The sequence below is a fragment of the Lithobates pipiens genome, unplaced genomic scaffold (assembly GCF_037356315.1).
Source record: "Lithobates pipiens isolate NorthernLeopardFrog02 unplaced genomic scaffold, aLitPip1_a1.2 Scaffold_8, whole genome shotgun sequence".
Lineage (NCBI taxonomy): Eukaryota > Metazoa > Chordata > Amphibia > Anura > Ranidae > Lithobates > Lithobates pipiens.
This window is the reverse complement of record NW_027507903.1, coordinates 414,038,050-414,110,138: the sequence shown is the minus strand read 5'-3', so window position 1 is coordinate 414,110,138 and position 72,089 is coordinate 414,038,050. Positions and strand designations below refer to the sequence as shown.

General features: G+C 37.0%; 1 protein-coding gene across 1 annotated transcript; it reads right to left on the bottom strand.

The window, feature by feature from the left end:
• Nucleotides 1–19,794: 19,794 nt before the first annotated feature.
• On the bottom strand, nucleotides 19,795–32,877 carry LOC143962189 (protocadherin gamma-B1-like). The gene is made up of 5 exons (XM_077471521.1): nucleotides 30,550–32,877; nucleotides 23,264–23,323; nucleotides 20,140–20,302; nucleotides 19,926–20,078; nucleotides 19,795–19,838 (listed from the first exon to the last, which is right to left on the bottom strand). The coding sequence occupies exons 1-5, from the start codon at nucleotides 32,875–32,877 to the stop codon at nucleotides 19,795–19,797; spliced, it is 2,748 nt and encodes a 915-aa protein (XP_077327647.1).
• Nucleotides 32,878–72,089: the final 39,212 nt, after the last annotated feature.

Here is a 72,089-nt window from a genome sequence, read left to right as displayed (position 1 = left end):
TCACACTGCCCTATGCGAACTGCTGGGAGTGTCAGTGAAATGTTAATGACACCCCCACATCAGTTCGCATATCGCAGTGCGATCTGCAAACTTGGATCGCATGGTGTGAACACCCATGCGATCCGATTCTGCTGCGGACCAAAAAAAGGGTCCCGTGCGAATTTGCGGCGGGTGCGACGCAAATTCAGCCATACTATCTGTCATACTCCCAAATGGTGACAGTCAAGTCATTGCACCATTTAGCCATTACCATAGCCTAAATAAAAGACAAAAGTTAGTGCATAACATAATAGAAGCTTAGGGCTACGCTGCAGGTTATTTCAGTCTCTCCGCATAGCACGGAATTCAAACCTTGTTTGAGGAAGAAAGAAAAAAAGGGGGAGGAGAAAAAAAAAAAAAAAGAAAAAAAGGGGGAGTCCCCATATAGATAGATTGGTACAATTGCAAGTATGAGTCTCAAGGAGTAGCCTCAGAATGTTGACTTCTAACTTTTCGGGTATTGGATCCCCCTGTTGCAGTGAAACTGTGACAGCCGCCAGGGCGTGATAATGGGCGAATCTTTCAAAAACAAAACAAGATGAGTTGCACCATATCAAAGTGCAATTTTAGTGAACTGGGTAATAACAGCTTGTAACAGGCCAAGATGTAGATTGTAGGAGGTATGTCCGCTTCAGTAGCCTCTTGTCTCCCTTCCTCTCGGGCTCCTAGCACCTTTAGAGGATGCCGGGGACTCAAAGTTGTTTCTGTCAGTGCTTCTGCGATGCTTGCCTATTTGGTAAGGCGATTGTGCGTGGGGAGTTCCCGCTGAGAATTGTGGGTTGTTAATTGCCAGTGGTGTGAGGAATTCAGCATACCAGTCCGGCAGTGCCATCGGTGTGATTTGTAGATCCTCACAGAATTTTTTGAGGTCATCAGGGACTTTGAGCAAATGTTGTTTCCCCAGGAAGTTTGCTTGCAGTGCAAATGGAAATTTCCATCTGTAGTTGATTCCTTTGTGTTTCAGTACTTCTAGAAGTGGACGTAATGCTCTTCTATTTTTAAGTGTGATGGGTGAAAGATCCTGAAAGAGTTGAATCGTGGCTTCTTCGTGTACTATCCTTTCCTTCATTCGTGCTTTTTGGAGGATGTCTTCCTTCAAGCTGAAGTTAGATAGGCAGCAAATGATGTCCCGTGGAGGAATTCCGTCTTGCGCTCTGGGCCTGAGAGCTCTGTGTGCCCTGTCAAAGTCGATGGGAGATTGTTCTGGCCGTTCAATGAGAGTATTAAAGATGGCTGTCAGGGCTGGTCTAATTTGGTCCGGGGACACCGTTTCGGGCACTCCTCTGATTCTGATATTGTTCCGTCTACCGCGGTTGTCCAGGTCCAGCCATACTATCTGTATGGCTGAACTCGAATCGCACAGAGATCGGATGTGATTTGCACTGCAGTGCGGTGCGAATCACATCCGTTCTCATAAACCGCTGCAATGTGAACCCAGCCTTAGTGACACTGGCGACGGGGGTGATCACGGGGTTAAACCTTTATTGGGGGGGGGTTAGGGGGGTACCTTAGAACTAAAGGGGGCTAACCCTAACTGCCCTAACAGTTATTACAGTCACAAATGACACCAATGCAAAAAAAATAAAAAATGCAATTGGTGTCACTGTGACTGGGGGGGCAGGGGTGATTGGGGGGGTGATCGGGGGGTGAAGGGGGGGTGAGAGTGTGCCTGGCATGTTCTACTGTGTAGTGTCGTGTTGGTGCAACTCACCGATCCTCTCTCCTCGGTGCCGGAACGAAAAATACTGACACGGAGGAGAGATTACATCACTTCCTCTGCCTGTGTTTACAATACAGGAGAGGAAGTGATGTCACGCCTCACTTCCATTCATCAGGAGCGATCGCGAGGGGGTGGCCATGAACGAATGGCCGCCCCCTCATCCCGGATCGCTCCTGAACGGATACCGACCACCGCTGGCACCGGGGGGGCCCAATCGGGCCCCCCACCCACGGGAAGGCAGGGACGTACAGGTACGCCCATATGCCTGCCCGTGCCATTCTGTCGACGTACATCATCGTGCGGCGGTCGGCAAGTGGTTAAACATATCTCTTACCAATAATCAATACTTACAATGGCAAAGGAACTTTCCTTTTTAAATGGAACACTCAAGCTATAACTTATCTTGGTATACAATTAACCACCTCGATCGCTGACTTATGCTTAGCAAACTACCATCCCCTCCTTCAATCCATTTCGGATGACTTAAAAAAGGGGGGCAGGGGGGGTCAGGGGGCCTCTTCTCATGGTTTGGCAAAGCAGCCATAATCAAAATGAATGTACTACTGAGATTGTTATATCTCTTCCAAACAATCCCGATCAAACTCTTTAGTTTTTTTTTTCTACCTACAGTAAAACATGTACTAAATTTATTTGGGGTACATCACACCCACGAATAAATTATGACAAACTTACAATACCACAATTAAAAGGAGAAATAGGACTTCCTGACATTAAAAAATACCAACAAGCATGTCACCTGACAAGAATTGTTGATTGGAACATACACTCACAAACCAAAGATTGGGTCAAATTAGAAAATTCCTTAGATTCCATTCCACTAGCCCAAACCCCTTGGATGCAAGAAAATCATATTCCGACCAAATACAGAACTCATCCACTTATAGGCCCAACACTTGCTACCTATAAATATGCATGTTCCAAATATAGACTTTCATTGAACACAGGTCCATTGACTCTAAAGATGAACCCGGAATTTTCACCAAGAATGTATCCATCTTTTTTAGAGGACATATGGCCATATACAAACATTCAAGCCACTAATTTCTTCAATAATCATACACTCATTACGTATTCTGAATTGCAAAATGTTCTAAATTGAATTTACCATATTGGACATATCGACTAATTAGACAATTTCTTGACAAAGTAATAGAGAAAACTGAGTACTGTCCATGATACTTTTTTTATTTGCACAAACATATAATTTTTCAGGACAAGCTTTCAGGGTATGTCCCCTTCTTCAAGGTCCAAGCAGTACTGATTTACACATTTTTAAGCAGAATGTAAAAACAAAAAAAAAACCTCTGAGGGAAAGAAGAGAAAAATCAACAAAAAAACACACACAAATCAATGGCAATAAAGATAACAGAAGAGTTAGTGAGATCAGACAGAGGGAGAGCTATGGAATGCAGGGGGGGGGGGGGGTGCTAGTCACAGAGGGGGTTGTAAAACTTTAGTATAATGAGTAAGGAAACCTATATCTAAATTCAGGCCATTATTAATGGAGGCATGTAAACTGACTTAGGTAATCAGGGCTCAGCAGCCGTGATTATCTTGATCAATACACAGAAGGAGACACAGGAACTGGCAGGATCAGCCAGGTTTTTTTTACAGCTTAGAGAGGGGCAAGTTACACAGCACAAGCACTGTGCTGTTTAACCTGCTATAAGGGAATATCTAATGTAGCATATATTATTTTCATACAAAGTACTCATACAAAGGAAAAAAAAAAGCCGATCACCGGTGGCCGTGATCGGGACATCAGTCCCGATCATGGCCAGCCCTGCCAGTGCCCACCTGCCCCCTGCCAGTGCCCACCTGCCCCCTCATCAATAAAGATGATAAAAAAATAAGTGCCCCCCGTCAGTGCCACCCAGCAGTGCCCATAGTGCCACCCAGCAGTGCCCACAGTGCCACCCAGCAGTGCCCACAGTGCCACCCAGCAGTGCCACCCAGCAGTGCCACCCAGAAGTGCCACCCAGCAGTGCCCACAGTGCCACCCAGCAGTGCCCACAATCTGCCTCAACAAAGGTGCTGCACCCCAGTGCCACATATCCGTGCCCATCAGTGTCATCTACCAGTGCCCATCAGTGCCCAGCAGTGCCGCCCATCAGTGCCCAGCAGTGCCACCTATCAGAGCCACCTATCAGTGCCACCTATCAGTGCCCATCAGTCCCATCTATCAGTGGTACCTATCAGTGCCCTTTAGTGCCACCCATCCGTGCCACCCACCTGTGCCACCCATCCGTGCCATCTTATCTGTGCCCATCTTTGCCCATCAGTGCCGCCTTATCTGTGCCCATCGGTGCTGCCTTATCTGTGCCTATTACTGCCGCCTTAACTATGCCTATCAGTGCCCACCAGTGCAGCCTATCAGTGCCCACCAATGCAGCCTATCAGTGCCCACCAATGCAGCCTATCAGTGCCCATCAGTGCAGCCTATCAGTACCGCCTCATCAGCGCACTTCAATGAAGGAGAAAAATTACCTGTTTGCAAAATTTTATAACAAACTATTAAACATGATTTTTTTTTTTTGCATCTTTTTTTGTTCGTTTAGCAAAAAATAAAACTCCCAGCTGTAATTAAATACCACCAAAAGAAAGCTCTATTTGTGGGAAAAAAATTATAAAAATTTCATTTGGGTACAGTGTTGTATGCCCACGCAATTGTCATTCAAAGTGCATCAGCGCTGAAAGCTGAAAATTGGTCTGGGACTGAGGGGGGTTTAAGTGCCCAGTAAGCAAGTGGTTAAAGTTATATTTCAACACATCATACTATATGCCCCTTGTTCTTTAACCTCCCTGGCGGTATGATTATTTCAGATTTTAGGTGCTGAAAGCGGTACCATTATTTTGCATGGAAATTTGGCGTTTTATATTGTAGGCCTGTAATTCTTAGGAATAACTCGCTGAACTCTGTCCAAACCAGAGTCTAGTAGACATCTCGGATATAATAAAGTTTGAAACACAAAATCATAAATTATAATACAATAAATAACTATAAATAATAAAAAATAATAATATAATAATAATAATACTTTTTATTCAATACATTTTAGTAAATAATATAATCAAAAACACTGACTTTTTTTTGCCAAACAAGGGTGCAATATTGGTAGTCATATTGCTTTAATAAATGTCCCGGGTATGGTAAATTTTAAAACATGGTACAGCACAAAGTCTGACGTCACAGTCAGGACAGTATCCTTGTGGTTGCTGCCTTCTTTTCCATTGGTGGAATGTGGTCCATAAAGTGCCGACCAGTCAGGTGTTCTGGGTTCACAATGCCAGAGGTGAATAGTACTCATTAGGCACACATCTTTTTTGTCATGCCATCTCAGTGCCATGATTTTGCCTTTCTGCCAGGCAACTATTTCTCCTGCTTTGAGCTTTTTATTCCCAAAGGTTGGTGGCATGTCACGCCAGTTAGCTCTAACTCCATCTGTCTTATGCTGTAAAAGGAACTCATAGAGTTCTGGAGAACTGTAAAAATTATCTGTGGTTACACAGTAGCCCTAATTCAGCAGTGGTTCAATCAAAGTAAGAACGGGAGCGGTTGACATTCCATAATTACTGAATCTTTCATTGAACTTGGTTCCTTTCCTGGTGTAAAGTATCGAATTCCATATGTAACCAGTGCTGGATTCACAGAGCATGAATGATTTTATGCCAAAACGTGCCCTCTTAGCCCTTGTACACATGGTCGGAGAATCTGTCGGCATGTGTCCTATCGGACCATTTTGTCGGATAATCCGACTGTGTGTGGTATGCATCGGACTGTTTCCGTCGGAATATCCGTCGGACCAAATTTTCCAACTTGCTGGAAATATTTTTGGACAAACTGGTCCGATCGGACATACTCCGATCATGTGTAGAGAATTCCGATCGGACAAAGTGCCACGCATGCTCAGATCAAATTCCTACATCAAAGCTATTGGCTACTAGCCTGAACGTAGTCCCATCGTAACGAAATTACATCATCACGTTCTGAAAGATTGGATTTTCCGACAACTTTGTTCGACTGTGTGTATGCAACAGTTTCAGACACAATCCATCAGACAAAATCCGACGGATTTGGTTGTTGAAATGTCCGACCGTGTGTACAAGGGCTAAGATGCAATATACTGTATCCAGCTGAGTCTTCCTTTGTAGGCCATCAGACTTTCGTCGATACTGATGTCTCTACCGGGTACATAGGTTTTCTGGAAATTTTGCTGAATAATTTGATATACCCCCAAATCTTTTTGAGTTTTGGTGCTGGATGAGAAGTCTCATCAAATTCTTCATTATTCTCAAAGTGCAAATATTTCATAATAAGAGAAAATGTGTACTCCGACATGACGGTGCCAAAAAAGGAGTGGCTAGTAATTTGTTGGATGTCCAGTACCACTTATGCAGGGGTTTCCCCACCACTCCCTGAAGAATTATGAGGCCCAGAAACTTCCAGATGTCCTCCTTGGTTACTGGTTCCCACTTTCTGCTCCTTGCAAACCTCTGATGCATAGCAGCTTTTTGTTCCTGGTACCGATGTCTCCGTAACAATTTTTTCTATAACCTCATTGACCAAAAAGAGTTGGAGGTATGCCAATGGGTTGTCATCTTCCACATCCACTTTGATACCAGGTGTTCCAGTAAATGGGAATCTTGGGGGTGCTGCATGCTCCGTACCACAGTCAATTGAGCACCAAGTCCGCACATCACTGGGAAAAGTCACAGGATCATCGCTAAAATTGCTTTCCGTGCCTGATGATGAGCGTCCCCATGAATCGCTATCACTCACTTCTGCAAGCGATTCTGTATCACCGTCGCTGTTTTCCAACAGGTCATATGCCGCTTTTGAGGTAGAGGCGCACTTTTTTGATGCCATGGTCGCTCTGCAGTTTCCAGACACAAAGTACAGTAATACTGCAGGCAAGGGCACTGGATAAAGCACTGGGGGCAAGCTAAGGTCAATTTTATTTTATTTAGTAATGTAATCCAATAGGATTACAAAGTATCAGTGTGTTTGTGTTTTTTTTATATATCTATATATATATATATATATTTGAATTTGCCGCTGGTTCCACCTAGCTGCATCGCTACACTCGCAGGGAACGGAAGCCAGGGCACACAGTGCATCGGGCAGAAGATCCGGAAGATCCGGCCGTCGTACACAGTGGGAATACATTGCGAGATCTCGGGGACAAGGTAAGTAACGTCTTCCAGGATCCAGCGATGCAATCCCGAGTGTGGCTCTTGGTTACCGCTAATGGTACTAAAATCTCACCCCGAGCCACACTCGGGAATACCGCCAGGGGGGTTAATGGGATCGCAGGCAGCCTGAACTTCAGACATTCAATAATAAAACAATTGACACCCCTTGGATTGAAAATTGCCTTATTTATTGGTTTTCACAAAAATATCTAAAACTTTAATATATAATTCATCATATCTTTTTTCTCTTTAAAACGTAAAATACTTTAAAACTGGTAAAGCTAAAAAAAACAGCCCAGCCACTAAGGCTTGAGCTGTACAATACATTTAACACCAGCTCAATTAGCTGTCCCCTTTCAAACTAAGAAGGACCCACCACATAAAAAGGTTGCAATGGGGGGGAGCTCCTCCGAATCTTCTGCTGACTGCCAAGAAATCTCCTCAGCTACCCCTTTAAATAGGGGCTAAGCCTGCTTCTGGAAGCTTCCAAAGTATCAGCTGGCCTTTCTTGACCTATCACAGCTGACCCCTAGGATTCCAAAAGGTTCTTTAACCACATGACCTCCCTGACCTATAACAAGCCCCCCCTTAAAAACAGGGCACCCGCTCCCCCATAAAAAAAATGACATGCCAAATGTGGCATGTCAGGGGTTCACCAGCACTTAAAGTAAGGTTACATTTTTGGGTGGAACTCCGCTTTAAGTCAGCACTGCAAACCTTCATACAGTCAATTGTCTGCTTGCTGCTAGTGCATACATTAACCACAGATTTTACTCCCTTCCTGACCAGAGCACTTTTTACAATTTGGCACTATGTTGCTTTAACTGACAATTGCACAATCGTTCAACGCTGTACCAAACACAATTTGCGGCCTTTTTTCCCACAAATAGTGCTTTCTTTTGGTGATATTTGATCACCTCTGCGGTTTTTATTTTGTGCACTATAAACAAAAATAGAGCGACAATTTTGAAAAAAAAAAACAATATTTTTAACTTTTTGCTATAATAAATATCTCCCAAATTAAAAAAAAACAAAAACAAATTTCTTCATCAATTTAGGCCAATATATATTCTTCTACATATTTTTGGTAAAAAAATTGCAATAAAGGTATATTGATTGGTTTGCACAGAAGTCATAGTCTACAAACTATGGGAAAGATTTATGGCATTTTTATGGCATTTTTTTTTTACTAGTTATGGCGGTGATCTGTGATTTTTATCAATACTGCGACATTTCAATGGACAGATTGGAGACTTTTGACACTTTTTGTGACCATTGGTTTTTATACAATGATCAGTGCTATAAAAATGCTCTGATTACCGAATCTGGGCTGCTCTGTGCAATCCACCGCAACAGAGCACGTAAGTATGTTTATTATTTTTAAAGGAAAAAAAAATTGACTTTAAAATCACTTTAAGCTTTGACAATAAAACCAGGAAGCTGATTGGTTACTATGCACAGCTGCACAAGATTCTGTGTGCACCAGTTTTAGTAAATTCCCACCACAGTATTAATTATTAATTATTATAAATTTTTTCAACTTATATCTTAAGAGACCAGTTTTGTGAATGCTCAAATGTATGTTGCAAAGAGAATACCTATCTATGTAGTGCTAGAGAAATACATAACAATATGAAAATCTTCTCTTTTTCTGTTAGATAATGAATACATAATTTTTTCTCGTTCAAAAGTTTTTATTTTATGTTAAAATAAATTACATGTACAAAATATAAGACAAATTATGTGATACCAGAAATAAAAAGTAGACATATTGAAGTACGGATGATACAAAGCAAAGAAGAATTTCAAGATATTCTCATGGGAATGACAATAAATGGCCTTATATATTTAAGAATTTGAAAACATTATTATATCTGAGTTTTAAACATTTTAATCCCAAGAAAATATAAATATGTCTAAAAGAAAATATATGATTTTAAAGTTTTGACCATAACTTCTAAAGTATGTTTATAGTAAGTATTATATAGTAAGGCAAGAACATAAAAGGTATATAGGAATGCATAATTGTTTAAACGTTAAAGACTTTTATTGAATTGTCAAAAATATACCAAAAATATAACAGTACATTACAGTTACAGATCAACCCATTAGTGTCACAAAATAATATATTATAATACAAGTATCATGTTTAGTTACCCTGAGAACTGTTAGTTGAATAATCATTAATGTAATCCCTGTTTACCCAAAAGGGAACACACTGTAAACAAGAAAAAGTTGCTCAATATGATAGAAAGAAGAAGAAGGAGTGGGTGGAAGTTACTTTACAGATCACAGAAACCTTGGAGAATTTTGCAATGCAGTGTCAAATGTAACAGTTTTTATGATCTTTTAGGTAATTCGAAGCTCTGGAGTGTGCGATCCAAGCTTGCCATATTTTTATAAATTTAGCAGTGTAATAATTTTTGTGAGCTATTAGCTCGTTATGAGCTTGCGTGTTCAATCTCAGAATAACATTTAACAGATCAGGAGCTAAAGTGGATTTCCATAGTTTAGTTATTGTGAGTTTCATGGCTATTAAGCTATTGGCTACAATAAACCTGTAGTTTAGTGGGTATAGGTCAAAGTTTAATCCTAATAGGGCCATTGCTGGTGTGAGTGCAATACAATTTCCCATAAGGGATGCAATAAAGGAGGACATTGTCTTCCAGAAACTGTATAGAGCTTTACAATCCCATAATGTATGTATTAGATTACCAATATGAGTATTACACCTCCAGCATGTGGGAGGTGAAGATGGAAATATATTGGATAGCCTGTATAGGGTCAAATACCAGTGATTTCATATTTTCTGGGAATTTTCAATGCATGATGGCACCAATCTATTTATCTTTATGAGACAATAAATACAATAAATCACTGCACTAATGTCTATTCAGCAGCTAGCATAAAATATAGGTAATAATATATAAAAAATTGTATGAAGATATGCAGCGCTAGAAATACAAACATGAACTATGTAAATAAAATGTCACTGCCATTGAGTGTAAAGAGTCCATGTTCCGAGAAATTGCATCACCCACAGTGTAAATATGACAAGCTGAGGTGAACTATATAATCCTCCACTGTACACCAACACACCGGGCCTCTTACCGCAGAAAATGGACCACTAGGTTATAGGTGGTCAGATAAGCATGATATATCCACTACAGCACAACTCCACTCTGGTACCAGACAGCTGAATCTCATAGGGTCATAACGTGGAGTGAACCTACATGCTCATATGTAGGATAAAAGAAAAGAAGCTCCTCATAATGTAGTATGTTAATTCAAGATGATTTTATTAAGTAAAAAAAAAATACAAGCTACTCACATTTGGATAATTAAAATAAGCATTTTAGGAACACAAAAAGTCCTTGGTTAACATTTGTTTCCAACCAACAAAATGGCCGAGGTCAGCACATGTAGTGTTGTGACGTCAGATCTCCAGGCTGACCTTTGGAATTAGGTAGAAGGCAGTGGCTAATGAAAATAGATCATTACCTCTGTTTTTTTTCATGTTCAATATTCAACCAATCAATTTATCATTGGTATGTTTAAACCAGTAATTCATGTGATCTAATAATGAAGCATAGTAGTATAGATGAACATCAGGAAGGTTAATACCTCCTCTAAATTTCACCATAGTCATAATTGAGATTGCAACTCTGGTTCTTTTCCTTTCCAACTAAAGTTGCTTAGTTTTGAGTTGACTTGCGTACAAATTTTGGAAGATACTGGTATAGAGAGGGTTCTAAAGTAATATAATATCTTGAGTAATGTTTGCATCTTGAATGCTGCTTGGTCTAGGATATTAGGATAATTGACCTTGTATAGTTTGGCTGTGGGGTAGGAGAGTTGGGGCCCCAAATATAAAATAGAGGGGTTGTCCCAGTTATACATATGTTTTTGATGCAAGTCATCAACTTGATCAGGCATAATATTTATTGGTAAGGCTTAACATTTGTTAGGGTTGATCTTATAACATGAAACCGATCCAAAGCATTCTAGGGTATTTCTAACTTAATTTAGAGAGGTATCAGGACAGGAGAGTGTTTATGCCATCTGCGAATAAAGCTAATTTGTGTTCTAATTTACCTATTTTAATACCAGTGATATTGGGGTCAGATCCAATAGTTACTGCTAGGGGCTGAATACTAGTGGGTAAATAAAGGGCTATAAGGGGCATCCTTGTCTGGTTCCATTACATTAGACAGTGCGAAGCTTTTAAGAAAGTGGCCAGGTGTAAATACCCTGGCTGGTGGTGTCATGTAGAGGGACATTATGGCTTTATAAAGCCAGAAAATCCAAACTTTCTAAGGGTCTCTGGGATGTATCCCCAATGAACCCTATTGAATGCCTTCTCTGCATGCAAACCAAGGAGCAATGAAGGGATTTGAGCTCTATGTGATTAATTAAGTTAATCATTATCTTAGTACTGTCAGTGCCTTGATGTCCTTTACCGAACCCCACTTGATCTGGTTCAATAAGATAAGGTGCTATTTCTAGCAAGCGGTTGACTAATACTTTGGAATAGATTTATAGGTCAGAATTCAATAATGAGATGATAATGAGATGGGCCTGTAATTAGTAGGTGACATTGGATGGTTGCCCTGTTTTGGAATCGTAATGATGACAGCTTCAAGCATCTCTTTAGGAAATGACTGATTCTTTACAGCATAGTTAAATAGTTTAGCAAGGTGGGATGATAAAGCTTTGCTGAATGTCTTATAGTATTCGCTGGACAGAACATTTGCTCCGGGGGCTTTATTCATTGGTAGAGATTGGGTGACCTTATTAATTTCGTCTAATGATATTGGTTTGTTTAAAGTTTTAAGGGTAGACAAGTCTATAGTTGGGAGGTTAATCTTGTTTAGGAATTGAGTAATATCTAAGGGTAGAGGTTGGGGGGTGTTTTTGTAATTTTTTAAGTTATATTATTCTTTGTAATATTCTGCAAATGCTTCTGTTATTGCCTGCGGATTATATATGACTTTCCCAGAGTAAGGGTGAATTGATTTCTGTATTTTTTGTTTATTTTTCGATGGCGTAGTTGGGAAGCTAGATATTTACTTTACTTTACTTCCCTTGTGAGTAATAATTTAAAGTTTTTTGAGATATCTCTCGTGGTTGGAGATTAATAATGCACAGAGTTCGTTCCTGCAGTCATTACATTTTTTTCCTGTCTGGAAATGGCAGATAGAATGTTGTTTATTACATAAGTTCTTCTTTTTTTTCCCTACAAGCCATTTGGAACAGTAATCATTTTATGAGCACACCATAATCTAGAGACAGAAACAGATTAATTGTCATCCATTTAAAAAAACTCTTCTAGTCTTTCTTTCATCACCAATATTTGTCTCTCCTGAGATAGGATAATTATTGTTTCTCCAAAGCGAGGAGTTAGAGGTTAGTTGCCTTAGACAATGATCATTGAAATTGGAGGATGGTTGGACCATGTTCTGTTATGAATACGGGCATATGTACATTTTTGTAGGAGAAGTCTGTTGGTGATAAAAAAATCAATCCTAGTATATGACTAGAATAGTTCATGAAGGTCCTCCTGTGAGAAGATATTTTTCGGTCCTATTCTTATGGAGTGACTTCCCTTGGTGGTGTCCATAGATGGGCCCATCGGGGCATTAAAGTCTCTGTATAGTAAATTTTCCTTTTGAATTGTCCTTATTATTTTAAGGACCTTTTGGAGGAATTGCTGAGGATTTTCATTGGGAGAATATATATTAGAAATTGTAAGGATTGAGTTTTCAATATTGGCAACCAGTATGAAACTATTTTGGAGTCTATAAGCTCAAAAGAAACAGAGTTTTTAATAATCGTGATAACTCCTCTTTTCTTCTTGAATTTAACATTAGAACATTTGGGGGGATTGTCTCTTGCAAAATGAGATTCTTGGGTACAAAGAATATCGCTGCCAAATTTTAACGTGTCATTCCAAAGAGTTTTCCCTTTAAAGGGGCTATTGAGACCTTTTACATTCAATGATAGGAGGTTGAGATTATCCATGTTGGAAATTTTTATCCTGTAGGTGTTGTTTAAGTCTTATAGGTAGTAGAATTGTTGAATTTGTAAGAGTTCCAAGGGTGGTGTAAGTTCCGTGAGAAGAAAAAAAACAGAATGGGTCTTTTAAGGAGGTAGATAGTGAGAATATTAGACTTCTGGTCTAAAACAAAATAGAATGTGTAAAAAACATTGATTTGCTTGGCAGCTCTCGTGTGCAGCATAATTGGCATTTTACTTGTGTGGGAAAAGTTAACATGAGGCAAACGGGCACAAGGTATCCTTGAATGTCGTAAAATCTGAGGTGCTCAATAAAATGACAACATTGGAGGGATGTAAAAGGAGTGGGTCTCCATTGGAGGTCATTATTTCATCCATGACTAATATCCCATTGAGGTGAGATTTTTTATGGAGATGTTTTATTTGAGGTAATTCCTTCATCATTTGGAAGTAGGGCCCATGATTTCAGAATTTTGAGGCTTTTGAGGATCTTCAATCGTGTAGATCGAATAGGAGATGTTATTTCTTATCATAAATTTGGTGGGAAAACCCCACCTGTATATTATCTACGGACCTCTCTGCCTGCAGCCTGTTCCTTGAAGTGGGGTGAGCTGATCTCCTTTTTAAATACATAAGGAATGCACTTGTGTGAAATGAATAATACTGTGATAACTGAATTGCTCATGTATTCTTTTATGTATATATTGCTTAATGCTTGTGATATTTTCATATAGATATCCTCCTGAAGAAGCGGAACTAGCGAGGAAAATGTTGTGCACCTGTTATGATTGAATGTTTCCTGTGGAGACTCCGTCAGGAATACTCTAACTGTGATGTGCATATTATTGTATTTCTTCAAGTGATATTCTGTCATTGTTTTGTTTTATTTTATACCTTTATTAAAATTATTATCGATTTTAAATTCTACTAGTGTTTGTCCATTACCAAGTACCGGTATAGTCAAATCCATTATATGGCTGAATGGAACTACGTATGGGGTTGGTGTGAGCGACTACCCGGTATTCCCATTCAAGCTTTTTCCTTTAAAATTTATATTATCTTGTCGTTGTGTAATATTTTAGTAATAGAAACAGCCATCAAATTACACACCAGATGGAACCCAACCCTGTATAAAATAAACTCATTTTATCCATCGTTATCTCCCAAATGTTTCAGGGGATGCCCAGATGAAGGTACCATTTTACATACCTTCTGGAACTGCAAAATATTGAATCCCATATGGCTACAAGCAGCTGCTAAGACTGAACATATTATAGACAAAAAAAATTCCCCTCACTCTTCAGGTGTTTTTATTATTTGCATCTATACCAAATATACCCATACATAATAATACACACACTGTTTAACTCAATTCATTGGGTGATAGCTTTTAATTGGCATTCATCTATGGTTCCTTGGCCCCAGGTATTGAGTAGAATGGAACACATAAAACTCTCAGAGCATATCCACCATACACACCATGCACATTTAAAAAAAAAAGTGGCCCTCTTGGGACATACCACTATCCTAAATATCACGTTATATAGTCTAACTACAGTTAGAACAAAAATGTGTTTTGAATTACACAACCTTATAGGAAAAATCATACTCATATCCCATCCTTATTGTTCTTTTGTTGTATTGCTATGTTTTTTTTATGTACTATACACCTCATGTTAAGTACATATTTGATATATTTAATATGCATATGTTTCCTTTACACATTTGTACTAAACTATGACCTTTTACAATAATAAAAATCATTTGTAAACAAAAATATTTTAGTGATAGAGTTTAGTTTTTTTTTCGAGCCAGGATGGTTGCCTGAGAGAGGTCAGAGTATAAAACTATCCCTGCATAGGGATCTGGTAGCAGTGAATGATGTCTTGCAAATTGCATCAGCATATCATTTACATGAAAAAAATGAATCTTGGTGATCATGTCTCTTGAAAATTGTTCAGGAATGTGCAGTGGTTTTGGCAGCCTATGTGTCTATCAGTCACCAATTCTTGGTTTAGTATCGTGGGGATTAGATCTAGGACCATTTTCTGCAAGAATTGTTTCAGGTCAGCGTTCTTGATATTTTCAGGAATACCGCAAAATTTGATGTTATTACAGCTAGATCTATCCTCTAGGTCTGCCACTTTAAGTTTTAGTTGTTTACATTCATCATCCTTAAGTTCAAAGTGATCGTCTACCAGTTTGTTGTGTGCTTCAGTAAAGTCGGTCATTTTGTGCTCTATATAGTCTACTTTCTCTCCTAATTCATCTATTTCCATTTTAGATTTTTGCATGAAGGCATGTCATGTTGGATTGCTCCTCTTAGGGACTTTAGCATTTCCTTAATATCTGTGTCTAATACTGCTTTGTCTGAGGTAGGGAAGGAGTCTAGCTTTTCATCATAAGGATTACCAGTAAATTCAGGGGCACAGTCAATGGAAACTTCAGGCTGATGTGTGTCATTGTTATGCTGCAGCTGCTGGAGCTGAGTTTGTCATCTCTCCCTTCTTTCAGGGTGAGCAGCCTATGTGCCTGTGAGTGTGGGAAGAGGAGCCAATGCCATCTCCTTTCCTGTGTGTCCCAGCCAGGATGTGGAAAACACCCAATTTGCGGGGTACATCCCATGATTTACATTTCCCCATGGGGTGAGTTTTGTTTCCCACATGTTCTGGGATCAAACTGTGTCCTTGGGTTTGCTTTGGGTCACTGCTAGACGAGTCAGGGAGCCTCAGTGTCCAGGAGCCATCTATTTATTCCATTCATAAAAACACTAAAATGTGGTGTACTTCACCCAACATTGTTTTTTATTTATACACAGACATATAATCCATAGAATTTTTTCAATAGAGATTTTTACTAGTATGTTTCACAGCATATCATTTATGATTGCTGAAACTTGATAGTATAACAGCTTAGAATGGCTCTGGCAAGGGGCAACTGAAATAGTTTTACAATGCATTTCATGGGTTCCAAATACTCCCTTCTATAAATACTAACACCAATATTAGGATCAGGAGCCTGGGGTCCAACAACCACACCAGACCTCTACCTGAGAGGAGGACCAACACATCATACATAACAGGCCTCAATAGTATAAACTTAAAGAATGAGAAAATAAAAGAAAGGGAGGCAAAAACCTTATTTCTCAATGTAATATCCCTCTTATGTTAGTTTTCACCTGACCATGAACGCTTCCTGCAGGGAAGATCCCTCTAGGGCTATGTCGCACCTATAGTTATGCAAACAAAGATCTGCAAATGGACATACCTTCAGGTTGATGAAGCATATCAGGTTGATATAGTGAATAATGCATTGTGAGAATCCAGAGTGCACTGTTTTTTCCCAAAACCACCTACAAATGCCCATGTTTACTAAATTACGTGCAAATCATAAGCAAATAGGTTACTAAAGATACCAGTCAAACAACAAAACAAAAAGTAAAAATAAAATAAAAAAAAGAGTAAAAAATAAAAGGAGTAAATACCTAATAGGTGTGATGATTAAATAGAATAATATGTAAAGTTTCAGGTCCTCCAAAATAAACAAAAATAATAAGGAAAAACTGATACAAAGCAAAAGCACTCATAGTAAAATGACTGTACTTATATACCCTTACCCAAAGTTTAAAATAATTTAAAAGTAACATTTATGATTCCTCCTTATAGGAACCATTGTAGAGTGGTGTACATGCTAAAGCAATAGATGATCAATATCTCCTATGCACCTGATAATGTGATAAAAGTCCATCATATCTAATATTGTATAAGTCCAAACAGTGTCTAATTAGTACTGTAAAAAGTTGGCTTTCAAGATTATTCCCTATTAATCAGATCAAATGTTATAACACAGAGTGGTTACTCATTAGTTTCTTCTAGGTAAAGTATTATAACACAAATTTAACAGACAGAGAAAAGACAATTAGCCCAGCTAGAGAAAAAGCAGCAATGTTAAAGTATATGTAAACCCACACCTTGTAAACCATTCAATTTACAATAGATATGAAAGGCAAAAAAAATATGTTTAGATATAAAATACATTATACATACCCTTTTCTACTTTTTTAGTGATCACATACTCTCAGTTGTCAGCTGCATAAGCAGCTCAGAGATCTGCGGGAACATAAGGTATTTCACACAAAGGAAGCAATACAAAGTGAACTGGATACTTTTTCATGCAAGTACATGGTAAAGCAGAGACATATCAGGAATATGTTTGAAAATGTTGAGTTGACATATTCTTTAACTTGTCTTAGCATGCACGCGACAAAGCGGAGCACCTATTTGAGTTTGCAGCAGGGCCATATAGTGTGAAAGCAGACTGCAGATCAGAAACATAGCTAGCAAAGGAGCCATGTATGACAAGCACAGGTAGCAAAGCATGTAATCATGTGAGACAGTTCACAAATGGCTTTACCAAACCTTTGTTGCATGTTACATCCATGTAATCAGGCAAATTAACTGTAGTGAAAATGTAGTCAGCACATGCCAACAGTCTACTGGTTAGTTTTTGATTACACCTTGGGCCTGATTTACTAAAAAAAATGGAGAGTGCAAAGTTTGATGCAGCTCTGCATAGAAACTAGTCAGCTTCCAGTTTTTTTTTTTGTCAAAAGCTTAACTGAACAAGCTGAAGTTAAAAGCTGTTTGACTGCCATGCACAGCTGCACCAGACTTTGCACTCTCCAGTTTTAGTAATCAATCCTCTTGTGTTGTAGACTCAAATTTATAGGAGCCACAGTTCAAGCATATCCCAAGCCTCCTAATTGGACTGTACATTCATTACATACAGTCAGCAAAATATTAGTCATGATTTATACAGAAAGGCTTTGATTGAGAGGACTTGCATTTTGCAGGAGCTGAAGCAAACTGTTGATCAATTCCAACATTTAATCCACTTAATGGGCCACACAACTACAGTCATGGCATTAAGCATAATGTTTCAATGTGTACATTCTCATGTAGATTGAGATTAGTATTTGTAATTAATCAGTAGTAAACAAAGCCAATGTCACGAAGTTCATCAAGTATTTGGCACAATAGTCAAAAACAATGTATACACATTAGATATTGATCAGGAGATGTGGCAGAGACAACACTGCTAGCTGCCATGATGTGTTTTATTGCAGTTGCTGGCAACTTTCTAAAGAGGACATGATATTGCTATAGTAGCCTTGCCTTTGCCATTGTACGTGATGTAACAAATGTTTCAGTATTTCAACTGTTATTCAACATTTAACATCAACTATGAACAAAAAAAACTCTCCCCACACAGGGGCCTAAGGCACATATGGGCGTTTGTTGATTTTGAAGCTCAACTGCAAACTGGTTTGGGAATCTTCATTTATTTGATTGTAAACTTTAGGAACCACCTGATGGAAACTGTCAGCAACAAGACTTAAGGTGACAGTAGTTGAGAGAGAGGGAATACCATTGTCCTTCACCATCACAACAATTTTATGATTCATCACATCCTTTTCTTGAAAAATATGTGATGTCCTAATTTACCCGGTCCTTACACTATTAATAAAATGAGATGGCTTTAGTAATTGTATGAAATGATAAGACCGCCACGAATTATGTCCAGAATCTGCATCTACTGCCACCACCTTTGTTATTAAAGTCCCTGGTTCAGAGGAAAAAGGGACCATCTCAAACACAAACTGGCCACCACTTTCTGGTGACGGATATTCAATTTTTGGTGCATTATCATTCTGGTCCACTATACGAATGGTAAATGTGGCATTGCCACTCAAAGATGGATATCCACTGTCTTTAGCAGTAACTTGGATTTGAAACTCTTTGTCTTGATCATAGTAAAATGTTTTCTGTACATGAAGAACATCAGTCTCTATATTGATGGTTAGATAAGGGAACACTGGGTTACTTCTGGTATTCATACTGATGTTGTATGCTATATATTGAGGCTCTTGGCAAATTGTTCTCTGGCACATAAGCAACATAGGAAGTTGTCTTAAATTCTGGTGGGTTGTCATTAATATCTGAGATCTCCAATTTGATGCTTCTTCTGTTGGAAAGTGGAGGATATCCTCTGTCAGTGGCTATTATTGTGATATTATAGGATGACTACTGCTCTCTGTCCATTGGAATCCTTGTAGCTATTCTATATTAACTGTCAGATGTCAATATTAAATCAAAGGGCACTGGTTCTAGTATCTGACAGTCAACTTCTCCATTGTCCCCCAAATCCTGATCAAGTATTTTAATGAGAATAATAAATGTAGTACTAAAGCGCTGGTATATTAACTTTCAAACAATCATATAGTCTATAAAAGCTGCAAACCAATGACGGTGATCTCTCACAGGCGACATATAAATGAACAAAATTGGTGCACTAATACCTATAAAGTAAAACACAGTTCCTCTTGTGTGCATAAAAAACAACAATATTCTAAATGAACTAACATTCCCAGAATGTGCTGTGAGTCCTAATATATCAAACACTTAGGAAACCTTATAAATGGTGCAGTGAAATACTGCAAGGACCTCTTGTATAACAAAACACCTCATGAACCAGAATGAGTCATATAAGCATGAATGCTGCTGTGATATCAATATATAAAAATGTTCCATGAACCTTCTATATCAAATATAGATTGGCCAACTGGTGGAGGGAGTATGCATATTCTGGTGGATGGGCCCTCATGATGCTGTTTCACCTAGCACCATGTTGCTCTAAGCGAAATAAAATAAAAAAAAACATGGCAGAATAATACATAGTCCAGCATACAAATACCAATCCACCCTGCTGCAATCTTAGCTCCAACCACCTGATTTGTCCACCTTCTCTTACTTCCTCATTCCAAGAGACCCCTGGTCACTGGATCCCGTTTCTCATGAATAAAGAGAAAAACAACAACAGTGTAAAAATGCTGAGCATAAAGAAATTTCACCATTTGTGGAGTGAATGGTGAACATACCTGTATGATGGACATTTCCTAATGTTTTGATAAATGAATATGTAATCTGTGCATTGCCACCTTCATCTCTATTGGTTACAGTTACTGTAATTACTGTAGTATTGGGTAGCATATTTTCACTTAAACTGACTTTGTACATCTCTTTTAGAAATACTGGGAAATTATCATTGGCATCAGTAACAAAAGCTTTAATTAGAGTACTCCCAGATCTCACAGGATTTCCCCCATATAAGGCTGTTATAGTTGTAATGTAATGTATGGATATTCTGTGCCTCTCGGTCTAAGGATTTCTCCAACACAATCTCTGGATGTTTGGTTCCATCTGGTCTGGCTTTCTCATTCACTGTAAAATACTGATCGTCACTCAGCTGGTAGGTCTGTACAGAATTAATACAAATATCTGGAATCTTCTGGACTTTGTAAAACAAATCCAGTTCCAATTGAAGACAATTCTGTGATTTGTAAATCAGATATCTCAAGAAAAAAGCTGGGAGAATTGTCATTTATGTCTTTAATTTCTATTTTGACTTTAATAATATTAAAGGGATATTCAACAACAGCATCAAATGTTAGGAAACAGGTAGGTGCAGTCCCACACACTGTCTCCTTGTCTATCCTGTCCTTCACATACAGATTTCCATTATTGAGATTCACATAAAAAATATTTTTCTGAAACACGTGATACAATTCACAGTTTTCTAGATGAGAGCTGATTAACATCCATTCAAAGATCCTTTGCAATATTTGTTAGAGCAGATTCTTTTCTCATTTCTTCTAAAATGGAATAATAAGGCTGACCAGAGACTAAATGACACATCCAAATAAAATAAAATAGGAACAAAAATGTTACTTGCCATTTGAATCCTTTGTATGCTTGTGTATGAAGTTTAATTTCAGTCATGGTCAGACCTTTTAATGACAAATACTTATAATCCAGCCAAAAAAGAACAAATGATGATAAAGACACTTATTAGAAAAAAGAGCAACTTGCTTATGAAGAAAAAGAGCAATTATTATCCATCTGACTGTGCAGCAGATTCTTCAAACATGATTGTGTCTCCTGTTCTTGTAAATCTGCAGAATGTGGAGTGTATAAAACATCAGTGGATCTCAGTTTCTGAAATATTCTCCATCCTGGTCAAACAGTGGCGCTCAGAGGTAAAACTGAGGAACAGCAGCATTAAAAATTATTTTCAAAATATTCAACTTTCTCTTTGCCAAATGTTTTCGCATACAATTTTTGTAAGCACCATACTGAAATTTGGTTTGTGTGACAATGGATCACAATATAATTTTAAACCTCTATACATTTAAAAGAAAGAATTTAGTTGCATGGAAATTCATTGAAGGGCAACTAAATCAATACAGGCGTGGAGAACCTTAGCTATGGAGATTGCATAAATTACAGTTATTCACTCTGGAGAAGAGGCACTTAAGAGAGGTTATGACTAAAATGTACAGATATATAAAAGGTGACTCAATTAACTGTGATAAACCGCTTACTCAAAGGTTCCTGAAGAGGACATGCATTCACGATTTGAGGATAGAAGAAAGGAGGTTTAACATTAGAGCCTGATAGAGCAGTAATAATGTGATTTCCCTCCACCAGGAAGGGGTACTAGCTGAGAATGTCAACCATTTCGAAAACCTTTCAGATGTCTTACTCAGGTCGCAGAATATATAGAGAATAAAAATCACACACAGCTACTCACACATAGGTTGAACTTAATGTACTCGTGCCTTTTTTAAATCTTATAAACTATGTAGCTATGAACGTTTTAATCACACAACAGTGTATTACATTGTATGTTATTGTTATTAGGAAACAAACTTATTTTAATACAATTTATGAATCACCAAATATAATTTTCTACTATTACTAGCTTACAATCATTTGTCCTTGCATGCTTGTTTAATAGTCATATATCTGATTTTAAAGCTAAAATGACCCAGCACTTTTACAAGCATGTGTTATTGATATGTATACCTTTAATTCAGTTTAATCCAATGCATCAATGCATTATTTGTGTTATTGTAATTTATGACATTCATTCCTTAGTGTCACTGCCCACAACATAGAAATTTACTGTTCCAAATATATCAATCATAAAAATAACTATAGAACATATATGAGAGGATCTAAAAAGTTTTCTCACTTTTATATTTTTGTTGGAAACGGTGAGGGCAGGAGAAGTAGTAATTGGTAGTGTCTGAGAGTGTCATATGACTAGTCTGTGTGCCAAGCCGGCTGACCTTGCAGTTTAGTATAAGAGTTGTGATGCGGTGGTGAAGATGGCTGCAACACATATAAACTACACCAAAGAGAAACAGCATTCTTTCATAAACTTTTTGTGGGCAGAGAGTGTGCTGGGAGCATGAATTAACCTCTACATGTGTGCTCAGTATGGGGATAACGTTATCTCTTATATAGCCATTTATGAGTGGGAGGTTATGGAACACTCAGCTTATAGAAAGCTGATTTCCACCCTTTGGGATCACTCAGATAAGCTTTAAAGGGAAGAACATTTTCATGTGATGATGATGTGAAAGCGGTGCATCAGTGGCTATGTGCTCTAGCAAAAACATGTGACTATGAAACTTTTTAAAGACTATATATATATATATATATATATATATATATATATATATATATATATATATATATATACTGTTTTCTGCATTCTTTACTTTCTGAACATAAAATATTTTTGAGCTTATTAGAAATTATAACAATAGACTGTAAATAAAAGTCAAGTCAATGGCACTAGGATAATAGAATCATGTTCTTGCAAACTAGGTATGTGAGTTGTGCTCTAGTTACTTCTTTCATGGCATTTGTTCACAAATGTTGGGGACTACTTTGCATCTGGTTTTTGGATAACAATAACAGTTCAAGGGCAGGGGGGCTCAGACAGAATTACCATTAATCTTTCCATGTCCCAAGAATGTAAATATAGTGGACCCTTTACAATTCAGTCTGGTTTGTGTAATAATGCCAATGTCTTACTGGGAAGAAGGCTCATTTAAGAATTCAATTAAAGATAAAGCAGGACACCCGGGTTAATTTGGGCCTAAAGTCAAAAAAAGAAAGAAAAAAAGGAAGAAAGGAAGAGAAAGAGAAAAAAAAGAAAATATCATTTTTATTATATAAAGAGAACAAAATGGCTCTGTTTTTTCATTTGTAAATAAAACATCTGGAAAGAGCAAATTAAACTTCCTTAGTATAGCTTCAAAACAAGTATTTCAAAACTGATAGTGAGACTTCGAGCCTATTATATTATTAATTGGTTGAGAATTGGTTTATATTATAAATTGATTGAGAAGTGATTCAGGTTAACCTCCTGTGCCTTTGAAATGCACTTTGCAGTTTGTTTACGTTGTTGTTCATTTAAATTATGCTAAAAACAAAAAACAACAGACAAAAGAACAGCAAACAACATTTTTAAGGAAATAGTTTGTAAATGTGGAGTTCCTGAAACTATTGAGAGTGACAGAGGAACCTATTTTATTGGGGAAGTAATGAAAAAGGTAATGGAAGCCCTTGACATACAGCAAGCTTTCCATACACCTTAACCTCCACAAAGTAGTGATAAAGTTGATAGGCTTAATGAAGTTTTGAAAAACAGATGTGCAAAAATTAAAGCAGATACAGGAAAAGGATGGGTGGAAGCTTTGCCAATAGCCCTATATTCTGTATGAACTACCCCTAAAAAACCATATGCAGGCTTCTTACTTTAGTCTGTTAGAATATGTTCATATTTTGCAAAGAACATTGATTAAAGTACATGAAAGTGTTTACAACTCTATTCCTGACCCAGATTCTGTTTCAGGTGTTCACAGAATCCAACCAGGTGACTGGGTGGTGGTCAAGCGACACATCAGAAAGCCACTAGAACCAACATTTGACAGACTACTTTTGGTGCTTTTGACAACCGGTTCCGCTGTCAAGTTGGAAGGAAAGCCCACCTGGATTCACGACAGTCATTGCAAAAAAATCTTGAAGTGATGATATACTTTGAAATAAATATGTTGTTTCTTTTCCTGTTGTTTGTGAGAACTGAGACATGAAAAAGAACCCTTTCATCCAAATGTTAAAATTGTATGCAACCCATAGCAACGCTAGTAACTGCTGGGTGTGTTCTCATTTAAATCCCCAAATGGGAACAATACCCATGATAGCAATGCCTCTCAACTTTACTGATCTAAACAGAACCAGAATAAATGGCTCATACATAGTTTCCACAGCTAGTGAGCACAGATCAGTAACTTTGATTGTTTAAAAACACATAGACACGCCACAAATTTTTCTAAACCTTTCATGCCCGTTTAACACTAAATGTACACAGTTGGGTAATTCAAATTGCACTGGAGCAAAGATTGCAGTTTATGGAGGTAACTATGTCAATATTATTATATTCCAGATCCAGCAGTAAATAGAACCCTTTATAGTACAAATTGCTCACAGTTCCCTGTATGTGGAAATATCAGTTACTTGAGATTCCATGTTATTCCATATAGTTTTTTAGGAACAGGAATACCATCCATACATAGAAGGTAATATTTTATAAGTTTACACCTGGCTTCCTACTAATGTAATAATATGAAACATATTATAATGCTAATTTATTACCTGCTTTGGCTGTTTGCAAAGATAGAGTGCAACCAGTCCAGAATACTCTTTAGCTGTTCACTGAAGGTGACATGGTCATAGTTCCCTTCCTGGACAAGATGGGGGATTGAAGCAATGAAAATAGAATTGTAGATGAGATTATTAACCTTTCTACTATCGATCTAGGTTTAATAAATGAAGAAGTAGCTCAACTTAAAAAAAAGTAGTATTAGAGCACAGATTAACGCTAAATTATCTCACTGCATCTCAAGGTTGGATGTGCAAGGTTATGCACAATGACTGTTGTATATACATTTCTGATAATGAGGACATTATTTAATGGAATCTTGCTAGGATAAGAGAACTACAGAATAAGGGCAGAGGTATTGCTAAAGATGGATGGAACCCCTTTAAGGGAGTAGGAGGTTTTGGTGACTTTTTATGGGGCATAGCAACATAGTTACAGAAATTAGGCACTTACATTGTGATGTTTTTATTTCTCATAATTGTTTTTTACTTCCTCATCAGGCTGTGCCTCTGTGTGACTACCCACTATACCAACAGAGTGTCCACCAGCCCTGATCAACCTATTATCCTGAGAAAGCTAGTGGAGAGCTGAACAGGACACTGTCTCTCTGTGACAGGAGTTACCAGCAATCAGCTGAATGTAACGTGGAGAAGAACGGTGTTAAATAAACAAAAAGTGGGAAATGACATGGACTTTCACTGTATTGTTCATTTAAGTAAAAGAGACTCCACCTTGTTCACACTGTTGAAATTTGTTCCGTACCCTTCACTTTAACACAGCAACAAAACTTCTGCTAGAAGATCTCTCTATCTTTACTTCCCCCTCCCCTATCAGGATTTTACTTTTGCAAATGGTCTATTCGCTAGCTTTTAAAAACATATTTCTATTTGTTAGTTTTTAATAACATCTCACACCACGCCTTTCTTATCTATGTATAAAATAAAATGTAAAAATACATTTTGGCATCCGTTATGAGATAGCGGTGGGCACACGGGGGCTGGAGCAAGGGGGACATAGACACACCACGTTGTATCAATATAGGAGGATATGGGACTTAGCCTCCTCAAAACTTGACATTCCACGATATAATGATTACACGCCGCTATGGCATAACAAAAACCTACCTGAATTCACCAAACTGCAAGACGCAAGTATATGGATCAGAAAGGGGGTGTTCTACTTACACCACATACTAAGAGATGCCTTAAAACCTTTGATTCACAAAAAAATGAATTCCTCCTCCAAAACTGAATGTTCTTTAGATTTCTGCAAATCCACCACACAACACAGTCTCAGTTTCATGACTCAAATCTGGACTCTACCCCAATGCCATCATGGCAGTGATTAAGAGCACAGACCCTCACAAGTTAATCTCAGCATTGTATAACAAGCTATCCACCCCCATTTCTACCAAAATAGCGTATGATCTAAAACCTAGGTGGGAGAGAGAGGTGGGTCCAATGGAAGATGAAGAGTGGGGGAAGGTGTTGGTGGAATGCAAGGCAGTATCCCCTAAACTGTCAGACCGCTTATCACAGCTCTATATTCTACACAGGGCATATCTTACACCCCTCAGGGTGGCAAGGTATAAACGTACTCAATCCACAATATGTCTGCTATGTGGACTGGAAACAGGCACTTTTTTCATTTAATCTGGGCCTGTCCCAGGATACAGGGGTCAAATTGTGGCATTCTTACATGATACCATGGGTTCACCCCTAGCACTGGATCCAAAACAGTGCCTTCTTGGAATCCTACCAGATACCATTGACAAGTATACCAAAATATTTTTGCATGAGACACTATTTTCAGCTGGAAAAATCATAATTAAAAAATGGATGAGACAATCACCCCCTAAGATGGTAGGCTGGAAACTTGAAGTGAATAATACTCTACCATACAAATATATATATATATATTAATAGAGGCTGTCCCGACAAATATAATAAGATATGGGACCAGTGGTTACAAGAGTCTGATACCTGTGTGTAGTGTAGTGAAACCACAACAGCTTGAAATCACAACTAGGACATGTACCTTTGAATATAATTTTATTTTAGTTGTAATATACACAATCATAGAACTCATCCTCATGGCAAAGTGTACCTGCTTTCTTATATACAGTATTTGTGATATGCAATATAATGTTCTTTTCAAGTTTATGTATGAAGTCAATATACCATGTATGCACCGTATGTTTAATAAAACCTTTGTTTAACATAAAAAAATATATACATTTTGGCAGAATGGGCATTTGAAACAGTAATTGCGTCCTATGAATCTGTTCCTGCAATTGCAGAGTTAATTTTTATTTAAGGAGTCTTTTTAGCCAGCTGCATTGATAAGCAACATGAACAACATAAATACTTCCCTCAGTTCAACCTGTGAATATTCTTGGTGCAAATTATTAGGCAAACAACGAATAATACATTCCCTCAGTTAAAAAGCATATTTAAGAGTACTCTGCAGTCACTATTTTTCAATTTCTATTGACTTTATTGATCCAATACTTAAAATATGAACAGTGGTTACTTGCTATTTCATATTGTCTAATTATCTAAATTTAAACTATATCTAGATGACAGAGTTCTGTAAAAAAAAAAAGGAGCAACTATACAGATTAAAGGTTAGCATGTTCTTGGATTATGGATGACATGGCTTTGGCAGCTGTCATTTAGATCATTAACGCATTACTGTCTCTACTGATTACCAACATACAGACCGAAGCACGGATGGGGAAATACGGGGAAATTTAGGTAACAGCGATCACAGGTCAATTGGCTTCAGTATAAATCACACAAATAGGAAACATGAGGGGAATACAAAGACACTGAATTTCAAAAGAGCCAACTTCCCTAAACTACAAGCCTTGCTAGAAGGCATGAATTAGGATAAAATCTTAGGAACAAAGAAAGCGGAGGAGAGATGGGTTTGCTTATTAAATAAGGGCATTAGCCAATGCTTCCCATTGAGTAATACATTTAAAAGAGTGAACAAAAGTCCTGGATGGCTTAACTCCAATGTAAATATGCATATAAAAGCAAAGGAGAAGGCCTTCAAAAAATACAAGGTTGAGGGATCATCATCAGCATTCAGACTTTATAAAGAATGCAACAAGAAATGTAAGGGTGCAATAAGGACGGCTAAGATAGAAAATGAAAGACACACAGCGGAGGAGAGCAAAAAAAAAAACCATGAAATTCTTTAAGTGTGTAATCAGTAAAAAGGGGAGGACAGACCATATTGGCCCCATAAAGTATGAGGAAAGACATCTGGTTACAAAGGATGGGGAGATGGTGAAGGTATTGAATTTATTCTCCTCCTCAGTCTTCACAAAGGAATCGGGGGGATTCAGTAACCAAAACTGCAGTGTTTATCCTCATGACACATCACAGGAAACACCTCCATGGTTAACATAGGACAGAATAAAAATTAGGCTTGGGAAACGTAACATTAATAAATCATCGGGACCAGATGGTTTGCACCCGAGGGTACTTAGGGAACTCAGTCAAGTAATTGCCAGACCATTGTTCCTAAATCTCTGACAGTCTACTGACTGGAATGATACCAGTTGATTGGAGAAAAGCCAATGTAGCACCAATATTTAAAAAGGGCCCAAAATACATCCCTGGGAATTACAGACCAGTTAGCATCAATTGTATGTAAGATCTTGGAGGGGAGGATACAGGACTATATACAAGATATACAAGATTTTAGTAATGAGAATGGTATCATTAGTGGTAATCTGCATGGGTTCAATGAAGACTCGCTATTGCCAAACCAATCTATTAACCTACTATGAGGAGGTGAGTTGCCATCAAGATAAAGGAAGGCCCATAGACGTGGTGTATCTGGATTATGTAAACTCATTTGACACAGTTCCCATAAACGTTTACTATACAAAATAAGGTCCATTGGCATGGACCATAGGGTGAGTGCACGGATTGGAAACTGGCTACAATGGCTAGTTCATAGGGTGGTGATAAATGGGGAGTACTCGGAATGGTCAGGGGTGGGTAGTGGGGTAACCCAGGTTTCTGTGCTGAGACCAATCCTGTTTAATTTGTTTATAAATGACCTGGAGGATGAGGTAAACAGTTCAATCTCTTTATTTGCAGAAGAAACTAAGCTAAGCAGGGCAATAACTCCTCTGAAGGATGGGGAAACCTTGAAAAAAGATCGGAATAAATTAATGGGGTAGGCAACTACATGGAAAATGATGATAAGCTCAGCAATGGCATGCAATGTCAAACTGCTGCTAACAAAGCAAACAGAATATTGGCATGTATTAAAAAGGGGATTAATTACAGAGATAAAACGATAATTCTCCAGCTCTACAAGACTCTGGTCCGGCTGCACCTAGAGTATACTGTCCAATTCTAGGCACCAGTCCTCAGGAGTGATGTACTGGAAATGGAGTGAATACAAAGAAGGGCAACAAAGCTAATAAAGGGTCTGGAGGATATTAGTTATGAGGAAAGGTTGCAAGCACTGAACTTATTCTCTCTGGAGAAGAGACACTTGAGAGGGAATATGATTTCAATATACAAATATCATACTGGTGACCCCACAACAGGCATAAAACTTTTTTTTGCAGAACAGAGTTTAACAAGACTTGTGGCCACTCATTAAAATTAGAAGAAAAGAGGTTTAACTTTAAACTACATAGAGCGTTCTTTACTGTAAGAGCGGCGAGGATGGGGAATTCCCTTCCACAGGTGGTGATCTCGGGGGGCATCAATAGTTTCAAGAAACTATTAGATAAGCATGTGAACAACCGCAACATACAGGGATATACAATGTAATACTGACATATAATCACACACATAGGTTGGACTTGATGGACTCGTGTCTTTTTTCAACCTCACCTACTATGTAACTATATTCAGCAGTAAACTGTATGTAGCAAAATATTACCACCAAAATAATAATTTTATCTGTTTCAATTTAAAAATCTATGTAATTTAAAGAATTGTCCTAACCATAAGAAAACCTTATTGTGCCACATTGAATGCAATGCTATATGTTGCCTAGTAATCTATTCACCGCCAGGCCTACAAAAATATTCAGAAGTCAATATTTTAATTCTAGTTTCAAAACAGTTCTAAATATAATGTGTAATAATGATTATCTAATATCCTATTCAGAAGTGTTTAATGGATTAATTGCAATAATTCCATATATTTATTGAATTGTATGGTTTATTGCCATATTGTAATATTGTAAACCCAATAGATGAAAAATAATAAAAACAATAACAAATACAAGTATTGGTATTACACCATAGACATAAAGTAAAAAAAAATGTTCTGCCACTAAATCAATCCATCTTCAAGACTCAGAACCTCCACCTTATTAAAGTGGTTGTAAACCCTTACAACACACTTTGACCTACAGGTAAGCCTTGATTAAGGCTTACCTGTAGGTCCAAGAAATATCTCCTAAACCTACATGGTTTAGGAGATATTTACCGAAAGACAGGCACCGCTGTCTATGGCGCAGGCGCACTGAGCGCGGCACCGTCAACGGCGAATATGCTGCACGTGGCGGCTCCCGTGCGCATGCGGGAGTGACGTCATCGCTGCTTCACCGAATGACAGCGGCGGAGCAGCAGAGGCCCACCGAGAAGATGGATGCGCCGGACTGCAGGGGACAGCGGTGACATCGCTGGCTCCTGTGTCAGGTAAGTGACTCATAATGGACTACTATGCGATGCATAGTAGTCCATTATGCTTTACCTTTGCAGGGAATGAAAGAGGAAGTAAGCTCATCAGGGTTTACTTCCTCTTTAAGATGTGCGTAAAACAAGGCCTCGATAAAGTGTATAGTAGAGGTGAATGTGTTTACTTTGGGACTCTGCATATAATGTTAAGTTTTAATTTAGACTAGATAGTTATGATGGTTATGATGCTTGTTATCCTTTTCTGTTTAAGTTTTTTTTTTAAGTTTTTTTAACAAAGTTAATGTAATACTTAAATCTCACTTACCTCAATCAAATAATTAAATTGCCAAGCTTGATTTGCGCTATTACTTCCAAATGCTAAATCATTACCATCAATAAGATTATCCTCAGGGACATTTTGGTCAGATTTTACATAAGTAAAGTTATTTTCAGCAGAATCCAGTGCCACACAAATATTGTAGGATAAGGGAAATGGTAATGTTCCATCACTGTACGTAGACAACATTCTGACATCAGGTGGAGGATACAGACTTGTACTTAGTGATTCAAAAATTGGTTTATGCTTTGATCCTCTGAATTTTGATATAATGACCAGCATTACTGTCACAATAAATAAAAAGGAAATCAGTGCTAAGGCAATTACTAAATACAACTGTAAACCTGTTTGGGAATCCTCATTCATTTGATTGCTGATCTTAGGAACCACCTGCTGGAAATTGTTTGCAACAACAAGGCTTATTGTGATGGTAGTTGAGAGAGAGGGTATGCCATTGTCCTTCACCATCACCACAACCTTGTGATTCATTACATCCTTATCGTGAAAAACATGTGATGTCCTAATTTCACCAGTCTTCTCATTAATAATAAAAATAGAAGGTTCAGGCACTTGTATGAAATGGTAAGACAGCCAAGAATTATGTCCAGAATCTGCATCCACTGTAACCACCTTTGTTATTAAAGAACCCCGTTCAGATGAAAAAGGGACCATCTCAAACACAGACTGGCCAGCACTTTCTGGCAATGGGTATAAGATTTCTGGTACGTTGTCATTCTGGTCCACAATGCGAATCATAAATACAGAATTTCCACTCAAAGATGGAGATCCACTATCAGTAGCAGTAACTTGTATTTGGAACTCTTTTTCTTGCTCATAGTCAAATGTTTTCTCTGCATACAGAATGCCAGTCTCTATATTAATGGATAGAAAAGATGACACTGGAAAGTTTGTTGTATTTGTGCTGGAGATTGAATAAGTAATTTTGGAATTTTCTCCAATATCAAAATCTAAGGCTTGTATTCTGTATATTGAGGCTCCTGGAAAATTGTTCTTTGACACATAAGCAACATAAGAGGATTTCTCAAATACTGGTGGATTATCATTTACATCTGATATGTCCAATCTGATGGTTTTTCTGCTGGAAAGTGGAGGAGATCCTCTATCAGTAGCTATTATTGTGATATTATAGGATGACTGCTGTTCTCTGTCCAATGAAACCTGTGTAGCTATTCTGTAGTAACTGCCAGATGTCAATATCAAATCAAAGGGCACTGATTCAAGTATCCAACAGTCAACTTCTCCATTGTTCCATGAATCCAGATCATGAATTTCAATGAGAACTATCATTGTGCCAATTGCAGAATCCTCAGGTATTGGTGTTGATAATGAGCTAATTAGTATCTTTGGTTCATTATCATTAACATCAATTATTTCTATTAATATTTTGCAATGAGTAATAGACCCTCCTCCATCCTTAGCTTGTACAGATAGTTCATAGTTTCTTGTTTCTTCAAAGTCTAGATGTCTGTTTACTTTAATTTCACCGTTTGTGGGGTGAATGGTGAACATACCTGTATGATGGACATTTCCTAATGTTTTGCCAAAAGAATATGTGATCTGCGCATTGACACCTTCATCTTTATCAGTAGCATTTACAGTAATTACTGTAGTATTGATTGGGATATTTTCATTTACACTGACCTTATATATTTCTTTTAGAAATACTGGGAAATTATCATTGACATCAGTAACAATAATTTTAATGTGAGCACTACCTGATCTCACAGGATTGACCCCATCTAAGGCTGTTAGAGTTAATGTATGGATGTTCTGTGACTCTCTATCTAGGGGATTCTCTAACACAATTTCTGGATATTTTGTTCCATCCGGTCTGGCTTTCTCAGTCACTGCAAAATGCTGATTGTCATTCAGCTTGTAAGTCTGCACAGAATTAACACCAATATCTGGATCTTCTGCAGATTGTAAAGCAAATCCAGTTCCAACTGAAGTTGTTTCTGTAACATGTAGACTGAATACTTCATGAAAAAAGCTGGGAGAATTATCATTGATATCACTGATTTCTATTTTGACCTTAACAATATTAAATGGATTTTCAACGACAGCATCAAAACTTAGAAAGCAAGTAGCTGCAGTCTTGCACAGTGTCTCTCTGTCTATCCTGCCCTTTACATACAGATTTCCATTATCTAAATTCAAATAGAAATATTTCTCTGAAACCTGTGACGTAATTCTTAGTTTTCTAGATGATAGGTTGTTAATTTCTAATCCCAGATCTTTACCAATATTAGCTATAACAGAGTCTTTTCTCATTTCTTCTACAATGGAATAATGCATCTCACCAGATACCGAATGACACAGCCAGGAAAATAAGAAGGAACATGCTACTTGCCAACCAATTCCTTTGGAATTCAGTGTATGATATTTCATCTCAGTCATTCTCAGGCCTTTTGATAATATTTATTTGTAATCCATTAAAGAAAAAACAAATATGATGGTCAATCCCTTTGCTTATGGAGAAAAAGAACACATATTGCTGCTTGTGCAGCAGCCTCCAGAAAATATTATTTTCTTCTCTTCTTGCAGACCTTGCAGAATGTGGATGCTTAAAATATCAGTGGGTCTCAAATTCTGAAATCTTTTCCTTTCTAGTCAAACAGTGAAAGTGAGGAACTGCAACTCTGAAATATATTTTCAAATGATTCAATATATATATATATATATATATATATATATATATATATATATATATATATATATATATATATATATATATATATATATATATATATATATATATATATATATATATATATATATATATATATGTATGTATATATAATTTTTTTTATATATCCTTTATACTAAAACTTAGTCTGTGCTGATAAAAAAAAAGGGGGCATTGCTACAGCATATATAGTATTACAAGGGAAGTGGACTTATTTGTTTTGGGATGGTTAGTGACTTATATACATTTTTGCAAGCAATGATTGCATTTTATTTTCTTTGTTTGTGCTGAGATGATAAAGATATTAACCTCTTCCCGCCCGCCCTATAGCCGAATGACGGCCGTAGAGCGGGTGCTTTCGTCCGGGAGGCCGTCCCTGGACGTCCTGTTGTTTTGTTGTTGTTCTGTGTTTGCCGTGTCCCCCGGAGACAGGCAAACACAGATCGCTGTAAACGGCCAATCACAACGGCCGTTTACAGCGCGATCAGTGTGTCCAATGTGGGATGATCTCATATGTAAACATATGAAATCATCTCTCAGCGCCGCTCTCCCTCCTCACACAGACAGCGTGTGAGAGGGGAGAGATGAACGGCTGCAGCGGCCGTAAGTGTAAAAAAAAAAAGTGCCATCTGCCCCAGTTCCATCCTCCCCCAGTGCCATCCTCCCCCAGTGTCATCCTCCCCCAGTGCCATCCTGGCCCAGTGCCATCCACCCCAGTGCCATCCTGCCCCAGTGCCATCCTGGCCCAGTGCCATCCACCCCAGTGCCATCCTGCCCCAGTGCCAATCGCCCCAGTGCCATCCACCCTAGTGCTACCTGCCCCCAGTGCCACCTGTTAGTGCTATCTGTCCCCAGTGCCACCTGTTGTCAGTGCCATTTGCCCCCAGTGCCATCTGTCATCAGTACCACGTATAAGTGCCATCTGTCATCAGTGCCACGTGTCATCAGTGCCACATAGTGCCATATGTCATTAGTGCCACATATTAGTATCATCTGTCATCAGTGCCACTTATCAGTGCCATTTGTCATCAGTGCCACCTGTCAGTGTCACGTGCCATCTGTTGTCAGTGTCACGTGTCAGCAATGCCATGTATCAGTGCCATCTGTCATCAGTGTCATGCGGCATCGGTACCATGTATTAGTGCCATCTGTCATCGGTGGCACATATTAGTGCCACGTATTAGTGCCATCTGTCATCAGTGCCACGTATTAGTGCCACATGTCATCAGTGCCACGTATTAGTGCCATGTGTCATCAGTGCCACGTATTAGTGCCACGTGTCATCAGTGCCACGTATAAGTGCCACGTGTCATCAGTGCCACGTATAAGTGCCATCTGTCATCAGTGCCACATATTAGTGCCATCTGTCATCAGTGCCACGTGTCATCAGTGCCACGTATAAGTGTCATCATTGCCACGTATCAGTGCCATCTGTCATCAGTGTCACGTGTCATTGCCCTGGTGCTCCAGGGCCTTCAAAAGTGTAATAGGTAGTCAACAAGTTAGATGTGTAATTTATGCTCCTAGAACATGTGACGGCGCTCCCTGCATGTTGGGCCTCTCTATGTGGCCAGGCTGTGAAAAAGTCCCACACGTGTGGTATTGTAATACTCAGGAGGAGTAGCAGAATTTTTTTGGGGGTGTCATTTGTGGTAGACACATGCCATGTGAGAGAAATAACCTATTACAATGACAAGTTTGTGGAAAAAAATAAAAAAATGAAAAATCTTAATTTTGCAAAGAATTGTGGGAAAAAAATGACAACATCAAAAAGCTCACCATGCCTCTTACTAAATACCTTGGAATGTCTACTTTCCAAAAAGGGGTCATTTGGGGGGTATTTGTACTTTCCTGACTTGTTCGGGTCACAAGAAGCGAGATAGGCCACCAGTACATCAGATGTGATCAATTTTGTATGATTCGCACCACAGCTTGTAGACTCTCTAACTTTCACAAAGACCAAATAATATCCACTAATTTGGGTTATTTTTTACCAAAGACATGTAGCAGTATAAATTGTGGCCAAAATTTATGAAGAAAAATTTATAATTTGCATAATTCTGTCACAGAAACAAAGAAATATGCTTTTTTTTCAAAATTTTCGGTCTTTTTTCATTTATAGCGCAAAAAACAAAAACCCCAGAGGTGATCAAATACCACCAAAAGAAATCTCTATTTGTGGGAAAAAAAGGACAAAAAATTCATTTGGGTAGAGTGTTGCATGACTGAGTAATTGTCATTCAAAATGTGAGAGCACCGAAAGCTGAAAATTGGTCTGGGCAAGAAGGGTGTTTAGGTGCCCAGTAAGCAAGTGGTTAAAGATAATGAATTGCTAATGGACAACAATTTGAATCATAATATTTGTAAAAAAAAAGTGTAATTCTGTGAAAATAAGAATCACACAACAATATATGTATTTCTTGTTTCTAGTTTTTATTTTTGAAACATATTTTTTTAATTCTTATATTACCACATATTCATAATTTCCTATTTTTATCTTAACATCAACAGTCATTTAATGCATTTGACATTTATGCATCAAATGTATAATATTAAATTACCCAGCCTAAATTGCTAAAAATACACCGGAGAGGTGAGGACGGGAAAGGCAATCAGTTGGTAGGTAGTTCATTTGAAAAGATGTCCAGGCCTACTTTGATTTAAACATGTAAATATTATTTAATATGTTATTACACAACTTTATGTAAGTTTAGCCTTGCAAAATTTGTAAAAAGTATTTGTACATATATGATGCATGCTACTGTGCACCTATATTTTGGACAACAATGTCAATTCAACTGCTGAAAAGCTCTTTTTGACAGGTGGACTCATTCAAGATTGCCATTACTGTGAACCTATCCATACCACAAGCATGTACGCATTGTAGTACCGTACTCTCCCCTCCACTAGTTTGATTTTGTGTTATAATGATGTTATATAAAATTCTATGACAGGTTCATCCAAGTATTTAATTATATATATAGAAAAACTGGATTCTGCTAAGATTTATACACATCAAATTCTATACACAAGTTATTTGGCAAAATAAACATGTACCGAGGAAACAGAGACTTCTCACATGTTAGGTCTGTATAATCAGTGTTCGTTTTGAGCATATGTCCACTCATCTCTCCATTGAGAGCTGCAACAAAACACTTAAGTAAACTGGAAAAAATATTTGAATCTGCATCAATGAATATGTCTATCTAAAATGAATTATAAACTATCTTTGATCAATGTCAGTTATAAAAAATGTTACTATAGATGAAATGTTTACATTTTATTCTACAATTCTCCAATTTTTAATGACACTAAAATGATCCTTCTGGTACAAAGTATTGTAGTAAGTAATAAAAAAAAAATGTTCAATGTTACACTATTTAATTCAACATTAAAAACTTTCATTAGGAAAAAGGGATAAAACAATAACTGTACTTGTAAATAATGTGTATGGACAGTGTTTACAAACACTGCTCATGTGCTGCTTTTTACAACAATGGCTCCAGCTGCTATAAAAAGCATAATGTAGTACTCAGAAGGTCTTCGCTGTCATTTTGACAGAAAGGCGTTGACAGCAAGAGTGGTGGGGTGAGCTGCAGAAGAACAGAGGGACAGGCAAGGCCACATGGACTTATGCAAGGTAAAATGTGTACAGCATACATTAAGAATGTGGGCAAAAGGTTAACAATGTTATTATTTAAAACTGGTCAAACATTGATGATGTATATAATTATAAATAAGAAATAATGAGGTCCAAGAAAAAAACCCAGATTAATATATTCACCATGTTTATTACAATACACTTTATTTGCATTAATATTTGGAGCTCTTAAATTCTAAATTCCATGTATGACAAATCATTATTGTATCTTATAACTTTGGCTGCTATGCTGCATGGCATTAGGTAATTCATCATAGACCATATGAGCTGCCAAGCCTACCAAATAAACTTTGGAACCCAAAATGTCAGTCCAGGTTTGAAAAGAATTTGTCCTTATAAATACAATGAACAGGATTATTTGGTATCATTCCACAGAATTATTGTACCATAGAACATATTAAATTGCCATAATGTAATATCCTAAACGCCGCTGATAAAAAATTATAACAAATAACTATTAAATATTATTAATATTAAATCAGTAAAGGTGCACATTGCTTTTTTCGACAGTCAATAAGAAATATTTGTTAAAAAATAAATAAAATTAAGAAACCCTACTATTGTCTAAAAAAGCTCATACAACGTCACCAAGGCAACTGTATATGGATCTTATGTTATGGCAGTATGAGGAGGATGAGGACAAATCCTGTTGTATTCAGGTGCTTGTAGCTGAGGAGTTTAGTCTTACAAAGCATATTACATCAAAGCATATTATCAATATAAAAATACCTCTAGACATAAAGTAAAAAAAGTTTTTATTCCCACCACTAATTCACTCCAAGTTCAAGAAACTTTCCCACATTGGAGGATAAAACTGACAAATATGGCCTCAATGGCTGTGCAATACATGATGATGGTTTACCTGTTGGACTCCACACATAACTTTAAGTTTTAATTTCAAGAATACATATATTATGTAATGAGCATTTATTCCTCCTTTTAAAGGGGTTGTAAACCCTCATGTTTTTTCACCTTAATGCATCCAAGCATTAAGGGGAAAAAAACTTCTGGCAGTCACCGGCCCCCCAGCCCCCATTTTACTTACTTGAGCCCCCTAATTCCCACGCCGGAGATGCACTGTCCCGCTCTGCATTGGGTCCTGGCTCTTGATTGGATAGATTGATAGCAGTGAAGCAATTTTCTCCCGCTGCTGTCAATCAAATCCAATGACGCAGATGCCTGGGGGGCAGAGAAGAGTCTGGCATTCACGTACATGGATGCAAGGTAACCCCCTAGGAGAGTGCTTTACCTTCACCTATCTGAAGTGAGGAGAAGCCACGAGAGCCGCTGGGGGACCCCATAAATAAAGGATCGGGGCCACTCTGTACAAAACAAGCTGCAGAGTGGAGGTATTACATGTTTGTTATTTAAAAAAAACTAGCCTTTACACTCTCTTTAAGCTTTTATTATAGGTAACATAACACTTATATTTCACTTATCTCAATCAAACTATTGGATTGCATATCTTGATTTGAACTTTCACTACCAAGTGCTGAGTCATCAGCATCTATAAAATTATCTACAGGGATATTCTGGTCAGATGTTACATAAATAAAGTCATTTTCAGCCGAATCTAGTGCCACATAAATGTTGTAAGAATAAGGAAAAGGTAATGTTCAATCACTGTACATTGATAGTATTCTGGGGTAAGATGAAGGATACAAACTTGTACTGAGTGATCCAAATGTTGTTGTTTGTCTTGATCTCCTGCATTTTGATACAATGACCAGCATTACTGTCACAATAAATAAAAATGAAATCAGCGCAATTACTAAATACAATTGCAAATTTTTTGAATATCTTTATTAACTTCATTGTTATCTTTAGGAACCACCTCCTGGAAGTTATCTGCAACAAAAAGGCTTATGGTGACAAAGAGAGGGGGCCCATTGTCCTTCACCATCACCACAACCTTGTGATTCATTGCATCCTTTTCTTGAAAAACACATGATGTCCTAATTTTCCCAAAATGCGATGGCTCCAGAAATTGTATGAAATGGTAAGAAAGTCAAGAATTATGTCCAGAATCTGTATCTACTGCCACCACCTTTGTTATTAAAGAACCTGGTTCAGAGGAGAAAGGAACCATCTCAAACACAGACTGGCCAGCCCTTTCTGGTGATGGATACAAGATTTTTGGTGCATTATCATTTTGGTCCACTATATGAATGGTAAGTGTGACATTGCCACTCAAAGATGGATATCCACTGTCTTTAGCAGTAACTTGCTTTTGAAACTCTTTGTCTTGCTCATAGTCAAATGTTTTCTGTGCGTAGAGAACAACAGTCTCTATATTGATTGATAGATAAGATGACACTGGGAGGCTTGATGTGTTTACACTGGAGAGTGAATACGTTATTTTGGAATTTTCTCCACTATCAGGATCTAATGCTTGTATGCTGTATATTGAGGCTCCTAGCAAATTGTTCTCTGCTACATGAGCAACATAAGAAGACTTCTTAAATACTGGTGGATTGTTGTTAACATCAGCTCCAGCCTGATGGTTTTTCTGCTGGAAAGTGGAGGTGATCCCCCGTCAGTAGCTATTATTGTAATATTATAGGATGACTGTTGTTCTCTGTCCATAGTCCTTGTAGCTATTCTGTAATATCTGTCATATGACAATATCAAGTCAAAAGGCACTGGTTCAAGTATCTGACAGTCAACCTCTCCATTGTCTCCAGAATCCTGATCATGTATTTCAATGAAATCATTGTGCCAACTGCAGACTCCTCAGCTATTGGAGTAGATAATGAGCTAACTAATAGCTCAGGAGCATTGTCATTATTATCAACTACTTCTATTAATACTTTACAATGAGTTACAAGATATCCTCCATGCCTAGCTTGCACAGAAAGCTCATAGTTTCCAGCTTGTTCAAAATCAAAATGTTTGTTTAGTTTAATATCACCATCTGTGGGGTGAATGGTGAACATACGGGTATGTTGGACATTACCTAATGTTTTGCTAAATGAATCTGTGATCTGTGCATTGACAACTTCGTCTTTATTACTTGCATTTAAAGTAATTACTGTAGTATCGGTTTGAATATACATCATTTACACTGATTTTGTAGATCTCTCTTAGAAATACTGGGAAATTAACACTAGCATCAGTTACAATGATTTTTACTACAGCAGTACCAGATCTCACAGGATTCCCCATCTAAGGCTGTTATGCTTAATGTATGGATGTTCTGTGCTTCTGTATCTAAGGGTTTCTTTAACACAATTTCTGGATATTTTGTTCCATCTGATCTGGCTTTTTCTGTCACTGTAAAATGCTGATTGTTACTCAGCTTGTAGGTCTGCACATAATTAATACCAATATGTGAATCTTCTGCAGATTGTAAAGCAAATCCAGTTCCAGCTGAGGATGATTCTAAAATTTGGAAACTGAACATGTCATGGAAAAAGCTGGGAGAATTATAATTGATATCCTTAATTTATATTCTGATTCTAATAATATTGAAGGGATATTCAGTCACAGCATCAAAACTTTTGAGACACATAGCTACAACCGCACACAGTGCCTCTCTATCAATCCTATCCTTTACATGCAGATTTCTATTATCTAGGTTCACATAAAAGTATTTCTCTGAAACATGTGATACAATTCTCACTCTAATTCAAGATCTGCAATATTTGCAATAAATAACAGAGTCTTTTCTCTTTGCTTCTACAATGGAATAGTTAATCTGACCAGAGACTGAATGACACACCCATGAAAATAAAAAGGAAAATAGTACTTGCCATTTGATTACTTTGTATGTCTGTGTTAAAGGTTTAATCTCAGCCATTCTCAAGTATTTTAATAATATTGTAATCCAGTCAAGAAGAATGTTTATATCAATAACCTACTTTGCTTATGGAGAAAAAAAAAGGCTATGTAGCAGACTGTGTCCTCCTCTTGCAAATCTGCAGAAAGTGAATGCTTAGAATGTCAGTGGATCTTGAATTATGAAATTGGCTCCTGTTTGGTAAAACAGTGGCACTTAGTGGTAGAACTGAGGAACTGCAGCTCTTAAATATATTTTCAAATTATTTAGCTTTTTCTCATAAAACAAAACTAGTGCTGCATAATTGCTTTGCATGAGACCCTTATTTACATCCCTTTTATGTATGTAAAGAAGATATAAAAGCATACACCAATTTAATAGTATCAGCATTGTAACAGCAATACAAACAATATTTTATTTTGACAATCCAATATAACGTCACATGAAAAATACCCTTTAATGTTCAGAGTGCTGCCTATCTTCTGGTCAGTGCTTTCCACAAATTTCTGGATTCCATACATAATTTGCCAATTTAGAGTAAACCTTGTGAGCTGTTATATAGAACCAAAAAGCTGTCGGCACATCCTACACTTCCAAAATATGTAAAAATAGCTGCTGGCACTTCCCACACTTCATTTTGTATTATTTCATACATGATTTGAAACTTCTCATATGCTCATTCCTTTGATTTACTTTTGATTTTTAATGTACACATGACCGGACTTTCTGGCAAACTAGGTGCGATGGTCTTCCCGACTGACTTTTGGCGGAGTTCCGATGGACTTTCCAAACTAACAAACTTGGCCACTGTTTTGCTTGTGTCTGTCTAGCAAGGTTACTCTGTGGTATAACAAGGAAGCTGAAAAGTCTGCAGTGTGTAAATGTGCTTTTACTATACAAAGATGCTGCACATACAAAACTATTACAATCTTAAGAATACAATACAGGACTGACAGATATCTATAACAAGCAAAATGCCTAGCAAATGAACAGCCTATGGTCTATAACTACAAATACATTTAAAGGTTATTTATCTTCTGTTACTGTATGTTCGTGATCTCCACTGGCAATGTTTCTTCTGGAGGTCAGGCACTTGTTCTTGTATCACGAGTGGCTTCTGATCTTCAAAGCATGATGATGTGTGTTCTGATGTTACAGCATGGTGATGTGTGTGTGTTCCAGTCTCCCCTTTTTATTTGTACAAGTTTGTTGATGGTTACAAACTTGTTTCCATAACAACTGACTAACAGTTATTCTTTCAGTTTGAGAGACCCTCTCTTACTTGTTTACTGTAGCTATAGAGACAATAACCATCTTGAAACTGTCAATTTGAATACAACAATGTTATCTATATACCCATTGTATGAAATAGCATGTGTTTGAGAAATCGACTCAAGCCAAAAACCTGACAGTATCTCTATGACCAACCACTATTGTTTAATGTTATGTCTGATTAATTGAAAAAAATCATATTTTAACAAATGCAACATGGCCACATACGAACGGACTAAGTCTTTTCGAAAGTCCGTTCATTTTGAATGTGATGACGTAAACGGGACTAAAAAAGGAAGTTAAATCGCCAGTAGCCAATAGCTTACCTTGCGTCGTACTTGGTCCGTCGGACCAGCATACAGACAAATGATTTTCCCATTAGGAATTGAGTCTGTCAGACAGATTTGAAACATGTTCTATTTCTAGGTACGTCAGATTTTTTAAACGAAAAACAATCAGATTAGCCCACACACACTCGGATTGTCGGACGGACTGATTCCGTCAGACCTAGTCTGCCAGAAAGTCTGGTCATGTGTATGTGGCATAAGGCTTACCAATGCCATGTACCTTGCTGGCTGCAAGCAGTGATGATGCCACATGTCCTGTACTGACTGTGCTATATGATACTCCTACTTATCAGCACTACAGTATAGTTATACTTCATACAGCAGGTTCTGTGAAATGAGTGACACAACAGTGCATAATCTCAGGGCATAGTGAACATGTGCCATTGCATTCAAGGAGTTAAATGTGTGTATTCAAAGATTCAAGATTGTTTATAGCAATAGTAGTAATATAAATAGTAGTAGGCTAAAATAATTCAAATTGAGTGTGAAAATGAACATATGATTCCAAATTCTGACCATAGATACACTTTAGTAAGTATTAGAATGCCAAATAAGTTGCCTGTATTCTTTACTTTTCTTTTAAATCATTATGTTTTCAAGAAGACACAAATATGTATCTGAAAGAAATAATCATTCAGCATTATTGCATTTTAACTTTCTTGTGTTATAATGAATCAACCATTATCTGCTTCCACCATTCACTAGGAAAATAAAGAACTATTCTTTAGCACGTTTACTGTTAATATAATGATAATATGGTCACTCCCTCTTTAATTTTCTTTATATATAGGATGTATTTTGTTTTTGGTACAACTGATTTACAAAATGAAATCACCCAGAAATTACATACACATCACTGCAGTATGTTACCTATGTCCACATTAAAATCATTTAAAAAGTCTGAATTGTCAAGTAATAAAACAATAAATATGAGAGACACATTTTTGCCCAAACAAGAATTTCCCTACAGGACTTACTTAAGTTATTTTTAGCCTTTATATGTCCATGAGTAAACAGAACTTTGCTGACCAGACCAGATTTTTAAGTTTTGAGATACAACAGTTTACTCAACAATAGCTTTTCAACTGCTTAGCAGTTTTTAAAGACTACCCTCATTTTATGTTTTACTGTAAGAAGAGAAAGCGACAAAAATTAAAGCATACTTTTTGTATAAATAATACTATTACAAATATATTATTAAACTTGATTCATGGCTATAAAATTATTATTCTACCCCTGGCATGTACGGGCATATCTATAGTGTAATGGGTGACGTGTACATATGTACATACAAACTTTGTGTGTTTGTGTGTATATGGTCTTTTTGTTTTTTTAAATACATTTTTACCATGGGAGTGCTTTTTTGGGGGGTTTATTTTACTATTCTTTATATGGTTTTATTATTTTTTTACTTTGCTAGTGTTCTCCTTTTGGATTTTGATATTCTATTAGCAAATAAGTCAGGCTTTCTAGGGTCAAGATGACAAATAGTGATCAATAGATGACACATTAGTGATCAACAGCAGAGTGCAGTGGGGGAACCCACCGACTTGAGAAGAAACTACTCTGTGACTCAGACTCTTCAGTGTACTCTATAGTGTAATGGGTGAAATGTTTAGAGTACTGATATTACTTTTGGCTATTTCCAGATCCTCCATGAGGGATTTGTTTTGCAACAATAACTGTTTGTAATTGTTAGCCAACCAGCAAGCAGCAAAAAATGTGCGTAGCATTACCCTAATGTTTGCTCATTATTTTTTCTCTGTTAGCTTTATATTTGCATATTCTTGTGCGTGGTGTCATGGTATTTTAGATTCCTAAATTCCTCCATTAATTATATCATTGCATCACTATGTTTAATTTTAGCAATCTTGGCCATTGATTTTTCCACGATGCACAAAAAGTTCAGTGACTATAACAATACACCACAGAACAGACTTCTGCCACAGTAAAATATGCAATATGCAGACTTCTGCCAATACAGTATGCACAGGAGTGGAGACACAAACTTTAAAATAACACTAGTATGTTCACTGAAGAGTCTGAGTCTACACCCAAGAAACAAAAGATAGAGAAGACATGCTGAACAATAGAGATAGAGAAAAAAGTATGTACAGTAAACACACAACAAACAATAGTGGAAGGGAACCTCCAGGCAGACAATCAAAATAGTAAACACTGGCAGTGTTTAATGAAAAGGGGAATCTTGTGGCAAACAATAATTTGTGAAACAATCCTAATATATATAGCTGCTCCCCAAAACAATGAAAGCACACTGTGCAATTTGAAAAATGGGTGGTATGGGGCTCTGTGTGAAAATAATATGTCTTTGAGATAAGGTACATATTATCACATAGCACCCCCTAGCACCCATTGTTCGACTGGCAGTGTTTTGCCAATAACTACCCCACTAACACATTCAACTTCCAAACTTAGCAGTATTTCCAGCCTTAACAAAAATAGCCTAAAAACTAAAGAACTATTTGCTCAATGCAACTGATTCTAAAAATACCAATTAATTTAGTATTGTTCAGTAGGGATGAGCCGAACAACCCCCGTGGTTCAGTTCACATCCAGAACATGCGAACAGGCAAAAAATGTATTTGAACGCACGAACACCGTTAAAGACTTTGGGACACGAACATGAATAATCAAAAGTGCTCATTTTAAAGGCTTATATGCAAGTTATTGTCATAAAAAGTTTTTGGGGACCCGGGTCCTGCCCCAGGGGACATGTATCAATGCAAAAAAAGTTTAAAAAATTACAGCTTTTTTGGGAGCAGGGATTTTAACAATGCTTAAAGTGAAACAATAAAAGTGTAATATTCCTTTAAATTTCGTACCTGGAGGGGTGTCTATAGTATGCCTGTAAAGGGGCACATGTTTCCTGTGTTTAGAACAGTCTGACAGCAACATTACATTTCTAAAGGAAAAAAGTAATTTAAAACTACTTGTGACTATAATGAATTGTCGGCCTGACAATACACATAAAAGTTATTTGATAAAAACAGCATGGGATTTCCCCACAGGGAACCCCGAACCAAAACGTTAACAAAAATGCATGGGGGTCCCCCTAAATTCCATACCAGGTCCTTCAGGTCTGGTATGGATATTGAGGGGAACCCTGCGCCAATTCAAGTTCCTTTAAAAATACAATGTCTTTAGGGGACACAAAATCTAGCTATAAACCAAAAACTTGTTGGACCTTTTCAACCAAAAACAAAAAAGAAAACAAGCAAGGCACGTTTTTGTGTCTTAAAAATGAAATACCTACAATAAACAAGAAAAAGAAGAAAACCGAAAATATTTCACCCAAACCAACAAAGACCAAACTATTTCAGTGTCTTTCCAAGAAAATGTACGCACCATAAAGCCAGAACAAACAATTATTCAAGAGAAACAACACTTGGTAAGCACAAATGAAAACAAAATGTGGAGAGTACGTTTTTTGGTGATTTATGGAATGGAGTACCAGAATCTCAAGGATTCATTCAGTGTATCCAGAAATGAGTGTGCGGATCAAGGTTGAACCCATGTGGCACAGAGAAGTAGCTTTAAATCTTGCACTAATTTTAATATTTTTATTGCTGAATATGGGTAACATCTTTCAATCTTTCAATCTAAATCTGTTTTATAAAAAAATTACTTTTTAGTTGACCTCAGTTGACATTCAAACCATATTGTAGAACTGCAGAATTTCCCTGAAGTCACAGTTAAAACAAATAAAAATATTCTCGATTGACATGGAAATTAAAAAGGAAAAAGTCTAGACTAATATTGATGCAGTAAATCAGGGTTAGCAGAATGGAAAGGGCAAATTTAATCCAGGATGAGGTCAAACAAGAAGGAAACGACTGTGAGATAAAATTAAGACATGATTATAACATTCAACATAAAAAATTTGAACACATCATCAGAAAACATTGGCCTATATTGAAAGCAGACATGACATTGGGACAGGTATTACCTGAAAAACCAAAGTTCATATATAAAAAAGCCCAATATCCTAATACCGTAATCTAAAGAATAAGTAAAATAAAGAATATACCAGACCCACCAAAAATAATGGAGTTTTCCTTTTTTGAAACACTGGGTTTTTTCAGGGGTGGAAGATGCTACTCGTGTAAACAAACAAGTGCCAACCCAAGGAAAATAACAGAGTGGAACATCTTCCATGCAGAACAATTATATGATCAGAAATGTATTCACATATAATATGGAGGGGGTAGTATACACCCCCCAGTGTACATGTGGGTATCAATATATTGGAAGAACTAAGAGGAAACTATCAAAAAGAATGTATGACCATGCAGATAATATATCTATTGGTTTTAAAAAAACACTGTGTATCTAACCATTACCACATACAAGACAACAGAGACCCCTTGGGATTGCAATTTTGGGGTTTAGAAAAATACAAAAGACACTGGTGAGGAAATAATAAAATTAGGATGCTAAGCCATCAAGAATCCATATGGATTTATAAAATGCAGAATATAAACCCCAAAGGTATGAACATCGATTTTGATCTAAACTGTTTCATCAGTGATTTGAAGAATATTGGAATATACCTTTTAATATATTTGTTATGCTTATTCTATATCTATGCCCCTTGCTTCTTTGTATATATGCCCTACATTTCAACTGCCTGCAGGGTGAGGTAGTGGGAGGGGTATATTAAGTATATGTTTATATTTATAATGTAAAATGTGATAATATTAACCTCCCAATATAACACGGTGTAACCTCCTAATGGTTAATCAATGAATTTTGCAAAATAAGCAAATGGAGCCTATTATAAATAACATAACATTCTTCAACAAAATCCTAAAACTAAATATCAATGTGATGACAAATTATTATTATTAATAAAAAGAAAGAAAAATTAATAATGTGATGAACCACAGTGCACAAATAACTCAATAGGACAGAATACCGATGTGAAGAAATGTAACGTTTTTAGTGATTGATGAGTTTAGACAGGTTTCAATGAGTAACCCCAATGATAGAACTGGCTTGCTCATATATTCAGCTGCTCATTAGCATGGGCTGACTTCTGGCTTTCAAAGAACTTCTGCAGTATGAAACAACAAAAAAAAGACCATTGCGCAGATAGTATATTGAATATTCCCTATAAACTAAGGGTAAACTTCACTCTAACTTTCCAGCAGAATGAATCACATATGGTAAGGTCAGTTGCATACATTTAACAGCTGGGATCTCCTCAGACACCAACAGTGCACACACAGCACTGCTTGTCACTGACTCCTCCCGACCAGTTTAATCACTAGACACGTGATTTTTTTCAAGTATAGTTTATTTTATTAATATATTTTAAATATCGAGTTTCAATATTAGATGCATTGTCCTTTTTTATTCATGAGCACCATTATAAATGAATATTAATTGCATGTAGAGAAGAGTAGTATTGTTGATCTGTCATTAAGGCAGCTTAATTGTCACCAGCGTATAATCTCCATATATGCACACCGCCCCATACCCCTGAGGAAGTCACATGACTGTGACGACACACATAATGTGGGGCCAGGTGAGGCTGCCAATACTGAAGTGATGCAGGAGCCTCCAAGCCCTGGTGTTATTTAGGAGCAGAACATTTTTTACCTTGAATGTAAGTTCTGCATATTTTAATAAATATATATTTTAAACCTACTACAATATGAGGATGACCTATTTTGCAAGCACTTACATTCAGATTCGAATCACGATTTTAAAGGGTAACACACCTAATACTCAGAACATAAGATGATGCATAGAAGGAGGCATGCAGAGGAGTCCAGTTTTGTGCCCTAGAATAGGGGAAAGTACAATTTGACCTGGTATGAGAGGTCAAATGGTGAGATGACACATGTGGTGTACTATCAACTGTATTACATTTCTGTAAAAATTTGAAGTACACTTAGAAAAGTTGCATTTTATTTTATTTATCGCTGTTTACTGTGTGTTTTAATAGTCATTTTATTTAGAATAATTTTTGATTGGTTACATTTATCATTAGTGCTCTTTATATGAAAATGTATGTTATGAGTTCATATTATTTGCACCATTTTTTTTGTGGTTTACATTGTGGGAACACAATTGGGTTGTCTGCAGCCACTCACTAGAATTTTGCCCTACAATATACACGTCAATTAAAGGTAGCACAAGATAATACATTCTTTCCTTAAAAAGAAAGATTATTGGTCTGTTTGTCCAAAAAAAAAATCTGAATCCACCTACTGTTATCTGACTCAATAACTCTGCTAGAAGTCTGTTCCAAGCATTACCTGCTCCTGCTGTAAAATAATACTTTTTAAGATTAGTATTGAAATTTCATCCTGCTAGTTTGATGTCCCTATGTTCTTGATCTTGATGTTAAATTGAAACCTTATTCATCCCCGTGATATCTTTAAAGTTTCTGATCATGTCTCCCCTATCCCTTTTTTTCTTTAAGACTGTATATATTAAGTTGCTGCAGTCTCTCCTGATATGTTTTACTGCTTAGACCTTTCATTTTTATTGCCTGTCTCTTATCAGCATCTTTTGTATGTGAGGTCTCTGTAGAACTGGACACAATATTCTAAATTAGGTCTCACTAAATATCTATACACTCTAGATTTCTATTCACTTTTCCCATTGCATTGCCACAGTTTACTAATTTTGCAATCATTTGAAATAAGCACCCTCAAATCTTTAACCTCTGTAGTTTTGGCCAACTCTGTACCTCCAACATTAGCTGCAATATTTTATATTTAGACACACTAAACTGCAGTTTTTACTGCTTTGACCAATCTTCAGCAATGCCAAAGCATGCTTCATATTACAAACATCTCCAGGAATATCAACCCTATTGTCAAACTTTGTGTCATCAACAAATACAATAGACATAGCTTACCCACCAAACCTTTATTTATACTACCTTTAATTATATCACTTACAAACAGGTTAAATAGAATATGACCTAGTGCAGAGCCTTGTGGTACACCACTAGTGACTGGTGTATGTTCTGAATGAATCCCATATACAACCACAAGTCACATATTAACAGCTCCCCCTAGTGCCCAACATCAGCTGACAATGGGGATTCCAGGAGCCGCAATGTGAGTGCTGTTAAAGTGAATATTGAGAGATTTTTACAAAGATACTGTCACTTGTTTGTTATAACAGAACAAAATAGAATACACTAAATAGTGACACTTATACCTGAAGTCAACTTTTAAAGGGTAAATGATAAATAATGTATGATTGTTGACTTACCTGCTTGATACCCTTCATTTTAAATGGGTTATTTACACTTTCATTTCCATGTCCTAAATCATCCGTGTCAATTAAATTTTCCACAGGGACATTTTGATTTGGTGGAGCATAGGTAAAGTCATTGTCTGCTGAATCCAAAGTCACACAGAAGTTATATGGGTAGGGGAGTGATAATGTTCCATCACTATACATAGAGAGCACTCTGGGATCCATGGGAGGATAAAAACTTGTACTAAAAGAGGTTGTTGGGGATTTTGATACTCTGCATTTTGATATGATAACCGCCATAATTGTAGTTAAAATAAATAACAAGGAAATCAGTGCTAAGGCAACCACTAAATATAGCTGCTGATTTGAATCAAGATTGCCATCATTAGCATGCCTGTTAATTTTAGGAACCACTTGTTGAAAACTGTCTGCAATAACAAGACTTAAGGTTGTAGTAGATGAGAGAGAGGGGACTCCATTATCCTTCACCAACACCATAACTTTATGATTTAGTACATCCTTTTCTTGAAAGGGCCGTGATGTCCTAATTTCTCCAGTATGTTTGTTAATGATATAGTAAAATGGTTCAGAGACTTGCATGAAATGATAAGACAGCCACGAATTATGTCCAGAGTCTTCATCCACTGCAACCACCTTTGTTATTAAAGATCCAGGTTCAGAGGAAAAAGGGACCATCTCAAACACAGTTAAGCCATTTTCAGGGGGAGGGTACAGAATTTTCGGTGCATTGTCATTTTTATCAACTATTCGAATAAGTAATGTGACATTGCTTCTCAGGGATGGTGACCCATTGTCTCTAGCAGTCACTTGTAATATAAACTCTTTGTTTTGCTCAAAATCAAATGATCTCTGAGCATATAGAACTCCAGTCTTTATATTAATAGAGAAATAAGTGGATACTGGGAGATCTTCTATGTTAGTATTAAAAACTGAATACATAATTTTAGCATTGTCGCCAGCATCAGGATCTAAAGCTTTTACACTGTAAATTGAGGCTCCTGGTAAGTTATTTTCGGATACATAAGCTACATACTTGGATTTTATAAATGCTGGTGGATTGTCGTTAATATCTGATATCTCTAATCTGATGGTCCTTCTTCTGGAAAGTGAAGGAGATCCTCTGTCAGTAGCTACAACAGTTATATTATAGCTAGAAATATGTTCTCTATCTACAGTTTTTGTGGTGATTATCTTATAGAATCTGTTAGATGACAGATTTAACGCAAAGGGTACCTTCTCTGTAATCTGGCAATCAGCTTCCCCATTTTCCCCAGAATCTTGATCATTGACTCTTATTACAGCAATCACTGTTCCAGGTTCAGAATCCTCAGGAATAGAAGTGGATAATGAGGTAATGATTATCTCAGGAGCATTATCGTTGTAATCTATCACTTCTATTAGTACCTTGGCATGGGCAACAAGGCCTCCTCCATCTTTGGCTTGTACAGATAGTTCATAGTTTTTTATCTTCTCAAAATCAAAATTTCTATTTGTTTTTATTTCTCCATTTGCAGAGTTGATGCTAAACATACCTGTATGATGAATGCTTTCTGAGTTTTTGCTAAGTGAGTAAGTGATCTGTGCATTGGTGCCTTCATCTTTGTCTGTTGCTTCAACTATGAGAACAGTTGAGTTAACAGGAGCATTTTCATTGACACTGACTTTATACACATTTTGTATAAATTTAGGAACATTGTCATTGGCATCAACAATAACTATTTTGATTAGTACACTACCAGATCTAACAGGATTTCCTCCATCTAACGCTGTTAGAATTAATTCATGATTACTTTGTGTTTCTCTATCTAAAGGCTTCTCTAATATAAGTCCTGGAAATGTACTCCCATCATCTCCCTTTGTCTCAGTCAGTGTAAAATATTGATTATCACCAAGCTTGTAAGTCTGTATAGAATTAATACCAATATCTGGATCTTCTGCGCTTTGTAAAGCAAATCTGGCTCCTGGTAATGTCAACTCAACAATTTCTATGGTAGATGTGTCATGAAAAAATACTGGAGCATTATCATTTATGTCCTGAATTTCTATATTGATGTTGAAAAAATAGAAAGGATTTTCAACCATTGCATCAAATAATAGAGAGCAGGTAGCTGCTGATCCACACAACGTCTCTCTGTCTATCCTGTCTCTTACATAGAGATTTCCATTACCTGGATTCATATAAAAATATTTATCTGAAACATGAGACACAATCTGCAGTTTTCTAGATGACAATTTGTTTATATCTAATCCAAGATCATCTGCAATATTTGCTATAAAAGAGTCTTTTTTCATTTCTTCTACAATGGAATAATGAGTCTGACCAGAGACTGAATGATATAGCCAGGAAAAAAAGAGGAAAAATGTTACTTGCCATATGATTCCGTTGTTTGTATTTAAGTGTTCTTTCATATCAGGCATTATTTTCATGTAAATCTGCTCAAAAATCCTTTTGGGAAATAGAATCCAGCAAAGTAAGAAAGGTGTACCAAACTGCTCAGTCCATGAAAATAACAGGAAACATGTTGCACTGTGACTAGAAATTATATTACAAAATAATCGGTCTTCTCTCTTGCAGACCTGCTGTGTGTTTCACTGAAGAAAACACTGGTGGAGTTCCAGTTCTATACATTTATTGGTCAAACAGCGGCGCTTTGAGGCCAAACCTTGGAACTGCATTACTAAAGAAATAATTCCTTTTAAACAAGTTACTATTATTTTTTGTAAATTACTGTAATGCATTTTAGTATGTATATTTCTTGAATACATATAACAATGAATATTTAGTGTTGTATGTTGAAAAAGTTTCATTAGTTACAAAACAAAGCAAGAGTTCAAAATGATTTGGTTACTATTGACATAGTTAAACATGTTTTAATCTTTGGGAAAGGTTATTTTTTGTTCAAAACTTAAAATGTGATTTGCTGTAAGTGATACATACTGTATGATGTATGTGAAAATAAGGCATTATTTAATAAGACTCTAAACTAATGACATTCAGTAACAACAGTTACAAACAAATCCATCATCCTCATAAAAACAGTTGATATATTTACCGTGCCTTGCGAAAGTATTCGGCCCCCTTAAACTTTTCAACCTTTTGCCACATTTCAGGCTTCAAACATAAAGATATAATATTTTAATTTTTTGTGAAGAATCACCAACAAGTGGGACACAATTGTGAAGTGGAACGAAATCTATTGGATTTTTGAAACTTTTTTAACTAATAAAAAAGTGGGGCGTGCAAAATTATTCGGCCCCCTTGCGTTAATACTTTGTAGAGCCACCTTTTGCTGCGATTACAGCTGCAAGTCGCTTGGGGTATGTCTCTATCAGTTTTGCACATCGAGAGACTGAAATTCTTGCCCATTCTTCCTTGCAAAACAGCTCGAGCTCAGTGAGGTTGGATGGAGAGCGTTTGTGAACAGCAGTTTTCAGCTCTTTCCACAGATTCTCGATTGGATTCAGGTCTGGACTTTGACTTGGCCATTCTAACACCTGGATATGTTTATTTGCTAACCATTCCTTTGTAGATTTTGCTGTATGTTTGGGATCATTGTCTTGTTGGAAGATAAATCTCCGTCCCATTTTTAGGTCTTTTGCAGACTCCAACAGGTTTTCATCCAAAATGGTCCTGTATTTGGCTGCATCCATCTTCCCCTCAATTTTAACCATCTTCCCTGTCCCTGCTGAAGAAAAGCAGGCCCAAACCATGATGCCGCCACCACCATGTTTGACAGTGGGGATGGTGTGTTGAGGGTGATGAGCTGTGTTGCTTTTACGCCAAACATATAGTTTTGTTGTGGGCAAAAAGTTAGATTTTGGTGTCATCTGACCAGAGCACCTTCTTCCACATGTCTGGTGTGTCTCCCAGGTGGCTTGTGGCAAACTTTAGACGAGACTTTTTATGGATATCTTTGAGAAATGGCTTTCTTCTTGCCACTCTTCCATAAAGGCCAGATTTGTGCAGTGTACGACTGATTGTTGTCCTATGGACAGACTCTCCCACCTCAGCTGTAGTTCTCTGCAGTTCATCCAGAGTGATCATGGGCCTCTTGGCTGCATCTCTGATCAGTCTTCTCCTTGTCTGAGCTGAAAGTTTAGAGGGACGGCCAGGTCTTGGTAGATTTTCAGTGGTCTGATACTCCTTCCATTTCAAAATGATCGCTTGCACAGTGCTCCTTGGGATGTTTAAAGCTTGGGAAATCTTTTTGTATCCAAATCCAGCTTTAAACTTCTCCACAACAGTATTACAGACCTGCCTGGTGTGTTCCTTGGTCTTCATGATGCTCTCTGCGCTTTCAACAGAACCCTTAGACTATCACAGAGCAGGTGCATTTATACAGAGACTTGATTACACACAGGTGGATTCTATTTATCACCATCAGTCATTTAGGACAACATTGGATCATTCAGAGCTCCTCCCTGAACTTCTGGAGTGAGTTTGCTGCACTGAAAGTAAAGGGGCCGAATAACTTTGCACGCACCACTTTTCAGTTTTTTATTTGCTAAAAAAGTTTAAATTATCCAATAGATTTTGTTTCACTTCACAGTTGTGTCCCACTTGTTGGTGATTCTTCACAAAAAATTAAAATGTTATATCTTTATGTTTGAAGCCTGAAATGTGGCAAAAGGTTGAAAATTTCAAGGGGGCCGAATACTTTCGCAAGGCACTGTAGATCACCTAAAGACAACTATAGATGTAAAGTTGCAATCTTCAGTATTTACAGTATCTATTCAATGGGTATATACAATAATAATTCCTTTTAGAATAATCACATTTTGTTGCTTTGTAGCTTGAAATAAAGACACCGTTTTTGTTTTATCCAGCTGTATTTACAACAGTGGTGTGCAAGGAAAATTACAGGATAGAGATAGCAACTTGTATTTTGTATAGCATTTCGGGACATACATTGCAATGGGCATTTTTAAGTAAACAATACTGTTTTATTATAATTTAGGTATTTCACCATGTCCAACATACAATAGATTCATATATGTTGCCATATGTATTATCTTTTTAAAAAAATATTTTGAAACTGAATTATGCATGTTAATGTTAAAATATTTCACTTGGATGCTATAAGTTGCAATAAATACAGCTGGATAAAACACAATTTGTTTTTGTCTTAATTTCAGGCTGCAAAGCAACTAAATTTAATTATTTTAAGGGGGGGGGGGTATTTTATATACCCACTGTATACCCTATATTCAGAGGCTGTATTAAACTGGCATCCATGATTTTTTATTTATTTTTTGTAATTCCTTTATTTTCAAAAAAGTTGCCGTTTACAGTCAGGTAAAAAAAGGGAAACACACAGTATTTATCAAATGACAAAACCAAGAGGGTCACACCTTTTAGATCCATAAGGCAACAGGCAGGTAAAACATAGTATATATGGGCACATATAATATTACCAACATTAAAATAATCATCAATGTGCAGGGTATAAAAGGCATGTGTGACCCAGCACGAATATTCGTAGACTTAAAACTGTACAGCTATATAGAATACAACAATATTTTGGGACAATGGGCATCCCGATGGCCATTGTGACCCAGACAGGGAATGGCATCCATGTTTTAATTTGTGATAGGCTACTTACAAAATGGTTGCAATATTTGTTAAATTAATATTATTTTTTTTAGAAATATTTTTTATTGAAAGGCTTAACCGTTACAATAATCAGTAAATAGTTGAGACATACATCATTAAAAAATTCTCAAGGAGCATTGTCTACCATTTTCACATTAGCAACTTGCGTACATATCCTCTATACAACAGAGGATTGTTAAACCTCATACATTATGTACCTTAACCATATTATACTTAAAGTAAATTCTCTAAAACCAGCAAAACAGAAAGAACAAGTAGTGCATGTTTTTTTTTTTCCTTTTTTTTTTTTTCTTTTTTTTCTTGTTTCAAATTTTCTTTTTATTATTCTTTTTCAAAATTAGCCATAATACATACTGGTTCATTTACTACATCATACATAAAAAACTCTCTCAATATATAATACATTTACTAACATATCCCCATACACACAGAAAAAAAAAAAAAACCCACCCCCCCTCTCTTCTTAACATCTTTCCACCCCTTCCCCCCCTCCCTATCTATCACCCCTCCCTCTAATATCCCTATTGCCCCCTCCTATCCTCTCTCTCCCCTCCCCCTCCCCCACCCCACATTATAAGTATTCCTTTATTCCATTAGAGAACCTAAACTCTTCCCATTGTTTCCATACAATTGGTAGTTGATTATTTATATATCCTTCTACTCTTATTTGTTTTTCCATAAAGCATATTTCGTTCATTTCACATATCCATTCTCCTATTGTTGGGCTCATTGTTTCTTTCCATTTGCGTGCTATTATTGTTCTAGCTGCTGTTGTCATATGTTGTATTATCCCCTGTTTCATATTGTGTATTGTATCTGACATAAGAGAGAATAATGCTATCTTCACATCTGGAGCCAGTCTTTTTCCAGTCACTTTTTGATATATCTCAAAAATCCTTAACCAGAAATTTTTTACTTTCTTACAGCTATACCAAATATGCACCATTGTCCCTTTTTCTATCCCACATCTCCAGCATTTATCTGTATTACCTTTATTAATTATAATTAGTGCCACTGGACTCCAATACCATCTCATTGTTACTTTATAGTTTCGTTCTTGATGTTTTAATGCCATTGTGGTTTTGTGTATTATTCCTAAAAAAAATTTCCATTCTTCTTCTACAATTATCTCTCCTAACTCTTCTTCCCACTTTTTTATTCCTATTAAGTCTCTAATATCTCCTGTGGGTAACAGTGATACATATATTTTAGATAGTTTATTCTTATGGTTCTGCTCCTTTAATATTATCTGCTCAAATTTAGTTAATGGTCTATTTATTAAGTTTATATTTGTTTCAATAAATGTTTCTAGTTGGTGATATTGCAACCAATGTTTTTTTATTTCTAATCCAAGATCACTTATACTAGGCATATTACCATCCACCAGGATCTGGACCAGTCTTATATTCTCCATCTTATTCCATTTCAAATAGCTAACGCTTTCCATTGCTGGCTTAAATTCTGGGTTAGACATCAATGGGGACAAGGGTCCAGTCCTGGGGGATAGCTTTCCTTTTTTGAGAACCGCATCCCATATTTTTAAAGTAGCTCTCACAAAAATTGGTAGTTCCTTTTTTTTCTCCCTTAGTTCAGGTCTTATCCATGGCAGGAATTTTAACTGTGTACCTGCAATATCCTCTTCCAGCATTACCCATTGTTTATTTTTACTGTCATGTTGCCAATTTATAATTCTAATCAGTGATGCCGCTTGCATATATTTTAAAAAATCAGGTAATGCCAAACCTCCATTTTCTTTTGTTCTAGTTAATGTTTCTCTTTTTATTCGGGAGGTTTTTTTTGTCCATATAAAACTATTTATAGTCTTCCTTAAATCTGTCATTATCCTCTTAGATAAAGCAATGGGTAGCGTTTGGAATACATATAAAACCTTTGGTAATAATTCCATTTTTACTATATTTATTCTCCCTAACCATGAGTGTGTTACTCTTTCATATTTTTGCAGTTGTTTTATTACATTAGGTATAATCACATTATGATTGAGTTCTTGTATCTGCTTCAGATCCTTCGGAATCATAATGCCCAAATATTTAATCATCTCTTTCTGCCATTTAAACGGAAAATCTTTTTGTAAAAGTAATTGCATTTTATCTTCTAAAGTAATATTCATCATTTCAGATTTTTCGTAATTTACCTTGAAGTTACTTAATTCCCCAAATTTATCAAGTTCTTTTATTATATTAGGGATTGTTATAATAGGATTTGTTATATAAAGTAATAAATCATCAGCGTATACTGCCAGTTTATACTCCTTATCTCTAATTTTAATCCCTTGTATATCTTTATTTTCCCTTATTGCATTAATTAGATGTTCCATTACTATTATATATAATAAAGGAGATAGGGGGCATCCTTGACGGGTCCCATTTGATACCTTTATAAACTCTGAAAGCATCCCGTTTATTCTTACTTTGGCTCTTGAGTTGGCATATAGTGCCGTAATTCTGCCTATCATCCTAGGGCCCAGTCCTGTCTGTAATAATGCCTCTTCTAAGAACCGCCATCCCACCCTATCAAAAGCCTTCTCAGCATCTATAGTTAATAAACAGGCTGGGATGGCGGCTCTCTGAACATACTCCATAAGCGTGCATGTCTTTATTATATTATCCCTGGTTTCTCGCCCTTTTATAAACCCTGTTTGATCTAACTTTATATGTTCCGGCATTCTTGGGGTTAATCTATTAGAAATAATTTTTGAATATAATCTAATATCGATATTTGTTAATGAGATAGGGCGAAAGTTTTTACTTAATATATGGTCTTTTTCTGGTTTCGGAATAAGTATAATGTGAGCTTCTGTACTCTGTGGTGCAAAGGTTTGCGTTTTAGTTATTGAGTTATATGTTTTTTCAAGTAAAGGTATAATTAGATTTTGAAATACTTTATAAAACCTTGCTGTATAGCCGTCTGGTCCTGGGCTCTTTCCCAGGGCCATTTCGGCTATTGCCTGTTGTATCTCTTCCCTTGAGATTTTTTCTTCCATTTCCTCAATTGCTTCTCTAGAGAATCTAGGCAAGGCTGTCTCGTTAACATATTTTCGAATCTCTTCCGCCCTTTCCTCCTTTTTATTTTCCTGCTGTATTTCTATATTATATAGTTTATCATAATAATTTTGAAATGTTTTTATAATTTCAGCTGGATCGTGTGTTATTTCCCCATTTGTTTTTAAAATCTTTACTATAGATGTTGTAGGTTGTTGGTCTCTCAATGTTTTTGCTAATAGTTTCCCCGGTTTATTTCCATATTGATACCATTGTGTTTTATTCCTATCCCTTATCCGAAGAGACTCTTCATCAAGCACGGCCTGTAGCTCAATTCTTTTATCTTTTAAGAGTATACAGTCCTCTGGCTTCATTTTCTGTTTGTGTTTATCTTCCAGTCTCCCAATTTCCAACAACAGTTGAGTTTTCCTTTGCTCTTTTTCCCTTTTTACTCTACTTCCGTGCTTGATGAACAGTCCTCTTAGTACGCATTTTAAAGCTTCCCACTGCATGGGGGGTGAGGTATCATCTTTATCGTGATTTAACTGAAATTCCCTTATCTCTCGCTGGATATCCTCTAAACATTTTTTATCTTTAAGCAGGTTATCATTCAGACTCCACCTTCCTCTTGTTTTTATAAATTCCGTTATTGCTAACTCTAAATATATGGGTGCGTGATCTGACCATAAAAATCCTCCTATATTTGTTGTTGGATTCAACAATAGCCCCTTTTGGTTCAGGAAAAAGTAATCTAACCTATGATAAGAGTCATGAACATTTGAGTAATATGTATAGTTCTTTTCTTTTTGATGTTGTACTCTCCATATATCAACCATTTGATGTTTATCTAATAGTTCTTTAAATTCTTTTAGATGTTTATTTTCCCTTTGAGATTTGATATTGGTAGTGTCCCTTTTCATATCCATTATAAAATTCAAATCACCTCCTATTATTATTATTCCTTCTGCACTATCCAGTGCGTTCCTTAGGATTTTTATCCCTGTCTTAACCTGTTCGTAATTTGGTAGATAAAGATTAATAATTGTAACCATCCTCTCAAGTATTTTTACCTTTACAACTATTGACCTACCATCTTTTCCCTTATGTTCCTGAACTATTTGATGTAACAAATCTTTATGAAACGCTATTGATACCCCTCTTGATTTGGAATATGTAAATGTATCATGAATCCAATTAACATAATTTTTATTAATTAATTTCGGAATGTGGTCGGAACGAAAATGCGTTTCTTGTAATAGGATTATTTTTACCTTTTGTTTATGGAAAAAGTCTAAAATTTGGTTTCTTTTTGAGGGAGAGTTGAGGCCTCTTGCATTGAAAGAACACATTTTCAACCCCTCCATTTTAATTTACTGAAATATACTGTTCCCTATGGGGGTCCCAGCTACTTTTGAAGAAATAAAGAGAAGGAGAGAGAGAGAGGAGAGAGGAAAAAGAGAAGAAAAAAAAAAAAAAAAGAAAAAAAAATGTATTCTTTTAATCACCTCCACTTAATCCTAACCCCCCCTTATCCCTAATTTTCTCCTTACCCCCCCTTATCCCTTCTCCACTCACTCCCCCCCCACTCACTCCTTCTCATTCACTACCCTATAACTACCGACTTATAAAAGTCTAACTTACTTAACAAGTAAGATCCCTATTAGGAGGGGAAATATCAGAACCGCTGGTGCAGATTAGCCGCCCGTCAGTACCCATGCCACTTAAGCCACCTGTTTATTCATATCTAGCTCAATGCTTACGGCTTCTATTAGTAGTGCATGTTTTCACACAATTTTTCTGGTATTGATCCAAGGCCCCCACTGTGCATACAAACGTGAGGACTTCCCTTCTGTCGTAGCCATTATTTGCTCATATTTAAAAGTTTTTTTCTACTTTTTTAATAATCTCTCTAATGTTCAGGGGGCTGGGGGTTTTCCATTTCCTAGCAATTAATAGTCTAGCCACCGTCAAGATCTGGACTACTAACATTCTGAGAGATGCCAGATACTGGTCTATATGTATACTTAGTATAGCTAATTCTGGTGTACCCTGATGACACCAGTGGTTTTAGAAATCAGAGAGAATACACCTCCCCAGAAACTCCGGAGATGAGGGCACTCCCAAACCATGTGCATCAGGGTGCCAACTTACCACATCCACGCCAACATACATTGGTGTTCCCCTGTGAGAATTTTGCTGTGATATAAGGGGTATAATACCACCCGAGAAGAAGTTTTTGGGCTGTTTCTCAATGCGTTACAGATCTAATAAAACGGCAATTACAATGGATGGCTTTTTTCCACTTATCTTCCGTAAAGGATACGGAGAGATCTCTCTCCCACTTTTGAAGTGGAGATATTTTAGAGAATTGGCTCTTTTGTTGTAACATATTGTAAAAAAAAAAGAGAGATTCCCCCTTTGAATTTTGTCATGTCTGACCAGAATGCCCAAGCTTGGTGTGGTATTTTAACAGATGTGCAAGGATGTTGTTTTAAAAATGATGTGACTCTCAAGTATGTAAAATAGTCTGCTATGGGGAAAGAGTACTTGTGAGCTAAGACATCAAAGGGGATCAACCTGCCCCTCTCTAGCAAGTCTGTGACCAATGAAATACCTTTTTGCTCCCAAGACAACAGTTCCAGGTTATCAATGTATGTGCACATGGAGGATAGAGGAGTTGGGATCTCAGTTAAAGTTTAGTAAAGTTCCATATTTTGGTGAAAGTTCCTCCATGTGTTCATTACCAATTGGATAATAGGGTGCTCAGACTTAAAATTCGTGTTAGCAAAGGAGGTTGCAAGTAGTGTAGATCATAAGGAGTTGGGATCTAACCATGAACTTTCAATCACAACTCAGTGTTTCAATTCTTTTGGGTGAAGCCAGTACTTCAGTTGATCTAGGAAGCTTGCTAAGTAGTAGTCCCTTAGAATTGGTAAGCCCATTCCTCCAATTTCCCTTCTCTTGGACAAGGAAGACTGGGAGCACCGAGGTTTCTTATCAGCCCATACAAATTTGTAAAGTTGAGCCTGAACCAATTTGAAAAAGGTTGCAGGAATAGGAATCGGCAGGGCTCTAAAAAAATATAAAAGCTTTGGAAGAATTGTCATTTTATATGCTGCCAGTCTTCCCATCCAGGACAGGTAGAACTTCTTCAATCTAGTTAACTCTTGTTGCAGGGGGGTGAGGAGAGGTATAACATTTATTTTAAATAAGGAGGAACCAGACGATGCTATTTGAATGCCCAAGTACTGAATAGGCTTGTCTGCCCAGGGATATGGAAATTGTGTAGCCAGTGAGGATTGTGTTTTCCCCTTTATATTAATAACTAACAGATTTGATTTTGTGATGTTGACTTTGTAGTAGGAGATTCTATTAAAGTACTCTAACGTGGCATGTACAGCTGGTAGGGAGTGTAATAGAGTGAGTATGTTTGGATATTGAGATGCCGGAGATATTTGGATGTGTTCAAATTGTTTCAGCTAGGGGCTCCATTAAAAGGACAAATATTAAGGGTGATAACGGGCACCCTTTGCCGCGTTCCATTTGTAATATTAAAACTATCAGAGAACATGCCTTCCGTATAGACTATAGCTGAGGGATTGGTGTATAACACCGAAATGGCCGAGTTCATTCTACCTACTACTCCAAATTTGTGGAGTACCTGGCTCAAATACCCCCAGTGGACCCTATCGAAGGCCTTCTCTGCATCTAACGTGAGAAGCAGAGAAGGAACCCCCGAGACCTCCGCCACGTGGATCAAGTTGATAATCCTTCTAGTTGCATCTGGCGCCTGACGCCCTGGAACAAAACCCACCTGGTCATATTTAATCATGTTGGCAAAAGACCAGACAGTCTATTGGCTAATATTTTAGCATAGACCTTCAGATAGACGTTCAATAAAGAAATGGGTCTGAAGTTGTGTGGAGTATCTGGTGATTTCCCCAATTTAGGTAGAGTTATAATTGTAGCTGCTAACATTTCCAGAGGGAAGGAAGAGTCTGAGGTAGCTTTTTCAAACGCTTTCAATAGATGTGGACTTAGTATCGGGTAATATGCGCGGTAATATTCAGATGAAAATCCATGTGGGCCAAGAGATTTATTTAGTGGCAAAGCTAAAATTGTTTTATGTAGTTCACCTAGCGTAATGGGGTCATTTAAAATGAGAGGTGTCATTTTTCCACCTGTTAGCCCTGGTTTCCGTGCAAGACCCCTCCACCACAATGGACACCGGGGCATGGTCTGACCACGTAATGTAATGTATGGATGACATACTGAAATTTGGTATCCACCAAAAATAGGTAGATTCTGGAATATGTGCGATGCACACTGGAAAAATAGGAATAGTCACGTTCTGTTGAGTGCTGGCACCTCCACACATCATATAAGTTTTCTGAGGCCATGAAACGCGAAAGGGTTATCCTATCCCTGGCTGTAGGGGATCTTGATGACACATCTAAGGATTGGTTAGGTATGGCATTAAAATCGCCGCATAGTATCAGATAACCCTTGCGCATTGCATCTACCTTTTTCCATACCTTATTCAGAAAAGACAATTGTTTTACATTAGGCAAGTAAACATTTACTATAGTGTAAACCGTGTTGTTTACCTCCCCCACAAGGATAATATACCTGCCCGCTTTGTCAAGTTCAATGTGAGTACATTTAAAGGAGATCGTATCTCTAATGAGATGGCCACACCTCTGTTTTTCTACTGGGCATTTGAGCAGAACACTGTGGGAAAGTGCCTGCTTTGTAATTGTGGGGGTTTAGAGTCTAGAAAATGTGTTTCTTGGAGACACAGAATGTCACTTTGCAGCCTCTTAGCTTCTTTCCAAAGCATACTCCTTTCATGAGGGCTATACAGTCCACTAACATTAAATGAGGTGACTTTGAACCCCGTGGTGCAGAGTAGAAGGGTTAGTCTATACCTGTATCTTTGGAGCTGTACCAGATACCAAATAAACAGTCATGTACAATAGTTAAGATCACAAATCCGCCTTAGTATCAAGCGGTAAAAGTAGAAAAAAATAAAAATAAAAGTAAGAAACTGCTGAAAAGATTAAAAAAGTGTACTGTTCCTAAAGGCGTACAGCCCTTTTCCTGCAGTACAACAAACAGCAATAAGCAAAACTTTTGACGTTTAAGAGGTTAAAAAAGGGGGGATTCAGCTGAATCAGTAGGGATGTAATCCTTTAACCGTCAAGGGGTGAAAAGAGAACTGAGCATAGTTCCATGGGTTCACCGGAGCTACAATTTCGAAGCAAGTAATTGTTACCTGAGCGCTCAATCTGTTATTGCCCTTGACCAGGCGGGAGACCGGGGTCGTGGTGAAGATGCTACCGATTGCGAGTCTTCTTCCATTTCCAGGATGAACCACTATGCAAAAGGTGTATTCCTTCCTCCACCGTCTTAATAGCAAATGTTTTCCCATCTCTTGTTATCAGTAGTTTCGCTGGGTATGCCCATTTGTACAGTATGCAATGGTTCCTCAGGGGCTTGGTGATAGTAGCCATATTCCTTCTTTTTTGCATTATGAAAGCCGATAGATCTTGAAAAAAGTATAGGCCTTGCGTGGACGTCGGCATGTTTTCCGGGTTTCTCACACACATAAGAAATCTCTCTTTGGTTTGAAAGAAAATGGATCCTTGTGATGGTGTCTCTCAGCAAATGTTCTGGTAAATGTTTAGGTTTAGGTAACCTATGGATCCTATCTATAGCAAGATCTGTCAGAGAGGCATCTGGCAGTGCTTCCTGAAAGATTTTTTGAACATGAGCATGCAGGTCTGGTGTTTTAACCGTTTCGAGTATCCCACAGATTTTGATATTGTTCCTTCTCGATCAGTCTTCAAAGTCGGCCAATTTCTCCTTCATTAATGACAGCTCATCCTCCCTCTCATTATGGGCATCAATAACCTCATTTATGGTTCCTGCAAACTCACTCATTTTGTGCTCTATGTGAGAAACCCTGTTGTCACACCACACCGCTGATAGCGTCGGCGGTAAAACGCCGCTATTTTTAGCAGTGTTTTACCGCCGGATTTGCGGCACATTTTGGCCGCTAGCGGGGCGCTTTTACCCCCTGCTAGCGGCCGCGAAAGGGTTAAAACCGCCGGCAATACGCCGCAATAGCGGCGTTTTGCCGGCGGCAATACAGCGCTGCCCCATTGATTTCAATGGGGAGCAGTGGTGGAGAAGCGGTAAACACACCGCTCCTTCACCGCTCCAAAGAAGCTGCTGGCAGGACTTTTTTCTGACGTCCTGCCAGCGCACCGCTGTAGTGTGAAAGCCCTCAGGGCACAATGGTGCAGCTTCTTTAGGGCGGATTGCAGGTGCTATTTCTAACGCTATAGTGCCTGCAAAACGCCCTGGTGTGAAAGGAGTCTTAAAGTGATTTGTGAGGGACATAATGTCAGCATGTAGTGTACTACGGAGCAACACCAGCATGTCCTTCAGGGTGGTATCAATCACTGGCTGATTTTTTGTGGGGAATTCAAGTATGGAGCCCTGGAGTTCCCTGGTATCATTGAGAGAGGTATTACCAGTCTCTTCCCGATCTGCCCCTTGCATACGTTGCATCTTAGCTTTAATTGGGCTGGAAGCTGAGGATGATCATTGGGAAGGTTGTTTGTCCCCTAAGTATTCCTCTTCCTGAGGATGCGCCTGTCGTGTGGTAGTATGCTTATGGTCAGAGTGCCTGCCACGCTCTCTGTCCTCCTGCTTACAGGCGCCATCTTGGGCCTGAGTACTGCGGGGATGGCGGTAGAAGTCCGTCATTCTACTCAGCCTTTTAGTGTCTTTCCTCTGCCTGGACATGTTCCCCCTGTGTGCCCGACCTCGGGGGTGCTGAAACCACCGTGTTTCTCCGCTCAGGAGTGCTGAAAAAAGCTCCGGTGTGGCCACGGCAGACGGAGCTCTCTCACTATGTGGCCATACTCCTCGTCTGCCGGCCACGCCCCGTTGTTAAATTATTATACACGGATATAAAAACAAAAGGTGAGAAATCCTGCCTGCAAGAGTCTACAATCCAAAGAAAATAGATAAAGAGACAAAAGAAACAAAATATAAAATTGTGCATCCACAGATACTCATAAAACTCATAGGCTTTCTTTATAATGAGAAATGTATACCGACTTTGTAAATATTTAATATTGTATGTATCATAGTCAGGACTAGAATAGTAGTATTTTTTCTCCCTAATACAGATACAATAGTTTATGTAACCCAAAAAATATATTTAAATATAACACAACTTAAGCATAACATACTTTTACAATAAACAATAATGATTTTTATTGCTATTTGGCCTGCAGAGATTTCACTCCCCTTCTTTTCCAGCTGAGCACAGTCTTGGAGATTTTAACCAGAGGGAAAGTAGGTATCAATAAAAATGTAACAGAGGTACTAACCTTTTAAGCTTCCCCCCATAAAGAAAAAGTTACTTAAACTCTCCTTGTGTGACCCCAACATACCCTTTAAAAAGCTATTAAAACCATAATGTATATGAACAAAGAAGGGCTGCATTTACAATATGACAAATGCTTTATTCTTTACAGAGCAAAACATAAAGATACTTTTCTAAAATATTTTATTAACAACACATCCCCACCTCAAGGATGGGTAATATTCATAAATCTTTAAATCCCATAACCTATACATGGAAAACTGGTGGATTGTCTTTAGTATATGATATTTCTGATCTGATGTTTCTTCTTGTAGAAAGTGGAGGAGATTCTCTGTCAGCATACACAATAGTGTTTTTATGGCTATATATTTTTTTCTCTATCTACAGTTTTTGTGGTAACTATTCTAAAGAATCTGTTCAATGACAGAATTACCTCAAAAGGTACCTTATCTGTCAACTTCCCAATTCCCCCAAATCTAGATCATGGACCCTTATTACAGCAATCACAGGTTCAAAATCCTCAGAAAAAGAGGAAGAAGATAATGATGTAAGGATGTAATGATTATCTCAGGAATGCTATAGGTGCGATTTATCACTTCTATTAATATCCTGTCATGGGCGACAGGACCTCTGCCATTTTTTCCCTTGTACAGATCATTTATCATCTTATAACTTCTCAAAACCCAAATCCCTATGTGTTTTAATTTCTCCATTTGTAGAGCTGATGCTAAATACACCTGTATGATGAATGCTTGCTGAGGTTTTACTAAATTAATGGGATTTGTGCATGTCTTTTGGTCTACTATAATTACAAATGTGTTATTAAGAGCATTTTCATTGCGGAAATGTTTCCAAAGGCTAGATATTGGTCTTACCATTTTACTGTGGAAAAAAACAATTTACTGACCAGACTATAGGTAAACATTATGCTGTGATGCTGGAGAACATTAATAGGAATATTTTAAAGGTTAAAAAAGATAAAGTAATTTGTCAGAAACACGGCATAAAATAAGAGCATTTTCATTGATACTGACTTAGCCCACGTACACACGGTCGGAGATTTCCACAACCAAAAACCTAAATGTGTATTATTTGATCTTTATATTTTTGGTGAAAGTAAGACAGGATACCATATTATTAATATTATTAATATTCCAAGTAGGAGACATTTATTTACAAAAAACATTCCAGATAATTGAAGCTAAACTTGGAATTGCAACACTGAATAAATTATTACTTTTAAACAGTTTATGAATCATTTTAATATAGTGTATGTATAGTACTGTATATTGTATATTAAATATATTCATTCTATAATGAATATTTCATGTTGTATTTTATGAACACATTGAAACGTATGAAAAATGTCAGTAATAATGCAAACTCACACATTACTTGATACCTACTAACATAGTGAAGCTACTTTTATTCTTCACATTTGCCTTTTAAGTTGAAAACCTAAAGTATATGTCTGGAACATAGACACAAGATTTAAAATTTTCATTAAAATGATAAAAAAAAGAAACAAAGATAGATACAAATACTACTTACTGTTCAGTAGTATTTACTTATGCACTACCACTACAAATAAAGTTGAAAGATTAGTAGTAAGGTCTATTGAGAATAATGGCCAAGCAGTAAGTTACTGTCTCTTAACATCAGGCTTGTGTTTCAGGCAAAAAAGGCACATTAGAAAATGGTAAATTCTAAAATAAGTCTTCTATTTTTACAAATGTAGCCATGATATAATAAGTAATACTGAACAGCATTAATGTTAGAGATGAAGCAAGATAGAAATTCTGTTCAATAGAGTGGGAGGCAGTTGCCAGGATAGTTATGAATTTTAGCTTTATGGTAGCACATGACAAGCAGAAAGGTTATCATTTTGGATTTAATTGCACACAAAACTAGAAACCAGTACATTCAATGGTATAGAGTTCTAAAGATAGTGAACTACTTTTATGAGCAGAAGGTCAGTTAGTAGGCTGCTATTGTAGTCAATGTGATGTAAGCAGTAGGGGTGGAACCAACATGATATTTTTTTTAGCACTGTAATACTTTCTGTGTGATTTTTAGCTAAGAGCTGTTTAATGTCTATTCCAATATCAGCTGCAATATGTGATATATTAGAATATTTTCTTCTGCAATGGAATAATGTATTTGAACTGAGACTGAATGACACAGCCATAACATAAAAGGGGAAATATTATTTGTCATATAAATACCTTGTGTGTCTGTGCATGCTGTCTAATTTGAGCCATTCTTCTGCAATCCATAAAAGAGGAGATCCTAAATAAATTGCATTTTTAAGTATAAAAAAATAATTATGCTCTTTTCTGAGTAGAGTGAATCCAGAAAATGGTCATGTTGTTTTCTTCCAGATCTGCAGAATGCATTGGAATACTAGAGAATCTCCAGTGCTGTAATAATTTCTTTATGGTTTATAGCGGTGCTCAGAGATCAAAGTTTGGAACTGCATTTCTTAGGATGTAATTCACTTTTTTAAAAAATGTTCAATTCAGTCTGAAGCACAATTACTATAGGTTTATTCACAAGACTTTAACACAAACATAAGACTCTTTAATGGAGTCATGTGATTGTAATGTTTTGAACTCATTGGACTCAGCAGAAAATAACTGTCACAAAGGGTATAGTTAACCTGATATTTTAGCTTTGTAAACTATGCCTCATTTGTAGAATCTCCTGAAATGTAGCTTGTGTTTAATAAAAAAAAATTAAAAGCAGTAAGCACAATATACATATAGCATTGCTTTAACCGACACATAAAATGATAAACTAAATTCAAGGCTGGTCAGCATTAGAATTATTTTTTTATGCTATGCATAAATTATTTTACAATTTAATGCCATTATGTGCCATTTGGTCTATAGTGGGGAAATGTCACCCCCACCTCCCACAGGCACATTTCCTGTCCTAAAGGCTGCTGTTATGTGGAAATGAGAAGTGAGGGGATTTTGACACAACACAACACACAACAAGTATATATATATATATATATATATATATATATATATATATATATATATATATATATATATATATATATATATATATATATATATATATATATATATATATATATATATATATATATATATATATATATATATATATATATATATACAGTATATATATATCAGATGGTCTAACCCTTTCACATGGTATCCTGCTATTCACACTTCTACTTCTTTTATTTCACCTATATTTGTGAGGAGCACTGAGGACCAAGCAGTTGTAACACAATTTTATATAGTATTGATAAGATGTTTTTTGAAAAACATACATTGATTACATTATGTGCAATCTAAATTTCTGAATATGATAATAATGAAGGGCTTTGAATCTCCCATCAAGAAAAATCCTTGATTGGGACAGTCATGAAAATCTGACAAAGGTTTTAACCCTTCTTCACTCTACACAAAACCTGTGTAACTTATGTCACCTAAAAGGCTTTAAAAGATAACTACACTTTCATGGAAAAAATATAGCAAATAAAAAATAATATAGCACATACAATTCGTACACAAGCATTCATATTATTAAATTGTCTTTCTATTTAATCTGCAGCACCAACATTTTCTGCAGAATTCTATTCAGTTTGGGAACCTGTTTTTTTTTGTGCACTGTTGGTATACAGAATGTTTTCAAAAATTTAATTTCCAACTTGTGTGATTGGTTCACTGATTTTCCCAGAAGTATGCACTAAGATACAAGTTTGATTTTTTTTAAAAACAAACATACTTACCTCCACTATGCAGTTTGTTTTGCACATAGTAGCCCTGAACATCCTCTTCTGGAGTCCCACGGTGTCTCTCACGGCTCCTCCCTGCATCAGATAACACCCTCTGGGAAGCTCTCTCCTGAGGTGGTTACCTTGCAGGTGCGCTCCCGTGTGATACACTCAGCGGCCATAGCCGCCAAGTGTATGACTTAGCCCCTCCCCCCCGGTGCACCACGTCATTGATTTGATTGTCACTTGCAATGGTTGCACCACTATCAATCATCCAATGAAGAGCCAACTATAGCTTGGTGAAAGCAACACGGGATCACGCCCAAGGAGATTCAGGTTGCAGGTAAGTAAAACGGGGGCTTGGGGGGGAGGTGACTGTAAGGTGTTTGTTTTTTCACCTTAATGCATAGGATGCATTAAGGTGAAAAAAATAAGGTTTACAATGCCTTTAAGCATTTATTACTTCTAAAGGGATGCAGGCATTGTAACTTTTCTTATCAGAACACTGAGAGTGCACCAGCTGATTATAATGAACACATACCCATTTCAGAATCCCAGTATGCAGAAGACATGGTCTTGGAAGCAGGTGCCTGCTTTCAATGCTGTGCCAAAACACAGGCATGCTGAAGACAAAAAAAAATGTTAGGAATACCATTATAAATTCAAAGGGAAGTTCTAAGCCAGTAATCTTAAAGTTTTTAAGGAGAGCTGCACAAGCAAACAAAAAATGCTGGCTCATTTAGTTTATATGAAAAGCCATTTGTCTATCTGGTATTCCAAAAAATCACTTACACTGTTTCACCTACATTTCCAGCAAGCCTGTTGATTGACTATCTGTACAGTACTGTCCAGAAATTAGAGTTTGCTATTCCTATATAAAAATTGCCTTTATTTTTACTCCTGCACTGTTACTGAAAGTACTTAGGAGCTTACAGAAAATGACACATTAAATATAAAGCACCGGTGAACTAAAAAACATGTTAGGAAAAGTATCAAGGGGTATGTGATCTGGAAATTGCATCAAAGTATTTGTTATGGCATACAACCTAGTGAAATTGCCAGCAGTAGTCAATATTTAAAGGCAAAAGTTCAGTATTAAAAAAAGAAAAAAAGATCAAAACAAACTCACCTGCTCGATACTCTTGGTAGATAATGGTTCTTTTATATTTTCACTGCCAAGTCCTGAATCATCAGTGTCAATTAAAATTTCCACAGGGACGTTTTGATTTGGTGGAACATAAGTAAAGTCATTGTCTGCTGAATCCAAAGTCACACAGAAGTTGTATGGGTAGGGGAGTGATAATGTCCCATCACTATACATGGAGAGCACTCTGGGATCCATGGGAGGATACAAACTTGTACTAAAAGAGGTTGTTGGGGATTTTGAAGCTCTGCACTTTGAAATTATAAACACCATAATAGTTACAATAAATAACAATGAAATAAGTGCCAAGGCAACCAATAAGTATAACTGCAGATTTGAATCAGAATTTCCATTGTTATCGTAACTGTTAATTTTAGGAACCACTTGTTGAAAACTGTCTCCAATAACAAGATTTAAGGTGGTAGTAGTTGAGAGAGAGGGGACTCCATTGTCCTTCACAATTACCACAACTTTGTGATCCAATACATCCTTTCCTTGAAAGAGCCGTGATGTCCTGATTTCTCCAGTATGTTCATTAATGATAAAGTAAAATGGTTCTGAGACTTGCATGAAATTATAAGACAGCCAAGCATTATGTCCAGAGTCTTCATCCACTGCAACCACCTTCGTTATTAAAGACCCAGTTTCAGAGGTAAAAGGAACCATTTCAAACAAAGCTAAACCATTTTCTGGTGAAGGGTATAGGATTTTTGGTGCATTGTCATTTTGATCTACTATTCGGATAAGCAATGTGGTATTGCTGGTCAGGGATGGTGACCCATTATCTCTAGCAGTAACTTGTAATACAAACTCTTTGTTTTGCTCATAATCGAATGATCTTTGTGCATAAATAACTCCACTATCTATATTAATGGACAGATAAGTGGATACTGGGAGATGTTCTGTATTTGTATTAAAAATTGAGTACATTATTTTAGCATTATCTCCATCATCCGGATCTGAAGCATTTACACTATATATTGAAGCTCCTGGTAAATTGTTTTCTGACACATAAGCAACATAATTGGATTTCATAAATAATGGTGGATTGTCATTAGTATCTGATAACTCCAACTTGATAATTCGCCTGGTGGAAAGTGGAGGAGATCCTCTGTCAGTAGCAACAACAGTTATGTTGTAGCTAGATATTTTTTCTCTATCCATAGATTTTGAAGTGACTATCTTATAGAATCTGTTAGTTGACAGAATTAACTCAAATGGTACATTCTCTGTAATCTGACAATCAATTTCCCCATTTTCCCCAGAATCTTGATCGTGAACACTGATTACAGCAACCACTGTACCAGGTTCAGAATCTTCAGGAATCGATGATGATAATGAAGTAATAATTATCTCAGGATTGTTATCGTTGTCATCTAAAACTTCTATTATTACCTTAGCATGGGCAACAAGGCCTCCTCCATCTTTGGCTTGTACAGACAGTTCATAATCAATAACCTCCTCAAAGTCAAATTTGTTGTTTGTTTTAATTTCTCCATTTGTTGAGCTAATGCTAAACATACCAGTATAATGAATGTTTTCTGAGCTTTTACTAAATGAGTATGTGATCTCTGCATTGACACCTTCATC

Coding starts and splice junctions, on each gene's coding strand:
- LOC143962189 (XM_077471521.1), bottom strand. CDS start 32,877: ATGCATTATTCCATTGTAGAAGAAATGAGAAAAGACTCTGTTATAGCT. Junction 23,324..30,549: donor AATTTAATTATTTGATTGAG/GTAAGTGAGATT, acceptor TTTTGTTTTTAG/CATAATTTAAATGAACAACA. Junction 20,303..23,263: donor GCATTTCAAAGGCACAGGAG/GTTAACCTGAAT, acceptor AATTCTGTACAG/ACCTACCAGCTGAGTGACGA.